The sequence below is a fragment of the Apteryx mantelli genome, unplaced genomic scaffold (assembly GCF_036417845.1).
Source record: "Apteryx mantelli isolate bAptMan1 unplaced genomic scaffold, bAptMan1.hap1 HAP1_SCAFFOLD_59, whole genome shotgun sequence".
Lineage (NCBI taxonomy): Eukaryota > Metazoa > Chordata > Aves > Apterygiformes > Apterygidae > Apteryx > Apteryx mantelli.
This window is the reverse complement of record NW_027118789.1, coordinates 135350-206939: the sequence shown is the minus strand read 5'-3', so window position 1 is coordinate 206939 and position 71590 is coordinate 135350. Positions and strand designations below refer to the sequence as shown.

Here is a 71590-nt window from a genome sequence, read left to right as displayed (position 1 = left end):
ATCCCTTTTAAAAGCACTGGCTTCCTGGGGTTTTTTGGATAGACAGAAGGGAATTGGTTTCATAATGAAAGCCCAAATAATGTCATTATAAAAGTGTCCCTTATAACAGAGGCACAGACTGAAGCCTGTGAATTGAAAGAACTACGTACGGTAGTTTTGTTGGATAGCAGTCTGTTGTGCTAAGCAGCTAACTCGGACTACTCACTAATGGTTTTTCTCTTCCAGGCTTGACAGGATGTCTCAGTCTTTTAAATTTTGCATTGTTGGTGTTTGGTGGGTTGGTTTTTTTTTTTTTTAATTTCACCTCTTTATGTTCAGATTTGGTGTACTAAAGAATACAATGAAACCTTCACTAAAGATCATCTTTAATAAATAATTCTGTCTCTAACCAGTCACTTAAAAGTTTAGATTGCCAAGGCTTTTTTTTTTTTTTTTTTTTTTTTTGGTAATTAAAGATCTGCCAGTTAGAGAAGTGTTTTTTCAAGACCCTTGATGATCACTTACAGGAGGTTTCATAAAATTCAGGAGTTTATTTAGGTAAAAATTTTTAAATATTCTTAATAGACCATACATAATGATCTGATTCTTCATGGCACCCAAAACTCTTCTGTTTTTTCCTTTTCTTTCTTTCTATTGCAATGATATGACTAATCTAAGCATAGTGTGCCTTTGGAAATAACATGTCTAACCGCTCCCTTGAAATATTAGGCTTTCTTAAATCAATACATAAGAATTTTGAATAGCAAAAAGACTTTGAGAGCAATAATGAACCTAAATTCTATCTGGATTTTTAATCTATAATTTTTATTAACCAGACACCCATAACATGATCTAGAAGTTCTGAAATGAGAAGTATCATTGCAAAGTTGACAGCAATATTTATGGCGGAGTCCAATCTCTAAGTCCTTTGCACATGTTTAGCTAATCTTTTAAATTGTATTTCAGATAGAAATTTAACTTTTCATACTGCTGTATCCATTTATAATGTATAATAAAGTGAGAGTGATACATGATCATAACTTAACATTTCAGAAGAGTGTAATTTTGTATGTAACCCCCAATCCAGGAAACCTGGGTTATAGCGGGTCCATTTTTAAAATATTTCAACTGCAAAAGAAAGGTGTGTGTTTGTACAGCAAACTTAATGTAGAAAGAAATCCTATGCATCATATTTCCTTCAACTGTCTTTTCTTAAATGGAGATGTTTTATAGTGAACTTCAACCAAGCACTTACATGCTGTACTGTATTTTTGCAGCATCTACTTTTATCACTATATTTTTCACTAACTTTTATTGCTATAAAATTCAACAGGATGGGACCACATTCAGACCATAGATTCCTTACTGAGAAAAGGAGGCTACAAAGCTCCAGTTACTAATGAATTCAGGAAAACCATAAAGCTAACCAGGTATGTATCACGGGGTACTACAGATAAATTGTTTTTGTAATACCGTGATATGTTCATTTGTGGTAGGTGGCTGTTTCGGACATTAACGGTAAGCATTCTTGTTTATATTAATTTCTTTCTTTCCGCAATAGCAGTGTGGATTTCTGAGAATATCTGTGTCTTGCATTAAGCCTAACAGGGGTTACTGGCGCTAAACAAGGAAGAGAACAGGCTGCCATTAAATATCAGGCTGCAGATGTGTCAGGCTGCCTGCATGTTTCGTTTCATACTATCGCTTTAACATCACAACTTTGAAAAATCTTAGCAGTGCCTTAGATCTTGGTTTTTCCAGTTTGTCTGTTGGCTGTGATGGATCTCCGGGGGCTGTGGTTAACAGAGATCCCTTGCTGTTGTCAGCCCGTATCTGAGCGTACGGTGCACTGTGGGCCCGCAGCTGTGAGGTCCCGGCGGCCCCTCGGTACCAGCAGTCTGGTCCCTGAGAAAGCATCGCCTCTTTTTAGCTCTTGTGGTGCAACGGCTTCCCCTGCTATCCCAGCTAGAACAGCTACACCTATAGGTATGCCTCTATAGAGCTATACCTGGCTGCTATACCAGCGCTAGGTGCGCCGGCGAGGTGCCCCATGTGACAGTCAGGGGGCCTGTTTGGCTGTGGCAGCGTATTCTCAGTAGCAAAGCCATGGATCCAGTACTTGCTTTCATACTCTCGCTCTCGCACACTAGCGTGCTTTGATTTGCAGTGCTGGTTGTAGTGTTGGTTTAATCAAATATGTTCTTGAAGGCTTCTTGGTGGGTGAGGGCTAAAATATTTTAGAATTACTGGCAGATACCCTGCCCATAAAGTTGTGGTGAAGGATGGAGGAGTAGGTGCCTATAAGAAAGCCTCTAAAAATACGTATTTTTATGAGAAAACTAGAGCTCAGACATTTTATACTGTAATCTATTCCATTCTTGGAGAACTAAGAATTTTATAAATCTTATGTCATAAGGAAGTATTAACTCTTCACCCACCGTGTTCCTTTTATCTCTTCAGGGAGGCCGCACTTGACGTACTATTAATACAGATAACAAACTTAGTAGTTAGAATGCTTTGTCCTATGTTTCATCAGTTTTTAGGGGCTCATAGGATCACAAGATTATTTTTAATTTTTTTTATATATATTGTCTTTTCTTCTGTGTCCTGATTTCCTTGGGAATTCTTTCCTTCTCAGTGCAGCTAGGTGTAAGTCAGACTTGACTTCCTGGTCCATAATTAAAACCCAATCCAATTCACTTTAGAGATTTAAAAATATTTGCATTCTCCTGATTGTTTGCTCACTGTTATAGGGCAAAGATCTGAGATTTTTGGTTCTTTCTAGCTCCTTCACTTGTCAAGAACTGTCCTGTGTATGAATAAAGCTTTCAGTTGATGAAAACTACTCTATTGCTAATTTTCCTCACTTCAAGTTGATGGCCAGTAATTCTGGCCATGTTTTGAAGAATAGAGCTAAAATAAATGCAAATAACAGAGCTGAAAGAAATGTGCAGAATATCTAAGGTCTAGGATAACTGCATTTTCTTTCCCATCTCCTTAAGTGAGCAGCTGTGATTCTGGTCAGGCTGCCCTTGGCCTGCTTTGACCCATTTACACCCAGCTTCATTAACTGCCAAGCTTACGGTTTAGTTTGATAGTGGCAGGGGATTTCATGCACAGACCAGCTTACGCGTCGAGTGCAGCGAGTGCCCCGCTCCATTCATATCAGCTCAAGAGGAGCTGAAGCTAAACTCTCAGCCAGAGCCACTGGCCATTTGTTAAATTAGTACATTATGAACAAACATTGTTGTATCAAGTAAGCGTAGGCTCCCTGGTGCTCGGGAACGCATGCACCAAAGCAAAAGGCTGCATCTGCCTAAGGTGCTTTGCTCTGTTCTGCTGACAAAGATGGTTTCCCCTAGCAGAGGCAGCGGAAGCAAATGTGTTTGCCACCTCAGCTGCTGCAACTGGTAACCCAACAGTAGTTTAAACTTTTGTGTTGGGTTGCGAGTGCAAGTGGCGGAGGCATCTGTTGTATTTTTTCAGCCCTGAAAGGGGAGGAGACGATGGGAACGACTCCAGAAAAGACATACAATAAACGGGAGGTGGCAACATTTTGAACCGCTGTAGCTGGATTCACCACATCTGTCAAATCTCTTATGCAAGGTCTTTCTAGGTGATATTTGTGGAAATACAGAATAGCATTGTTTTGTGTAGATACATGATTTACAGTTTTACAGATGAGTGTAGATGTGGCAATATGTTCCACGCTGTTGAAAGTACTGATGCTAAGTTTAACCAAAATATTTGTTGTTGGGACCAGGTTTCTGATTTAATCGCATATAGTCTAAAGAGGATGCAAGTCCACTTGATGTAGCTGTGATTATTTTAAAAGCAGAATTTGGTAGACAATTGATATTTATTATATATTAGAAGAAGGAAGTCTACAGAAAGTGGAAAGGGGGACAGGCCACTTGGGATGAATATAGGAATGTTGTCAGAGTATGCAGGGATGCGACGAGGAAGGCTAAGGCCCGTTTGGAATTAAATCTGGCTAGAGATGTCAAGGACAACAAGAAGGGCTTCTTCAAATACATCAGCAGCAAGAGGAAGACTAGGGAAAATGTGGGCCCTTTGCTGAATGGGGTGGGTGTCCTGGTGACGAAGGATGCAGAGAAGGCAGAGTTACTGAATGCCTTCTTTGCTTCAGTCTTTACTGGTCAGGCCAGCCCTCAGGAACCCCAGACCCTGGTGGCAAGAGAGAAAGTCTGGAGAGAGGAAGACTTTCCCTTGGTGGAGGAGGAGTGGGTTAGAGATCATTTAAGCAAACTTGACACCCACAAATCCATGGGCCCTGATGGGATGCACCCACGAGTGCTGAGGGAGCTGGCGGACATTATTGCTAAGCCACTCTCCATCATCTTTGAAAGGTCATGGAGAACAGGAGAGGTGCCCGAGGACTGGAAGAAAGCCAATGTCACCCCAGTCTTTAAAAAGGGCAAGAAGGAGGACCCAGGGAACTACAGGCCAGTCAGCCTCACCTCCATCCCTGGAAAGGTGATGGAGCAGCTCATCCTGAAAGCCATCTCCACACATGTGGAGAACAAGAAGGTGATCAGGAGTAGTCAGCATGGCTTCACCAAGGGGAAATCATGCCTAACCAATCTGATAGCCTTCTATGATGGAATGACTGGCTGGGTAGATGAGGGGAGAGCAGTGGATGTTGTCTACCTAGACTTCAGCAAGGCTTTTGACACTGTCTCCCATAGCATCCTCATAGACAAGCTCAGGAAGTGTGGGTTAGATGAGTGGACAGTGAGGTGGATTGAGAACTGGCTGAATGGCAGAGCTCAGAGAGTTGTGCTCAGTGGCACAGAGTCTAGTTGGAGGCCTGTAGCTAGCGGTGTCCCCCAGGGGTCAGTCCTGGGTCCAGTCTTGTTCAACTTCTTCATCAATGACCTGGATGAAGGCACAGAGTGCACCCTCAGCAAGTTTGCTGACGATACAAAACTGGGAGGAGTGGCCGATACGCCAGAGGGCTGTGCTGCCATTCAAAGAGACTTGGACAGGCTGGAGAGGTGGGCAGAGAGGAACCTCATGAAATTCAACAAAGGGAAGTGCAGGGTCCTGCACCTGGGGAGGAATAACCCCCTGCAGCAGTACAGGTTGGGGGTTGACCTGCTGGAAAGCAGCTCTGCGGAGAAGGACCTGGGAGTGCTGGTGGACACCAAGTTAAGTATGAGGCAGCAATGTGCCCTTGTGGCCAAGAAGGCCAATGGTATCCTGGGGTGCATCAGAAAGAGTGTTGCCAGCAGGTCGAGGGAGGTGATTCTCCCCCTCTACTCAGCCCTGGTGAGGCCACATCTAGAGTACTGCGTCCAGTTCTGGGCTCCCCAGTACAAGAGGGATGTGGCACTACTGGAGCAAGTCCAGCGAAGGGCCACAAAGATGATTAGGGGACTGGAGCATCTCTCTTATGAGGAAAGGCTGAGAGAGCTGGGCCTGTTTAGCCTGGAGAAGAGAAGGCTGAGAGGAGATCTTATCAATGTGTACAAGTATCTGAAGGGAGGGTGTCGAGAGGATGGGGCCAGACTCTTTTCAGTGGTGACGAGCGACAGGACGCGAGGCAATGGGCACAAACTGAAACACAGACACTTCCATCTGAACATGAGGAAATACTTTTTCACTGTGAGGGTGACAGAGCACTGGAACAGGTTGCCCCGAGAGGTGGTGGAGTCTCCTTCTCTGGAGATATTCAAAATGCGCCTGGATGCAATCCTGTGCAATGTGCTCTAGGTGACCCTGCTTGAGCAGGGGTGTTGGACTAGATGATCTCCAGAGGTCCCTTCCAACCTCAGTGATTCTGTGATTCTGTGATTTTAAGAATCCAGAGATTTGTGGTGTTTTTTTCCAGGGTTTTTTCTCCTAGGCTTTGTGTAGAGAGTTGGCTGAGGTTATGGGACATTCTCAATAAGTCACCATCAGTTTCTATTCCTTCTACCTCAAGTAATGTTGTAGGTAACCATTTATAAGAGTTCTGTATTTTTAAATATCTTTATATGAGCACTTAGGTTATGATTTGTCTAAGTATGATTCAAGAATAACTACCCTGAAAACCAGTGGTAATCTCCCCACCCTTGTGCAACTGAGGTTAGTCTTATCCCTAACATGAGAAGTACAAAGTTGTTATCATTGTTAAACATACAACTAGTGCTATACTTCTACTGCTACTCGTAGCTTCCTGGTAAAACTTGTTGAATTCGCTTCTTTGCTCCTTTCTAGGTACCGTAGTGAGAAGATGACCATGAGCTACACAGAGTACCTTGCCCATCGTCAGCATCATCACTTCCAAAATGGCATTGGGCACCCCCTTCCACCGTGCAACCATTATTCCTGACACTGAGCCGCATGATCAGTCACTGGACCTCTCTGCAGACCTCTTCCCAGGAGACCCTGCCCCTTCTTGGTCTAGCTATCTCTATTACTGTCCCATTTGATGATGATAGTTTCCATTGCCATGTTGAGGCTTCTCCTTAGTCGGCTAAGCTCATCGTGGCAACGGGTGGGAAAACTGCATTGTTACAAAGATCCCATACCTTTTTTTTATTGAGTCACTGCAGATTTTTTTGCAGCATATATAGCCCTTGGGTTTTTTATGAAATTTTAAATTTCTACTTCATTAACATTGAATTATATCAGTCAAGACTTTCTGTGACTGGATGGAAGGAAAGAGTTTAAGGGTTACAGTTAGGCATTCTTTGTTCAGAAAAAAAGGCATTTATGGCTTTTACATTAATAGCTGTAGCAGGGAATGAAACATATCAGATTCAGGTATTAAACTAGACAATGAATTGCATCTTCATTACCTTCTTAATAGTGTCATGCGTATGCTATCTCACCCCTGCGGTAAAGATTTCATGTAGCTATATACATGATCTTCAGACCCAGCACATACAGCCAAAATTTGAAGGATGACATATAAAAAGCTTTATTTTGGATGAAGAGAAGCTGTTGTATCTACAGCGAGAGGTAATGTTAATATGGAAGCATTTTCAGAATCAAGTGGTCTAACTGCTAAGGCATGACAAAATCCATCAGGCTGCTAGACGCCTTTGTCTCCCGTTCCACTCTGGGAGCCGAGGGCGCTTTAGCCCTGTCAGGACTAGTCATAGTAATGCATTTATAATGGGACGATGCCTTTCTCATGATCTCAAATTAGGAGTCACTTTGGTTTGTAAAAACAGGTTGGTGAGTAGCAGATGTCATATTAGGAAGAAAATGGATTTAGATTTTGGTGCCTTTGACTATGACATAACTATATACTTATATATAAAATTCATAGAAAAAATATAGCAAATGTGCCAGATGTTCTAGCAAAATATATTGAGTTCTCTGCTGATCTGGCATCAGGTTTCTTTTTTTTTTCTTTTTCTTTTTTTTTTTTTTTAAGTGGTGGGGGATATTTAGTTTGTTTGTTTTGAGCAAGCCTGTTTTGGAAAAGACACCTCCCCTCTCCTTCCCCCCCCCCCCCCCCATTTTGTTCATTTTTCTTTTGGACTTACTGAGTTATATCAAGTCATAGTTAGATAAAAGTTAACTACTGTCTTTTAAAAAATATATAATTGTGTTATGAAAGAGCACAGGACAAGTATGCCATAATTTTACATGTCTTCATGTATTGCAGGAATAGTACTTGAGAGCTCTAAGTACTGTGTGGTAATTCTGATAACTCTCCACAAGTTAGAAGAAAGAAAACCAATTGGAACTTTTTACAGCTGTAAAAATAGGATTTAGTAAGAGGTATGTGTGGTATAGCCGCAAGCCCAGGACATGCTGGGAGCTAGCTCCTTGCTCGTGTGCCTGCAGAACTACCACTAATACCTGATATAGTTCAGTGCGTATTCTAAGGGACAACACATCCCATCTATTATAGAAAAGACCTTTCTAATATGGATGAGTAAACTACAGTAAGCAGAAATGACAGATATTTCAAATAACAAACGTTTGTTAAAAAAAATATAAATATATATATATAATTCAAATAGATAAATTGAGTTAAGATGTAACAAATGTCAGACTAATTGTAAAATGTTTCAATGTTTCAAAAAGATTTGGATAAATTATGCTCATCCCTTATGTGAGATTAGCTTTGCTACTTAATTTTTATAGAGGTTCTTATAGAAGGTCTTCGGTATTCCTTCATCCACAGCATTTGATGTCCAAATATTAACATTTTCAGTTGTGATGCCTTAATTTATAAGTAAACAGAGGGCCTGAAAATTCAGGAGCCAAGAGGTGCCAGGCAGACGCTGCAAAAATTAATAGATGTTTATATAGAGGCTATTTTGGATGATACTGTTGTGTTTCTACTTGGGGAACATTTTTAAATGGATTAGTCTTCAAGTGGAAATTGTGAACAAGTGGCTACCTGACAGAGGTTTGTTTGTTTTTTGTTGTTTTTTTTTCCTTGCCCTTCTAGGGAAACAGAGCACAAACTGAATCATATTGTCTGCTGCAAAAAAAGTCATCCAACCCCATCTTTATCTGTCATCTCGTTACAGCAAGCTCATGCTTCTGTATGAGCTCATTGTTAGAAGTTTTTTAAAAAGATCTATTATATATAAAAATATATATGTATTGAAAGGTGCTAATCAACCTCAAGCAGGTCACGTGACTGGTCATGCGGATCTAAAATCATATCAGATTTTTTTAAAAAATCTTCAATATATGCAGATGTTATACAGAATTTCTTACCAGTGTAATAATGATATACTGATGAATAAACAATTCTGCAGGTTTTTAAGGACAAGGTCAGCCATACTTCCCACCATGGCTTGGGGGGAAAAAAGGATAGTTTTGTCTCCTTTTTGTATACAGCATCATGCACAACGCATTTTTGTCTATCTCTCAGTAGCTGCTGCTTAAAAATATAGTTCAAAGGGTGTTATACAAACTGTAAAGGTGTGCTTTTAAAATGAGTTAATGCCAGACCCTTCTGGACCAGAGTTTTGTATCACTAATTAAAAAACTGTTACAAAGTCTATGGTCAATCAGATTTGTATGATATTTTATAAAAATGCTTAGAATAATCAGTCTATCTACAGTGTTTCTAGGGCACCTACCTCCTCAGCATGCAAGTGCTGAGAATGCTACAGATTGTTTCTGTGTAATTGTGGGTTTATTTGTACAAAATGCGCAGTTCACTGTGACATGCACTGGGACAGAATAGGTCTGTTTGCTTAAAGCTGATCAAGAAACACTTTCATAAATGTCATTCCCTCGTAATTATGTTTATTGCCCTTTCAGATATATTGCTGGTTTTAGATGCAGACTTTTTTTTATTATTTGGGGTACTTTATGAGTAGTTAAGGTACAACCAAGTAGCCTGTTTCACTGTTTTCACGCTGGAACGCTAACTTCCACTGAGAACTAATCAGTTTGCCTTATTCTATTAAAAGGGTTTTCTTTCAATTCTTTTGCTTAACGTTCCTAAAACCCACGTTCTATAAACCGAGTTAGACGGCAGACCCCTAGAGCTGACGTGCAGCTCTTGCTCGGTCGTGCTTCGAGCAGCCTTTCTGCCGCCCAGGCTGCTGCAGCACGGCCGCTTCACCACCTCACCCCAGCGCTGCTCGTGGCGATGCTACTATTTAACCAAGAGCCAAATCCACTGGCACACCCTGGCGTTTGTATATGGACCTCCTTACTTGTCTTCAAATGTGCGGGTTTTTTAAATTGTTGTCTGGAGTAGGTTACATCTCTTGCGTGTGTTAGATCGAACCAAAGAAGCCTCCAGCCGTGCCCAAATGCTGCTCCTAAAGCCTGCCTTCCAGTCCTTGCAAAATCCCTGCAGGATTAAATGTATTAACTTTTTTATTTTTGTGCAGTTTCTAACTGATTTTTGCTAGTGATGTTAATTGAATTAAGTTTATTTGGGGAGGTCTGAGTATCTACTCCATTTAAATAAACTGGTGACTTTCCTTTTATGTTGGGGGGGAAAAAAAAAAAAAAGAAAAGGAAACCCAAAGTGTGCCTCTCAGATTTAAGGGTTTCTGGTTACATTTATTCTTAAGACCAGCAATGATTCTTTATATACAAAGATATGTTTTCCTCTTTTTTTATTACTGTTAAAGAAAAAAATAAAGGATAAAAACCTCTTTCTTTGCTCTGGACCCAGTAATTGCGCTGGTACATAAACGCACTGAGAAAACAAACTTTTGTTTGAAACTTTTGTAACAACTTATGACTGTTTTTGTATATCAAAGTTGATTCTTTCAAAATATTTGGATCTAGTTTCTAAGTTATTTGAGTGTTTTATATGTTTCAGAAAATTACTTTGAATTGTTCACCAGCATCTTGAGTTATCTGTAATGCAATGGTGACACAGTAGGCTCAAAGCTACCTGGAGTAGCTTGTAAGGCCTCTCTCTTTTCCTTCCTTCCTTAGTAACTTGATTGATTACAGTAATATCACAGATTACCCGAAACCCCTTCCTTTATAACTAGATCCTCCTTCCTTCCACATTTAATTGCTATTAGTGTGAAGAAACTGTTGAAATGGGCATTTTAATATAAGTATGGCTTAAAAAGATAAAAATGAGGAAAAGCAAAAAAAATTATATAGAAGGTTATCTGTGGGTCTGCGAGATATGGCTGTGGAAAGATATTGTAGTAGTTTTAACACTATTGTTATTACCTTTTAAATCATTTATCCAATAAAATATGGAAGAAGAATCACCATTTCTTTTTATGTTTCTCTCCTTAATTGTGTGGCTTGGTCAGGGTTTTTTTTTTTTTTTTTTTTATTGGAACATTTAAAATTAATGCTAATTCTAGATGCTAATGATGTTAGGAAATATTTCCCTGTGATTAACTCAGTCTTCATTTTGCCTACTGTAGGAACAAATTGGACAGGTGCAGCTTGCAGTCTAATTCAGAAGTGAGTCACTGAACACTCCAACTTATATCAGCATTTCAGGTCCAGTTCTGTACTTTTTATGTCTAACTTTAAGCACTGAATTGTGTCCAGCATTGGGCCTTTTACTCTCTCGGAACTTTTTTAAAACACGGCTTGGCTGCAGAACCAGTTATACTGGTGTGACCAACACGCTTCCCTGCAGTACAACAGGAACATTATTCAACAGGATAAATAGTGTTAAGTTGAAAAATGAATTCATGCAGCAAAACTTATATCAAATAATATCTTCAAGTAAATAATTTCAGTATACTTTCTTTATATTACTCTCACAGTAGAAGGTGTAATTTTAAAGAATATCAAGGTTTGCATTGCCATGAGTGGTTTATTTCACCCCAAAACTCTTAGTCTAAAGCAGTATGGCCCTTTTTAAGTTTTAACCTGGGAAGGAGAGCCAGTGAGAACAGCGTTACCAGAACCACTAGAGTTCAACAGCTGTAACTCTCAGCAGGGGCTCTCGGTGTCCCCGCAGCAGCAAGGGGCTTGGGGGCAGAGCTTGCTGGGGCGCCCGGCAGGAGGGGAGGAAGGCTGGGCGCACCTTCCCCCGGGCGGGCGGGCAGCGGCTGGGCTCCTGCCGAAGGGAAGGGAAGGGAAGGGAAGGGAAGGGAAGGGAAGGGAAGGGAAGGGAAGGGAAGGGAAGGGAAGGGAAGGGAAGGGAAGGGAAGGGAAGGGAAGGGAAGGGAAGGGAAGGGAAGGGAAGGGAAGGGAAGGGAAGGGAAGGGATGTTCGTTTGAGGAGCGAGGAAGGCGTGTGTCCCTGCGAGGCAACAAAGCCCCCATCCCGCTGTGCTGATGACAAAACACAGTCCCAGACAGAGGTAAAACTGACTTTTAAAGCCGTGTTTCCTGAATTAAATGCCTATTGTGCTGAGAGGCATTTTCTATTGCATAGGAGTGAAAGGGAACATACTCCCTCTGTAGGATAATTATTGAGACAAAGCAAGAAATTTTTAACATGCCTCTGCAAGTGTTTTTGTCTTTGACTAATCTAAGACTTGTGTCTCCTGTCCATAGATGCAAATTCCTAAAAAATAAATAACTAAAAAATCCACGTAACCTTTAGATGTCGAGGACTGATACAGACATTACTCCGCTTGCTTGAAGCCTCGATGTGGAAAATAAAAATTAACTCTGCAGGGAAAAGCTCCTCAAGTAAATAGCTTACCTTGTCATTTTAGCATTTTACAGATTTGGTAGCGGTACCAAATCCAAATCCATCTTTTGGATTGATGATTAGCTGTCAAATATTCAAGGCCCTCTAGGAATCTGTTAGTATTACAACTTGAAGTGGAAAGCCAAGTTCAGTTTTCCTACCTAGTTTTAAAAAGTCATAAGCAAGACACAGTGTCTGGTATGTCTAGAATGAAACAAACTGTACAGTATCCCTTAAAATGCATTTATTTGTTTTAATATAAAGATTTAACAATTATTTGCCCAGTGAGCTGGACTTAGGGCGCAACAAAAAACAATTGGACCAAATAATTACAAAAACAAATACACAGATTACCCCTTCTTTGCAAATGTTACCTCATAACCAAGTTTTAGCACATTACAAAGTTTACTAAATGTAGAACACTCTTACGGATTATTCAGAACTAACAGCACATGCGGCAGTTCAGCCTGCCCACACCAACCCTTGTCCCTGCCATTCCATCCTGTGCCTGCATAACGTGATGCTTGAACGAGAGAGCTGGGCAAGCGGAACTGCGAGTTTCCGAAGACAGCGTTGTGCCTCAGCCCAGTGCACGAGCAGCGCCAGCTCCCTGGCACAGGCCGGTTGGCGAGAGCGGTGGGGGCACGCTCACTGTTCTACCTGCTACGTCCTCTGCAGCACTGAGATAATGACATGGTAAATGCAGAAATGATCTTTAAAAAAAGTACGAAATTGACCCTGAAGAAAAATAAAATCAATTTTAAAACCACCTTGGCTTTAACTTGGAAGTTGAAAACTACCCTTCCAAAGGGGGGGGGGGGAGATACTGCAGCTCCCGCAGAGGGAGGCAGGGCGGGCCAGGAGGCCGGAGGAAGGCAACGGGGGCAGAGAGACAGCGGCTGTTGTTGAGAGGTTTGCAGTGCCTGGAAGCACTAGTGCAGAGGGGGAAATGGGGTAGTGGAAGGGAGAGAGAGAAAAAGGAGGAAGGAAGGAAGGAAGGAAGGAAGGAAGGAAGGAAATGAGAGAGGGTAGGGGAGAGAGGGTAGGGGAGAGGGGGAGGGGAGAGGGGGGAGGGCAGAGGGGAGAGGGGAGGGGGAAGGGGGGAGGGGGAAGGGGGGAGGGGGGAGGGGGAAGGGAGAGGGGGGAGGGCAGAGGGGGAAGGGAGAGGGGGGAGGGGAGGGGGAAGGGGGGAGGGGGAAGGGGGGAGCGGGAAGGGGGAGGGGGAGGGGGAGGGGAAAGGGGGAGAAGGGGGAGAAGGGGGAGAAGGGGGAGAAGGGGGAGAAGGGGGAGAAGGGGGAGAAGGGGGAGGGAAGAAAGGGGAGGGAGGGGGGAGAGGGAGAAAAGGGGAGGGAGAGGGGGGAGAGGGAGAAAGGGGGAGGGAGAGGGGGGAGAGGGAGAGAGAGTGAGTGCACGAGAGAGAACGCATGCGAGAAAGTGAGCGCACGAGAGAGGGCGCATGCGAGAGGGTGAGGGGGCAAGAGAGGGCAGGTGTGGGAGAGAGAGAGGGGGGCAAGAGCCCGCGCGCGAGAAAGAGAGAGAGAGAGAAGGAAGGCGCGCGTGCGAGAAAGGAGGGGGCAAGAGCCGGCGCGTGCAAGAAAGAGAGAGGGGGCAAGAGCCGGGGCGCACGTGTGAGAGAGAGAGAGGGGGCAAGAGCCGGCGCGCGAGAGAGAGAGGGGACAAGAGCCAGCGTGCGCACGCGAGAGAGAGAGAGGGGGTAAGAGCCGGCACGCGCGCGAGAGAGAGAGAGAGAGGGGGTAAGAGCTGGGGCGCGTGAGAGAGAGACAGGGGACAAAAGCTGGCGAGCGCATGAGAGAGAGAGAGAGAGAGGGGGCAAGAGCTGGCGCACGCGTGCGAGAGAGAAAGCAAGGGCCCGTGCGCGAGAAAGAGGGTGTGCGTGCGTGCGTGTGTGCGAAAGAAAGAAAAGAAAGAAAGGAAGAAGGGAAGAGGGGAGGGGGGAGGGGGGAGGGGGGAGGGGGGAGGGGAAAGGGGGAGGGGAAAGGGGGAGGGGAAAGGGGGAGGGGAAAGGGGGAGGGGAAAGGGGGAGGGGAAAGGGGGAGGGGAAAGGGGGAGGGGAAAGGGGGAGGGGAAAGGGGGAGGGGAAAGGGGGAGAAGGGGGAGAAGGGGGAGAAGGGGGAGAAGGGGGAGAAGGGGGAGAAGGGGGAGAAGGGGGAGAAGGGGGAGAAGGGGGAGGGAAAAAAGGGGAGGGAGGGGGGAGAGGGAGAAAAGGGGAGGGAGAGGGGGGAGAGGGAGAAAGGAGGAGGGAGAGAGAGAGAGAGAGAGGGAGAGAGAGTGAGTGCACGAGAGAGAACGCATGCGAGAAAGTGAGCGCACGAGAGAGGGCGCATGCGAGAGGGTGAGGGGGCAAGAGAGGGCATGTGTGGGAGAAAGAGAGGGGGCAAGAGCCGGCACGCGCGCGAGAAAGAGGGGGCAAGAGCCGGCGCGCGAGAGAGAGAGAGGGGGGGGGCAAGAGCTGGCACGCGTTAGAGAGAGAGGGGGCAAGAGCCGGCGCGCGTTAGAGAGAGAGAGGGGGGGCAAGAGCCGGCACGCGCGCGAGAGAGAGAGGGGGGGCAAGAGCCGGTGCGCGTGAGAGAGAGAGGGGGGGCAAGAGCTGGCGCGCGTTAGAGAGAGAGGGGGCAAGAGCCGGCGCGAGAGAGAGAGAGGGGGGGCAAGAGCCGGCGCGCGTGAGAGAGAGAGGGGGGGCAAGAGCCGGCGCGCGTGAGAGAGAGAGGGGGCAAGACCCGGCGCGCGTTAGAGAGAGAGAGGGGGGGGCAAGAGCCGGCACGCGCGCGAGAGAGAGAGGGGGCAAGAGCTGGCGCGCGCAAGAGAGAGAGAGGGGGCAAGAGCCGGTGCGCGCAAGAGAGAGAGAGGGGGCAAGAGCCGGGGCGCGTTAGAGAGAGAGAGGGGGGGCAAGAGCCGGGGCGCGAGAGAGAGAGAGGGGGGGGGGCAAGAGCCGGCGCGCACGAGAGAGAGAGAGGGGGCAAGAGCCGGCGCGCACGAGAGAGAGAGAGGGGGCAAGAGCCGGCGTGCGCGCGAGAGAGAGAGAGGGGGCAAGAGCCGGCGCGCGCGAGAGAGAGAGAGGGGGGGCAAGAGCCGGCGCGCGCGAGGGGGGGGGGCAAGAGCCAGTGCGCGTGAGAGAGAGAGAGGGGGGGCAAGAGCTGGCACGCGCGAGAGAGGGGGGGGGGGGCAAGAGCCGGCATGCGTGCGAGAGAGAGAGGGGGCAAAAGCTGGCGCGCGCGAGAGAGAGGGGGCAAGAGCCAGCGCGCGCGAGAGAGAGAGAGGGGGCAAGAGCCAGCGCGCGCGAGAGAGCAATGGCCCGCGCGCGAGAAAGAGGGTGTGCATGTGTGCGTGCGTGTGTGCGAAAGAAAGAAAGAAAGAAGGGAAGGGGGAAGAAGGGAAGGGGGAAGAAGGGAAGGGGGAAGAAGGGAAGGGGGAAGAGGGAAGGGGGAAGGGGGAAGGGGGAAGGGGGAAGGGGGAAGGGGGGAAGGGGGGAAGGGGGGAAGGGGGGAAGGGGGGAAGGGGGGAAGGGGGGAAGGGGGGAAGGGGGGAAGGGGGGAAGGGGGGAAGGGGGGAAGGGGGGAAGGGAAGAAAGGAGGGAAGGAGTAGAGGGGGGGAGAGGCGAAGGGGGGAGGCCGCTTCTCTTTTTGTTGCTCAAATTTTTCCAGTAGCTACAGTATTTTTTAGAACAGATGAGGAAACAGAAATGGTTCTTCAAATAATAGTAACTAAAATTTAAAAAAAAAAAAATCAATAAATGCCAATGCTGCAAAATTTAATGCAACGCCAAACATTCTTCCTAAACCGGATTTAATCCAATTCAAGGCATTTTGCAAATTTCTTAAGTAAATAAATAAAACAAGACAAACTTAACAGTAGCTGGGGGGAGGGCAGAGTGTGTGTGTGTGTGCCTGTATTTTACAGCCAGGCACGGAAGCAAGCCAGAAAGCAGTTTGTAAATTAGAACATGGGGCAAAGCACTCCCAATTCAAGTTTGGGGTTTTTTTGGTTTTTTTTTAAATCAAGCGGAGTTAAAATATTTGGAGAAGCCATTTGCTCTCTCTCCAATGAAAATTTTGCTCTTTTAAAACAGGAAAGAAAAAAAAACCCACCACGCTTATCATTCTTACTTTTCTTCTTGAGGTATGCGTGACTGTACCTTAACTCCAGAATATATCTTCAGGTGACTGAGCTGAAGGAGGAGGTATGGTGGTTTTGTTTTATCTTACAAGTCACAGCCATGACAATGCAATGAAAAGAATCTATAAATTGCAACAAACGTCTGTACAACAAAATTCCTGCAGCCCTGAAATACAACAGTCTGCACAAACAATGGCCTTAAAACTAACTATCGGAATAGCTACAGGTCACGAGTTCCCATCTTGCCGCGCAGCCCTTTCCCCCTCCGGACGTGGCAGAGCTGAAGAGGTTCACCAGCTGACTGTTTATAATGCTCTCTACTTGCATCCCATTCTACTCCAAAACGTGTCAACAAGAAATTTAGTGCTATCTCTTCATATAAATGCAATCATACTAGTAAACTGGAACACTGCCTCTCCAGTAGAGGGTGGACTGATTTAACTCTGCTTTTTATACCTATACTTCTAAATCTGTATACAGAGCATATCAGAGCTGTAGAGAGAAAATAATTTAATTTTGTTCCCTCACTAACCACTCTACTGAGGTCAGTGCAGAGCACAGAGCAGGAATGTTTCAAAAGCTAGTAAGTTTAAAAAAAAAAATTGGATGTTCACATTGCACTTTGTATCTCTACTCCCGCTCCAATCTAAGCTAAATGTCAATAACCATCTTGTTCAAAGGCAGGTCGGAACAGTGGATGAAATACCTATTTCAGCCTAGATGTTACACGGCTTTTTGAAATAGTTTCAACCTGGTGTTTTTCCAGTCACTCAAAAACATCTCCAAAGCTTTAAGACAAATGGGACCTAGTTGGATATTAATCTACAGCAGCTCATAAATAAAGTAGCCGATTAAAACATAGTTTTTGTTTGCAACAATTTTTGTTGTTACAAAAATTGTTGCAACAAGTTATTGTTGTTATTCTCCCATATTTTCAACCAGCTTAATGAAAATACAGTAGAACCTCATTGTTTCACACTTGTCACTGGGAGATTCAGTGTACATTTCTTCACTGTGACCATTTGACAACATTCAAGCACTAAGAGTTAAGCTAGGATGATGTACTTCAAGATATGCTCTGTTCTTATCAGTGATGAGTTATAATTCAGCTTTATCTCCTATTCCGGGATGTAAGTGTACTGATATTTAGTAGAAAAAAAGTCATAAAACGAGGCAGCACTGACACTCTCTTTGCTGGAATGTGGACAGATCCTGGGCCTAATTTTAAAGGGTGGCTTCGCAAGATTCTACTGTAATCTACACAAAATGTATAAAACACGGACCATTTCCAGAATAAGGCCACTAATTTTGCCATTGGCAATTAACAGTGAGAAACAGCAGTTAAAACACTCACTTGATTACAGAGGTGTTTTTGAGGCAATAAACTGTGGGAAGAAGTATAAACACACAGTCCTCTCATCCCTCCTCTTTCTTTTCCAGTCTGAGTATAGGTGTCTCTGCTTCCTGTATGTACCTATTCCCTGAGGAGAAATTTCAGTCTGTTTTCTTAGTGGGGAATCTAAACAAGTCCACGCTACATTTAAAGATGGGGACGGCGCTGTAAAACAGTAGCATTACAAGTTTCCCATGAGTCATAGTCATGACAGTCTGATGTCCAGATGCCCAGATTCGATACCAGCGCCCATAAAAAGGGTCCGAGATGGCTGGGCATAACATGTCGTTCAAATTCACTTCTGTGACCTAGGAAATGGACAACAGATTTATAAATTAGTAACATTTTGTGTTGCACTGATTCAGACACCTAAAATGGTAATTTTCAAATTACCAGAGTAATCAAAAGTGTTTAGCTGGCAATCCTTTGTTCACCATCAGTAGGCCAGCTTTCAGAAGGAAAGCGGATCTGAAGGCAGTTGTGCATTTAAGAGATGGATTTATACACGTGCATAGCTGATTTATACAAGGTTTTGCCACTACTTGTGAAACATGAGATACAAATGGCCATTAGGATGTGCAATTAAAAGTTTGTATTCAAGTAATTTTATCCATGGGAATCTGAACACTTTGAAAAACTAGTGAGTGTTTTTACTTTGAATGTACCTGCAAACTATCCATGTACTAATGCACATTTACTTACCAATCCCAGAATCTGCAAGATGCTAAAATGATATACGAACATAAGCCCAGTAGACAGAAGAGCCCACCAGAAATTGGAGAGTGGTTCTGGAGTGTCGATGCCTTGAAAAGAAAGGAATACATTAGTATTCAGCTGAATTACTGTGTCCAAACACTCATGGAAAATCCTCTTTTCTCCTCTAGATGTTGGGGTATCTGGTTTTAGCTGATAACCTAGTGACTACTGTTATAGTAATTAATATTTGAGAACCTTACTTCTTACCTGGAGCATCTGGATCAGTTTCTTCCCTCCTTCTGCTCCAACATTAAAACGTACAGTATATTAGCTCATTAAGCTTGCCTATTTTCCACCAACACCAGTGATTTTCACCTCATTTACCTAATTTTTCCTTCTAACACAGAAGTACTAAATGTATCTAAAAGCAGGTTGTTAATCGTACTCAGACACCTGCTCGTTATGGGAGCTATGACTTTAGCATGCACAGAACTAACCCAGGTAGTGGCAATTACTGCGCAGTCCTGTACTGGAGCGTGGCTTGATAGCCATTTCCTATTTTATTGTTGGTTGACATCTATTCAAGTAATTTGCACCAATAATGCATAGGAACAGAAAACCTTTATAAAGTAGTCAATCCATTAGTGACAGACCATGCTCTTAAGTGAAAATTGCTGTGGAGATACTCTCAAATATACCCTATAAACAATTTTATGTTCAGTAGATATCACAGATGCTGTAAAGTATTTGTCCCCCTCAAATGAAGCAGCAGGTACCACAGTATTTTGGGCCTCTCCTCCTGAAAATGAGTTTTGGCAATTTAGTGAAAAAAACACAATGTCACATGATCTAGAGTTTACCAAAGAAGTAAGAATACTCTAATAAAAGTACCTTCAGATGCAAGACTATTTTTAGAATTAAATAGTCACACATATAGCGAGAACAGAAACAGCTTACAGAGTTGTCAGTCTTACTAACAGACACGTTAGTAAGATGTGGGGAAAATATTACTTTCCTTATGACTTTAATAACCTAGGGACACACACACAAAAAAGATGCACACTGTCATGCTGTTCAGACTCTGTAAAAAGCTGTAGACTTTCAGACAACTATAAAAATACACTGTCATTTTTATCTGCCTTTGCCTGCTCTCTGCCCTGTTAGATATTATCAAATGTTGATACGTATATTCATTACTCGATGCCTTGTAGCAGAGACGGGCATATTCATATTACCCTTCACTAGCTAGCACATTCCGCAATAACCATAAAGATTCAATAGACTTCAGCATAGGCTGTACAAGCCTACTGGGGACTGAGAATAACTATGCACATGTGTAGGTAGCTATGACTACTCACTACACTAAAGCTGGTATGAGTATGCCTATGTACGGTATCTTATGAAGGAAAAGGCAAATAACTCCTTTTCCCTGCTTCACCGCACCACCATTCAGTCATGCATGCTCTCTGTTTTAAAACCACCAGAGGACTGCTTTCTCCATCCTTATTGCCCTTTTACAATCCTTTCCTGCATTTATTTTTCTGTAATTTTGGCTGTCATGCCAGGTAGCTACAGCAAAATCAATGTAATTTAAAGAGAAATTTCTGAAAGTTACAATATTCTTCCCAAAATTACCTGCACTTTACATTCTAAAGCAGTAGAGCTATCCATTGTCCACTGAAAATAACACAGCGGCTCCGTTCCTAGTCAGGAAAGAGCAAGAAGTTGGTTGTATACTTGAATGACAGCACACGTATGCACCCCATATATCAATCGCTCTCACTGTGACTTTAATAAACAACAACATTATTGTAATTTTACCCAAAATACAATTGCATACCATTGCTGTGATTTGATGCAGCCATGACAAAGAGGAGCAGGGAAGCTACTTTGAAAGCATAAGGCAGCTTATAAGAGTTCTTTTCCAGTGGGCGGATGAAGGTCAGAGGAAGTGTCTGAACTACAAGCAAAATCCAAAGTTAAAAGTGAACTTGATATGAATAACGGAGTCCTCTGTAGTTAAAGGGAGAAAATTCAGACTCGTCTAATACTTCTAACATACTTAGCAAGTATGATCTAAGAGCTGGGGGGTATCCTGTTTACAAACTAGTACAGAAAGCTTTACTTAAATAGCAATGATATTAATTAAACTCTGCTACCTGAAAACGTCGGTAAGATGGCAGATACATGATACCACCTGACGTATGGTTTTTCATTACAGATAGTGAGGGAGGAAGCAAGTAGCTTTGGTGTCAGAGCTTAAGCGATCACAGCTCTATTACCAAAGTACCAACTTTAAGTGACCTGGTCAAGCTATACATAAACTTTTGTGCTGCCTCCCCAGCTGTAAAGAAAATGTCATTTGACTTGCAAAGTTTTTAGTGTTGTCTTTGCAGTTTTAGGTGCATTTTTAACCTAGATGCAATATACAAAATAATACTTAAATAAGTTAAGCTATCTAAAACAGCTCCCAGGAACTGGCAGAGTAGTGCTATACCATATTTGTTTTCACATGAACTCACCTGGTTGACATTTACTTATGTTATTTCAGAAGTATTCTATAAAGCCTGAGAACAGATGGTACTAGACTAAAGAGGTAAACATTCAGAAAAGCTAGGATTCAGAGACCTTGATATTTGGGGGACAACTTAGGGGACTACATTGTTTCACTAGGCAACGTGTAAAACTCTAAAATAGACAAGCGGTCCTAGCTATGAAACAGGCTTGGAGGAAGAAGGCAGTCTTTAAGAGATTAAGTAAATTGCCCAAGATTACAAAGCAGAGCAATGGCATAGTTTGGCTTTGAACCCATGTTTCTCGTATCCAGCTCGAACAATCTAGTCAGAGAATCATGTTTCAGCAGACGCTTAGGAGAGCTGTTCAGGTTCTTCCAGCTAAGAATTTTGCACTACTACATCCTCTTTTTTTTCTTGCAAAATTAAAAAAAAAAAAGTTACTCTCACACTCCACAGACTTCTGATCTCACCAAATAATAGAAAATCCCCCTCGCTTGCTAGACTTCACAATCCTGAAAACAATAGTATGATATTCAGCAGTGTCATTATCCAGACATCGAGGGACAAAAAGGAAACAACGACCTCCACACAGAAACATTTCAGAGCGATCTGGATTCCCACATGTGTTTTGGGATACTAATTTTAAATTCATATCTGGGATATTCTGTGAACATTTCTCATTAGATAAATAATCGCTACAGATTCTACCTCTCTGCAACAGTGCTATTCAACAGATGACTGTTTAACAGGCCAGGGTGATCTACTTTCCTTAGCACACAGTCTGTTAACAATGGCATACAAAAAGGAAAACTGAGATCCAACTGAGAAGTTGTTTGAACGGCCTGCGGTGGGTTTGTCACAAGCTATTTGCTGCTCACATGGGAAATCAATTTCGATATGTAGCGGTGAGCTTCGCCATCTCTCTATTCACTACGAATCACAGGCAGTTCTTATACGGTATGTTAAGCACATTCAAAAAAGTTTAATCCGACTGCCAGTCTGGCACTAATCTCATTCTCAGAAACGCTCATGCCCCAGACAGTTGAGACCATTCCAGATCAGGGGCATCCAAGTAGGCTGTATATTTGCTCTTGTGTTGAAATAGCATGGTAATGGATATTTCAGTTTAAACTTTATTATTTCAGTAGCGCTGTTGGGAAGGACTTAATATGGATTCAGGAGATTTGGGTTCATCATCTGCTTCTGCAATAAGAACTCACGTGACCTTGGACAAGTCAAATAGTTAATTTTGTCATCTAGGCAATGGAAGTGTGGCTTTAAAATCTAAAGATCAACAAGGAACAGAGACTACATTTCTTTTATACTTTTTCCCCCATGAAGTCTTGTGCTAGTTCTAGTGTCCTTACTAATTATTTATTTTTATTCAAACTTCTCAAAAAATAGGCTTGTGAAAATCTTTACAGAATTTAACAGAAACTAATACTCTTTTGTATTTCCATCTAAGCATAAGGTAGTAGAAAATTACTCTTCTTTTGATTGCAAGCGGAGATTTATTTTTTTCCCCTGCCCAAAATACAACCAAATCAGTTTACTCTCTCCACAGTGTGGACAACCTGGGTTTGAATTGTGAATTTTGCACACCCATTTTAACAAAGAGGATGCTGGAGACTTAGCTCCCCCTGCAGTCTAATATGTCTGAACCATACAACGACGCTGTTTGACACTGAAGTGACACTGATACAGAGGCCTCTGACTAAGCATAAAGGATATTCCTGGAACTTCAGGTACATCTGTTCACACATCAGATTGCTCCATATGCTGGAGATCTCAAACTGTAAGAAGGATTATCACCTGAACTCTACTGCTAAGGAGTAGCCACATATTAACTCTTATTCCATACCATTGTGGAATGATACCATTTGCTCACAGCACAAATATGTGGCTGGCATATTTCACTAACAAGAGACAAACAGAATGATCTCTGAATTACCGTACTTCACTTTTTCTTTGGATCATTTTTTACTTCACTTCACTCAATAGTCAAGAACAAAAAGAAGGTTACAAACTTATAGTATAGTAAGCGCAAAGGATTATAAGTGGCGGCTGCTGCTGTAAAACACAAGAGATTCACCAGAATGAAACAGGCTGAATTTGTTCTGAGCATGTGCTAAATTGTATCCCACTGCTTGGCATCACATCCCTAGGTTGTCAATTGAAGCTACTGAACATCCAGACCATGCATTATGAGCTTCTATTTCCTAAATGAAACAATGCAGCTCTGCTGGACAATGCGGCTGAGGGCACATCAACACTAGAGGGGGACAAAGCATCGCGCTTGAGGAATACGTTCTACATTACCTTCTCGGGGTGATGATTAGAAAACCCCCTGTCGGCGCAATGGTTTAGGATTCCCACACTTACTGCAACAGTACAGTAAAGTGAATGCAAGATAGTAATCCTGTTTGAGCAGACAACAAGCAAGCTAGCCTATTTCACTAATGTGTGCCACTACAATTCATTAGAGCTTCAAAATTCCAAGAAATTATCTAACTAGCTGATTAATATTTACCTGGGATCTAATGATAAAAAGAGATCTTTTCAGCTCAGTTTAAGGTGCAGTACTTCCCAAGAAACATCCAAGAAGGCAAAAGTCTTGAAAACAACATAAGCCTTTGGGCAAAAGACCATCTTTTTATTCCCCTAATTCAGGGCCTGACGCTGTTATCCAGGATGGAACTCCAACATATCACCAGAAGCTATTAAGTAACAACATACAAAAGAGTAATATATACTTCAAGAAAAAGAGCAAAATTTGTGGTAGCCATTAGGCACATCTTGTTCCATTGGGTGGGACGAATTCAACATACAAAGGGCAAAGTGCCAACCTACCTCCTTTCCGCAGCAGATAGATGGGCACAACATAGAGCATCACATGCTGGATGTAGTAAATTTCCATTTCAAATGGGAGCTGAGGAATAAGGAAAACATTTGTAAATATTTTTCATTATTAACACCTGAGTCACAAGGAACCATTTTTAAGAAGGAAAACTGCTCCTCATGCCCCACAAGAATCCCTTCATTTAAGTTCTTCTGTCACCTGTGTATATTAACAAAGTGATGACAGACATTAATGGTCAGTGCTTTGAAAACGCAGCTATCTGTACCCATCCCATCCTCCTTGCCGCTAACACAATACAGTGCTTCTAGCAGAGAATTCGCAAAATTAGCCAGCAGCACAATAAAGGAGGAATAACATAAGATAACATAAGCTTGCTCTCTTCCTTTTCCTAGTTAGCATAAATTACCAACAACAATGCAAAAAAGCAAAGTAATCAAACACCCCCCCACATGGCAGCAGCCTATTTACAAAAAAAGTTAACTGCTAGCTTGCAAGTGATAGAAGGCTATAAAGCAGATATTTTAAAATCATTGTAATGAAAAATAAGTTATTGCTGGGAGAGCCTGTGCAAAAATTTTCAAAAGACCTGATTTAGCAAACTGCACACATGTGCAAAACTACTGCGCTTCTCTTAAAACCAACAAAATTCAAAATAGACGAATACCAGTCAATCTTCAAGCTGCAGAAGAATGCATATAAACAAGTTACCTGTTAGCAGATGAGCAATACCTGATTTACCACTAACAACTTTTGAGAAATTACTGTTAGACATTTGTCTGTTTAGTTGAATTCATGTTACCTCTCACAGGAGAGGTCAGACAGACTGTGCTAAAATAATACTGTTCTAAAATTAACCTGAACCAGAGCCCAACTAATTCTAATTCTAGCTCTGTACGAGTTAGAAAAAGTAATACACTATATCTGAAAGTTATTCCCATCTCCTGTAAGTGTTTTTGTCTATATCCATTTGTTACAAAAAAAAAAAAAAAAAGGTTCAAACTAGACCATAACACATTTAAAATTGAACAATGGCAGGAAAAATTCAAATTCAAACTTCAGAATCCAAGTTGTTGTTGCAGTTCACTTAAAAGGCTGAAAAGACATACTTTTCTAATATATTTCAGATGTGAAAATTGGACAATACCCTTACTTGAGTCTGAAATCTCACAGGAATAATGCAAAGCCAAATCATTAGCTTTGGTTTAAACGCAGGCTCATTTTAAATGCTAAAATGCTAAAGTGACTCCGGATGCAAGTATTACTATCATGGCTTGTCTGTTCAAAAAAAAAAAAAAAAAAAAAAAAAAAAAACCCAAAACCCCCACAAAAAAAAAATCTGCATCAGCAGAAGTCAGAGATGGAAACAGTTCAATTTTCTTCCTAAATAAGTCAATAAAGAGCAGGTAAATACTACAGTGATGTTTTAAAGTCTACAATTTTTTTAAATCCAATTTTGAATGTAAAAGCTGTTAAACCCAACAGCTGGATTCCATTAGTCCTGGCATCCCCCAGCTGAATACTTTAAACACTATCAGTGTCCTGATTGCAAACTCCAACATGTTCAGCCAACTCTTGGGAGAGTAAGCTAAAGGATCTTCCATACAAGCTGTTGGGTTAACTTGCTCCAAGTATTCTGTATCAAAACATAAAACCAACCAAGATAATAGTATGCAAAAGCAAGAACTTCACAGAAATCCTGAAGTTTCTTCAATATTAATCTTTCTTTTGTCTCCTGTATTACCTGTTGAAAGACACCTAGGGCAAAATAAGGAAATCAAACAAGAAGATTTGAAAAGAGGCTAACGCAGCTTTAGTAATGGAAAAAAATCCCTGTACCTCTCCCAGCTGGAATACGCACACTTCAGAAACAATAGCTCCTAATAGAAACAATACAACACGAGGCACTCGGTCCCTGCCAAGGAGCCTTCTCTAGGATCCTGTGGTTTCATAAGGGCTTCTGCACTCGCCGAGTTGTGAGGGTCAGTTACACAAACATCACACTCAGGACACTTCTGAGAACAGAGTAACAGTTATTTTGCCGCAGTAGTGTGGACAGTAACTTTTTGTGTAAAACAAAACTACATTTTTTTGCTGTGAAAGATTGATTGTTCTGAAGCCTGGCTAATTATGCAAGTGCATTTCCTGGTATGGAACTGACAACGCAGACTTCTCCGTACAGCCAGGCACTCAAGCTGTACAGCCAGGCTACAATAAAGAGAAAAGAACAAACACAAAAGATTAACTGTAAAGTGGTACAGAACAACTGACTCATCCGGCTCTAAAGGTCTGGTGTGTAAATTGTTTTATCAATAAACACTCATTCACAGATAGCAGATAGGTATCTTGAATGTGCAACAAGAATCTGCAAGTGGAGACAACACAGAAAGGATCACCCATCAATCCAGGATTTTGAAAACCTCTTCATGAAAACAAATCAGCAGTTTAGAATGTGATCAAGTTTGAGATATCCAAAAATCAAAGCAACACTTATTCACAGAACACAAAGGAGCTCAGAATACTGCCTCCTGAGTTAATTCATCATCAATTCATTTGATGGTATGCAGCTGCAAAGGCCATGAGGATCTAAATCCAGACTCCAACAAACTAAAGTAGACCCTTGCCACAGGCCCCAACAGACGTGTCTTCTCCCATCAGATGCCTTTGGTGGAACACAGCAGCCACTCTCAAGAGCAACAAGGAATTCCCTAGTAACAGACCAATGTCTTGATGGTATATTTCTTTATCCACACCCGTCCCCACATTCAGAAACACTGAATGTTCACTACCAAGATGGACCACTCTGAAATCTGTATATTAATTTTCAATCTGTTTGCTGACTGTTTGCCCTAAACTCCTCTCTCCCTTGCAGGCTGCTAGCATCACTCTTCCTGCATTTCACCTTGTTTCCCTTCTCAGGGCATTAAAACTAATAAAGGTACAAGACAAAATGACAAATTATCCATTTCTTCTACTAACTCATATTCTAGGCTCTTAACAGTCTAAATGAACACAGAGTACAGGCTGCCCTGTTACTCAAGATAATAGGTTCTTTTCCTTTAAAGGTTCCTACTCGAAGAAAAATCTGTTCATTGTCCAGTCACTGGTTTTAACATTGGTATAAAATCGTGCTATGTTCAAAACACAACCTAATACTGACATACACAATTCTTCAAACAGGCATACCATATCCAGAGTACTATGTTAGCATATTTTGAAATAAACATTCAGACTATTCAGTTTTTACGTTTTCTGATGAAATTTTTGTTAGAAGATATATATGGTGTTTTGTTTTTCCAGGAAGAGTTCGGCTCAAAGTAGCCACATCTGCTGCTTGCCCCCACATCAGCCCAGTATGGTGCAGATTCAAAAGTGCCACATTCCCAGGAGACTTGCTAAGGGCTCACTGGAGACGTACCAAGAATAAATAGTGAGCAGGCAGTAAGTTTTCATCCCAGGAACAGGTAAGTTACGTTCAGTGGTCTAGCTAAACTCTTAGCAGCCACTTCTACTGCTTGTGAGACTGCAGAAAAGAGAAACTATGTGATGAAGGATTAGAACTCGTCTCTGTCTTTTATCTGAGCAAGAAAAGTCACAGCCATCAACAGCAGTCCTCTGAGCACGTAAGGGATGCCCTAACTTAAACCAGCTATTGCCCTAAGGAAACAATTAGGTCTTTCCATTGACTGCACTAAGATTTAGAAAAAGCTCTTCAAAACTATAGGCTTCTGGGCTGAACTCTATTCGAAGTGCTGATATTTAGATGCGAGTTCCTCCCTGCCCTGCAAAGTGTGGCAACTGGTGTAAACCCACTTCAACTCAGCAGTTGGTTTTCAGTGGAATAGGAGGTTGCTACTTTGCTCTATTTTCTGAAAGCAGTACTCCTCCCTCTGTTAATTATTTATTCCTTGGTTTTATATTTGCAACAACAGCTCAAGCACCGTGTTGTGCAAGAACTCTCCCTCCACCATCCCCTACAAAGACTGCAGGGTATGACAGAAAAAGGGACAAAAGTCATTCAACTCTGCCCTTTTCTATAGCACACCCAGCAGGAAGGCTAGGTGTCTGCAGGAAACATCAACTGGCATTCTGTACCAGTAGCTTTCCTAGACACAGTCAGTAACCCAGATTCATAACTTATAATTAAGGACTAGTTTCCTAGACAGGGTCAGTAATCCACAAATAAACCACAAGCAGATTTTTAAATTTAACCTGAAAAGCAAACCACAGTATATGGGAAATGGGAGATAGGGGCTGTGTGTGTGCGTGTGTGTGTGTGTGTGTGTGTGTGTGTATATATAGCTGTACAATGCAGAAATCATGGGGCAAACAGCTACTAGGCCCATGTAACAGATGTTGGTTACTTCTCAACATACTCAGGATAGCAAATAACTTACTTGGCAGAGGAGAGACAGCTGCCAGAGAAGTTTAGGAGAATGGTCTAAGGACAGACGTGGAAGTCTTTAAAAAGAAAAAAAAAATCCAAAACAAAAACACAAGTGGCCTTCAGAAAACAGATTATTTCCAGTCCTGCTAGGACTCATTTCTCAAGCAGACATCCAAACTGGCAAGTAGCCAAGAAGTTGACCAGGGCTCAAGTTACTGTTACACTATTCAGCCAATTTACAGCTCAGGCACCAGTTTGTCCACCTGGCATAGATCAGATAAGGGATTCCCACATACCTGAGTGAGGCAAAAATAAAGATATGCTAATGTTGGCATTAATGTCAACAGCAAAGCCACTTAAAATAAGTGAGTAACAGGGCTGTAGCTAAGTATCAGGCACCCATCCGTGTGACATCTGTGCTAAGGTCTAAACCAGTTTCCCCAGATTTTATTTGCAACAATTCCTTTTCTTATATTTTAGGGGCAGCTTGTTGCATTCAGATTTCCTGCCATACACCTGCTTGTCTGTAACTGATACAAATACATATTGACGAGTGTCATCCCCCCCACCCAAAAAACCCTAATCTCAATTTCAAGTAGGCATCTGCCATCGTCTACACAATCCAGTCAGTAGAGAGAATTATAATATAATCCCTTAAGGTAGCATTAATTGATCAGTTCTATCCAGTTTTATCTAGTTCTCATTTTCAATTAATCCTATGAGGGTGGGCATATATACACAGAGGGAGAGAATCAGAATCTGCATCTGCTACCAAAGGGAAGTGTTAGCATGCACAAGCACAGTCATGAGATTTATAAAGAGAATCTGTTTGTGCTGAAGATTAGTAGAGTTAAGACATGGTGGAACACAGGACTAGGAAAAACACCTTGCTACAGGGATGGAGGGGATCAGAAACATAACAAAACAAGAACAACAACTATATTTTTACTAGTATACAAATGCCAGAAAATCCAGCTAGGGCAAACCCCCAGGATTCCAACTCATGACATACCCAAACGCTGCTAACTTGAGAGGGAATTTTTTTCTTGGCCTGTCACTACAGAGGATGAAGCTGACCAAGAAAGTTAGGAAAATGCAGTTGTTCAATGCACTGCTGAGCTCAACGGTATGCGTTTATTTTAACTTTTATTAGTGTTTTCCTTATTTGACCAGTGCTAGATTTGATGTTTATTGTATCTCATAAAAAGGCATCCCAGTCTCCTGGTCACTCAATCTGATCGTACAAACCAGCTTACATGTAATGACTCTAGGGACACAATCAGGCATCTGTAGAACTGAGTCCAAGATAGAAGATGTCAGTTTGGTACAATCTCTCAAGGTGATGGGAAGCAACAGTCTCCTGTTTCCTTGATCTCACTGATCTCAGAACTCTCTCCCACCTACCTGCCCAGAAGCATGATCTCCCTCCCCCACTTTTAAATGAGTAGTTGGGTCAGGTGTCCAGCTTCTCATGCTCTTACTTTCTGCCAGACACTATCTATTACAACTCTTTACAGATGTAACTAGCTATACAAATTTTTTATATCAACCATGTATACAGTAAAATATATGTCTTAAAATATCACAAAACTGAAATAAAAAGTTGAGGCATAAAATGATGACCATTCCTGACTGAGTCAAAAGCTTTTCAGGAAGGCATTACAAATCAGAGCAGAGGAGCAGAGAGCATGGACAAATTTATTGCGCTTTTTTTCGAACTTCCGACTAAGTGTTAAGAGTTATTCAGTGCTTTCAGGAAAATGTCATTGCAGACAATTGCAATGACAGTTATAGAGCAGAATGCGTGTCTACCAAGAGATAATTTGGGCCAAAGCTGCAGTGCTATAAAACATCACCCATATTATCTTGTGCCAGAAGACACACAGAAAAGAGACCGGCCTAGCAAGCAGCTGTTAAGCCAAAAATATCTTAGAGCTGTATTTATTCCAAAAATATTTTCTCTTGGACATAGTCCTTTGGCTCCTCTACCTCTAGTTAAGGGCAGAATTTTATATAAGTAGTCTGTATTTTTCCTGTTCAATCACTACTGCCCAAATATAAATGAGATCTACTATAATATCAGAGAAAATACAAGCTAATGATTTATTAAAACATTTCAACATTAGTATTTTAACCTTAAAAGGTTACTCCTAAAAATCCGATAGAAATCAGAAAGCTACCTAATTTGAAATATGAAATGAGAAGTATTCGATTATCAAGAAATCATATTTGAATTTTTCATTTAATGCCCTTTCTATTCAGCAGTAACTAGTTTTAGGAAAAACAATTGCAAACTGAAAATAAGCATTTCTAGTATGAAAAAGAATATGTGTAGTTACCAGATTAGGAAGGACAACCTAAATCTTGAAGAAACTCTAGGCTTACGCTACTGAATACACTGAAATCTGAGAACGATGATCAAGCCTTCTGTGCATGTGTGTCTTATGCTGTATGGAAGATTATTTCTAACGTGCAAAAGCCTACAGATGAATGCCATTAATATCCTTTCTCTGGTAACTAAACCATGTCTCAGTGCAAAGTTTCATAGTCTTGGGAAGGAAGAGACCATGTACAAATCCATAATAAAATCTTCAGTTTTCAGGTCTCCTAGCTACCAGTGTGGCCAATCAACATATCATCCATAAAATTCAATATGGAAGCAGATTTTTATACTTAATCCTACTAAGACTGTCAAGATTTGCAAATGGACAACCACTTGTAAGATCTGCAATGGCAACTTCAGACTCCAGTAATACAGATAAGTAATAATCTTGCTAATAATATAATTAATTCATATGCTATACAGATACAGATATGAACATTTTATCCAGACACCATATATATGTAAGCAGGTAAAGTTAAGAGTGAACACTATCTTAGAAGAAACATTTAAATAACTGCAACAAAAAAAATTCTTGCAAAGAAGTCAAAGGTATCTTTACTTGAAAAAAAATGAGCAAGCATGTGTACATACATACATACGTACCCATATGTGCATGCATAACAGCTCTTAAAAATAATCCTTAGAAATATTTTATCCGGCTCAGATTCAGGACAACTTTTCTTAGCATTAATTCTTGATAGGTTTGAGTATTACTAAGGACACCAACAGGCTAATTTTTCTTCCAGAAGACAGGAATTTTGTGGCAGTTTTGAAAACTTGGAGGAAGAAACCCTGCTGTGCCTAATTTGGGGGGAGAGCAGGTGACAGACACCAACAACACTGGGCATTTTCCAGGCCTGAGGAATCTCCCATACTCACGTGTACCCATTTCTAGTTGTTTTAGTCTCCCACTACAGCATTTTAACCATGGGCCACATGCTTTCCTTGAAGCTGCTTTCAAAGCCATCATGTTCACTGTCAGTTTAAAGATCAAGGTGGAACCGACAAAGAACTTTGTTCCACACTTCCACTCTCCACGTTATTAACTCTCCACATTGATTTATAAGCACAATCACAAAAAATTCCAAGACTAGTATTTTGGATCCATTCTAGTGACCTGTACCAGGAATTTACAGGCTGGTAAAGTGGACTGTGAATTTTCCTAAAACCAAATATATTTACTTAGCATTCACTTTGATCGTAGGAGGGCTGTTATGTGACTTCACTCAGGAAAAAAGCTTATTGATTGAGGTAAATAACTTGAAGCAAAAAATCTAATTCAAACTATAATCTGTAGGACTAATAGCTCCCACCAGGCTGAAATAAAAGACCATATCTATAGCATATTCAAAGGCTTAAATGATGCTGACAGGCATACATCTACTAACAATCTAGCCTGCTTCAGTACCAATAATATCAAAACTTTGGCAGCAGAGATTTCAGCACCAACTATACAACTCGAACCCTGAATATGCCCTTGTATTAGCAGCCTACACAAACTGCATTGCCACATCTTCACTGGTCTTGCTTGCCAAAGTTTCCTAGATTAAACCTACCCTGGTTACGATACGATGCCACGGCTACATTCCTGAATGCACTGCTGCCACCCTACAAAAGAGCTTAGACTTTTGAATTAACCTAATCATGTGAAAGATATAAACTACTTTTTTTCATTAACTTTTTTTCCCCCATAATCAATTTACCCTGTAAAACACAAGGACAAAAGGTAGGGCAGTGTAGCAACCGACCTCCAAAAGAAGTCACGCTTGACAGCTCCATCTCACAACTTAGCCATTCTACAGTCTAACCTTCTTTTTACACTTAAGTTTTATTTATAGTTTTACATGCACCTGCTTGAAAAGAAACTAGTTCTTCAGTTTCAGGCATTCAATACCGTTGTCTCAAACACCGTCAAAATACTTACAAAGAAAAAATTGCATTTCAGAAAGCAGTTTGTTTGCTCCAGCAATGTAGAAGAAACACCTTTTAGATAGCTTTACAAAAAGGACTGGGATGAAGAAAGGCAGCTACTTGCAAGTGTTAGTAATCTGACTACCATATTCAAAGTGGCGAGTTCTTCATAGTAAAAGAAGCAACTCAGTGATAATCTAGTACTTCAGAAAGATCTTAGCAAAAGAGCTAACTTACCTGCTTTGAGTGAAACACTCTCATCCCATCGTTTTCTCAGTGTCTTAGATATCTCTTCAATACACAAATCCAGCAGGTATTTATAGATCACTCAGATTCATTATGCAAACAGTATGTATCCTGCTGAATTTAATTAAGAGGGAGGAAATATTTGCAGAAACAAAGATATGGGAATAAAGAAGTTTTCCATGGCCAGTGAATTTACATGCAGCAAGAAATTTTAACTGTCAGAACTTGCTTAGTATTTTAGAAGTATACCTCCTAAACCAAATCTGTGTCATTTAGCCACCTCTAAAGACAGCTCAAGCAAGGGTCAAGCACGTTTCTAGAGAAAGCATTGTAGAAACACACACAAGAGAAGGAAAGGTATAGTACACTCACCAGACGCGTGTTAACAACAGGAAACAGCAATGCCAAGAGGGCCCCATTTAACATATGCATCTGTAACCTTAGAAGAGAGATGAGACATTATTTTCACAGATTGGAAATGAAATGCAAACTTTTTTATGTAGTATGTCATATGTATATGTTACGTATAGTTATGTAGTATTTTATGTAGTATGTCTTTCATAAACGGTAGCAAGAGATCTGAGAAAATTCTGCTGGCTTGAATTTGAATAAAGCCACTGTTAACTGCAATAACCAGGATAAAAACTCTCTTTAAATAAACATTTAAATAATTTCCTGAAGTAGGACTGCTTTCTAGAATGAACTTTGGATTCCTAGAAGGTTTGGACTGCCTGTTCATATTAATCCTGTTCATGGTCCAGGCTGCTAAATGGTTGAAATTGTGCTGTTCATTTTGCTTTCAGAGCTTAAAATAGATATTTGACGAAGTTTTTACTTCCATCCAACTCCATAAACGTACGTGACATCAAACTAAAGCTTCAGGAATTTGGAAGAAGTCTGATTTTTGAGTCACTTAAATAAAAGAAGAATTATATTTGTCAAGATGCAACAGTGAATCCCAAGAGAAGAACAGGGAAAGAAAGTAGTATTTAACTTACAGTGCTGTATTTCGTACAGCTTTCAGTCCTCTCTCCCTGAACCACTGTTGCATCAGGTGCACACAGAAGTAAGGTCAGAACTGTTTAAGTTTACTTTATATAAGAGATAAAGTAAGGCATAAAATTCATTATACAACCACTGCCTGTCATAAACTCTATTAAAAATTACAAAGTTTGTAAGTAACTTGGGGGGGGGGGGAAGAAAAAAGGTATTACAATTTCAAAACAGTTCTTCAAATGTCATTTACACATCAGGACCTCAGAAAACAGAAAGGCTCATTCTGAAGAAGAACAAATACTGCAGCCTCTGCCCTGCAACCAGGCCTTTGCAAATGCATAGTAACTCCAGGATTTCCTAGACACCAGACTTACTTTGCACGCTCTCTGAGATGAAGAGGCACTAGTACTGTATCTCTGTATTCAGCCTACTCCCTGCCCAAATAAGGAGCAGCAGGGAAACGTTGCAGCCAGACAGTAGCACCTCCAAAACAATTCATGAGGCATGCCCCCAGCATCATATTTTCCAGGCACTGCCTAGACCAAGACAAGAAAGAGACGAGTGAACTGTCATGGTGGCAACTACAGCCATTCCTGATTATCATTCTGTCTGGGAAGTCCCATGACCCTCCCCACAACATGACTAGTGGTACCCCTATCATGCAATGCACGTGAGAGAGGGCCTTTGAGAACAAGAACTCTAAGACCCTATAGGCACAAACCTGTTAAAAGTATGGGCTGTTTACTGGACTCTACTGCACTAGTCCATTAGACCACTTCCTAAAATTAGTAACGATAAGCAATATTATAGAAAAGATTGCACACATTTGAGAAATAGCCAAATCAGTAAGAATTTGCTTTAACTATTTAACTTATCTCCACATTTTAAAAAATAGACCCATACTGTACATATGGCCTTCCATGAAGATCAGCTACTAGTTTTCAGTGAAGATAATCAGAAAGTACAAGGCACATGACATAAATTACATAGGTTAATCTGCAGAAGGACACCTGTGCTCTCATCAACTAATGGATGTTGTTAGTGAGACCAAAGCCACCACCAGTACAAAAGAAACAAGAGTAAGTGGACTCAGCACCCACAATTGAAGCCATGATCCTTTTCAAGGTCTCATCTTTCAGTCCAACCAGTATGTCTTTCTAACTAAGGGATGGATGCATATCTTAATATTTTATGACTTAAGCCATGATCAACTTCTAAAGCACATCATGCAAGTAGACAGAAATGTAGCAAGGACAAGGCATTACCTGAGAAGAATCATTGCAACCCGGCACGGAGGACAGGCAAGAAAAAAAATCTGAAACATTAGGAAAAAAAAAAAAAAAGAAAGAAATTAATGATACAATCTTATTTAAACTCTATTTTGTACATCTTTCTTCCCCAGTTTTGTATGTCACAGATCATTTCTAACTAGAAGGACTGTTTTACAGCAGAGCTGCAAAAGACTAAAAATCATGAACAAATTAAAAGGTCTAACATTACCTACATATACAAGGATTTAAGCAGTATGAGCAGCATCTAGGATTCAGCTTCTGCCAGTTCCTAAGAAGCAAGTCAAACTCTAGTCCATTTGAAATTCTGTCATTATTAAATATATATATATATATATTTAGATATAGATATATCTAACTCTCTCTCAGGGCTTTTTGTAAAGCAGATTACTGTATTACCAATCACTTAGATCTTCAAGAGCTGGGTCCTGCACTGCTGAAGCAAAGGAGAGCTTTGTCATCATAAATGCTTGGTATTCAGCACAGCAGGGACCTTATCATGACCGGAGGATATCTCAGTATCCGTTCTATGGATAACCTTAGTAGTCATCTTTAAATACGCCTGTTGCCTTATTTCCATAGAGTATTTTTGAAGTACTGTTTAAATTTCACCAGTAATTAACTAGCTATTTCCTAAGATGAAAAGTAACATAATGCAGTGTGAGCAGCATATATCTGTTTCTTTTTATAGGCCAGACTCCTGTCATAAATACAACCTGGTTTAAATCTTTATGTAATAAAATATTGTTGATTAGCAACAGTCTCCCATCCAACTTTCAAGGATAACCGTCATCCTTTGATACTGTTGTCCAAACCTCTCACAGCAACTTAAAACACTTCATATCAGCAAGTTTTACTCAGAATACAAAGAAAAAAAATGTGCAAGTGTTCAGTGCTAAATCCTCCCCCCCTCCCCCCACCATTTTTCTTTAATATTGCCCACTACTGGGAGGAAAGGGTGGGGGGGAAAATCCTACCTAGTTTAGTCTGCTCTGTGAGAGAAAGTATTTCAGTGAAAAATGGATCATGCTTTTTTCTTTGTTTCTAAAAGAAGTGCACAATAGATTATTTCATTGTCAGGCTACTAGTCAAATCATTAAATCCCTTCAAGTGAGAATATCTGAAGAACATATCTGCTTTGGGGACAAGTTGGATAAATTCAACAAACATATTTCTTTGAAGTGCTACAGGGCCTACCTGGCCAGGTAACTGATAGATGTTCAAATTAATTACTATCAGGTCATGTACTTGCTACAGCAACAATAGAAAGGTTGAAGCCTGGATCATTCTATTCAGCCCTTGTGTCTAAAAGGGCCTGTTATTACCATATGAATAAATGTGCACATTTCAAATATTTTATTTCCAGTGCAGGTTCCTAATATACAGCCATTTATTTCTCTAATCAACTTGTATGTTTTAATTCAAGTCCATCAGTCTCAATAACAGTTTAGAATGTACACACACTCACAGGAAAAAAAAAATCTTTTTCCTTAGTCGTACAGAACTCTACAGTCTTCTATTCAAAAAGCAAGGCATTTCAACTCATCAAGGAAGGTTAAAGAGTAAGCGAACACAATGGATGCATGATGACAATCTGCTAGTTGAGGCTTTCTTTGCAAAGGCAAAAAAAAAAAAGTATATACCACAAAATCTTATGTGAGGTCTATATATCACCTTACACATTAAGGCCCATATGGCTTCTGGGAAAAGTGTCCAGCACTTACTAATTACATTTCATTATTCCATCGTTTGATATTTTTGCAACAGACTGTCTACTAACTAGACTAAAGTTCCTTCAGCTGTGGAGTATATCCCTTCTGTGGTGGACCATAAAATTTTCCCTTCTGTGGGGACCATAAAAGTTTTCTACAGGTCTTTTATAATACCTAGTTTTTCCCATGCTCTTTGTATATATTAGTCAAACTTTTTAAACATTCCATGAGATAAGGCACTTAGAGTCCTACTAGTTTATTTGAAGCTTTAAATTCAGGTATCTTATGATTTCCTTACATTCATAAGTATGACAGAAGAGAGGTGTTACATTAGAAGCATTGTTCATACTTAAATGAAGAAAATTCTACTCCTCCAGTACATATTTTATTTTTTCTTTTTATCTCCTACATCTTAAAAAATATATATATTTTTTTCTCTGTGTACACAAAATAATCAAAACAGAAATGTGTCTTAATCACACCAGTCATTTATTTTTCTGACTGCAGAGCACTCCAATTACTGAACAGCAGAGGAAAAACTAGAGTACAACTCTATGTACCAGCTGAATCTTAGTGTACCAGCTGAATCTCACCATTGTGGTGAAACAATAGCAAGTATTTAAAAAGTATGGTCGTAATAGTTACAAAGATTGAGACGAACACATCAGCCTAATCAAAAATACTTTACTGCCTCAGAGACAGGCAAAAAAGAGAAAAGGATTCACAGCTGCTCATTTTCAGGTCAGCTCTACAGCAACACACACAGTTTCAGGATTTGTGATGGCAAAAGAAATATTTACTATTTTGAGCATGCAAGTCCCTCTGTTATGAGGGATCTTTCAGAAAAATGTGCTTGACTTCCATTTTTGGAAAGGATAGCAGGGAATTTAACTAGAATGTTTATGTTAAAACTTAAAGACAGTGGAATAGATCTTCAAATGTTTCAGCTTTAGCAATTTAATATCAAGCACTCTCTCTCTAAATACCTACTTTCCATGATAAATAAACCTCACCACCTCTTAAAAGGAACGCTTTACAGACCCCTTGTATCAGATTTACAAAAGATTATTTCACAGAGTACATTTAAACATTAGAGAGCATTATCATTCAGCTCACATAGTAATTAGCAGCCTGAAAATATCTCGTTCACAGCAGACACTCATAAGCTCTAACATATTGAGTGTTCACATACTCATCCCGTAATAATATTACGTTTCACTTTCATACTGGAAACACCATCCTTAGCCTTTAGGTAGAAAACAGCCAAGTCTTATAAACTGAACAATATCATATTAAGTTAGTGACATGGCTGTGAAGAGTACCCAGCTTCTGTTTTCCTGGTGAAACTCTGAAGGTTTTACTTGCTCAGACTAGCAGAGACAATAGCCCCCATCCTAGCTGATACGTTGCAGACACAAGACAACATCTATTTTAAAGTACACTGAAGGAGGCTCTTCCACACACGTTTTTATCTGATCATCATTGCATACATTCAAGGCAGAATAGCTAAACTTTCAATTTAGAAAAAAGCTAAAGAAACAACCTCAATATCCCTCCTCATTTGGCCAGATGTGTTACCCATTACATTTTCGCATGTTACAAAGGAAAAGAAGGACAAAAGAATTAACTGGAAGCCCAAAATGTACAAAGTAACATTTTAGAGAGGAAAAATAAGCTATAAAACATCCATTGTTTGACATGCTGAATTCTGGGCACAGTTCTAGTCATTCCCTTCCCTCTCACTTCTATACACACGCCACTGAAAACACAGCAGATTTGGGAAAGGGTTACAGAAGTCAACAAGAACGATCAAAATATATTGAATAGCTTCTATACATGGATCAACTTAACACATCAAGAATCTTCAACCTGAAAAAGATTTTGGGTGATGGGAGTGAGAGAAAGAGAAGATACAAAATCGTGTGTGGTCTTAGGACTTGTTATCCGCGCGTTTCCTTAATGCGGGCACAGCACTGCGAGTCAGGATGCTTGAGAGACAGAAAGCAGCGTTTCAATCTTTCACCAGCACAGGATCAGGAGATTCTGAGATTCTTTTCAAGTAATAAACTACAAAGAAATTCAAAACACTGGTAAATCTGCAAACTGAAGTTCACTTCAAGCCTGAGGACCCAGAATAAAACAGAAGTCAGAAAGCCAGTCAAATTCCTAGTTGCTCTGCAAGGCCATAAATATCGTCCATCCCCATGGGAAATATTTCTGGCATGAAGAACTGCACGACCAGCACTCCCTCTGCACAAGCCCAAATACAAAGGTCACACCAGAACACATGATGGGTCAGCAGGGCTGTTATAAGTTGTAGACTGTAAGGAAGAGGCAGATTGCACTGCCTAACTATTCGTCTACTGAGAGGAGACCTGAAAGAGACTAAACTCATGGTTGCATTGAACCAACCCAAGAATCAGCCTATTCCACATTCCATTTCTTGAGCCATGCACCAAGAAAGAGGAGAAAGCTCCAAGTGATAGCTGTAGGTCTGGGACACACTGCAAAGAAGGAAAAGGATATTTTCCCCCCTGCACTAATATGCTTAAAAATTTTCTAGAGTGAACATGTACGTGATCCAGTCGCTCAGTATTTGATGGAGTTTCCAAGAAATACCATGTCTGAGTTCCTTAAACATCAGAGATCATTATTTTCTTAAATCTAATTTATTAGTCATCTGCATTACTGTGGTAGGTAGTAGAGCCTGTACGTAAAAGGACTATTCTGAAGACCATATCAAGATAATATTGCATGAGTTCATTCAGGAAAACTCCTGTAATCACAAACAGGATCACGTGAGAGACTACAGAGCTGCACAGGGATCAAAAGACAGAAACATCATGACCTAGAGCAAAACGTTTCTTCCTTTGGACTTAGATGCACTGTTCTCTCTACGAAGTAAACAGAACAAAGTCTATAAGGATTCACACCACTGTTAAGTGAGGTCAATGGAACATTTCTTTCCCTTGTGTATCAATCCTCTCCTCCCATGCAAAAAGCACAGAGAGATGAAAGGCAGTCTTCACTATTCCTATGGTAATGTATGAGAGGAGGCATTCTGTAGGACTTCAAAATTACTTTCAACTCTTCATTTGTCAACTAATCCAAAAGGAATATTTTGCAAAGTATGCCTTCCCTACCTTTAATTTCCTGGCAGCATTGACAAGATAGCGATATGTAGCTATCACAAAGTATTACATTTGCCCTCCACAAATTCCTGTTAAGTTCCTTCCCTTTTAATCACTGGAAGCAAGCATAACCACTCAAAGGAAATAAGGAACTGGGAAAAACAGGTATTTTCTTTTATAAATTCATTTTTAGAAGTCAGAATTTACAAAAAAATTACTCCTTGACATTGCAATAATATCTCTAGGTAGAAGTCAAAAATAACATTCATGGAAAAAAGGCTAGATATCCACTGAAATAAAGTGGTATCTTGCAGCAGGTTTAGGGGCTTTGATTGATTCTATCAGTTTTCCTAGGGGCAAAAATATTAAAATGCATCCACATCTCAGAAGTGTGAAAAAAAATCTAATATTGGAACAAACACCTAAAATTCACAGAAGACTGCAACTTTATGAAACCACAATGAACTATGTTAACATTAACCTGACAGCTCACTTAATACGAACTAATTTTCTAATCTACATGCACTATGGTAACCCCTAATAGTATTTTCACTTCTTGCACTTTAAAGCATTACTTATGCTGCAATTATCAGATCAATTTTGAGATATCAGAGGTTTCCATTATTTGATTTTTCCAGTTCATACAGAAATAATTTTATTCAAACAATCTTTCACAGTTTGCAAATCTAGACTTCAGCAATGCGCAAGCGCGCCAGTATGAGTTGGAAAGAGGTGAAGAACACAGTCAGACACACCTAGTTTTCTATTTTCCATTTAACTGTATTGCCAGATTGGACATGGTAAGAAAGGAAAGGAATTGGGGGGCGGGGGGGGGAGGTTATTTGTTTGTTTGTTTGTTTTTTAATCCAGCGGTGCCTCTTTAGTACATTTGCTATGAATCACTTTTGGTGGAGGGGGAAAAAAAAGGCCATGATGCAAGCAGATTTTCCTAAATCAGCATTATTACAACCCCAGCATACTCAGATGTTGAGAGAAACTCAAACTTCAAGATGTAAATGTCCCAATATGTTGCTGGGCTACTACCTAGAGTAGCTAAAATTTACTACTTTATTTCTGCAGCTCTTGCATAACTTATGTTTTCCATGTTATGGAAACTATTAGGCTCGCTGGCCTCCATAACAGGGTCCGACCCTAGGTTCCTGCTGAGGCAGAAGTTCGAAGTCAGACTGGAGAGAAATAAAATTTAGTGATACACGTGCGGTAATTACAGCTCGAGCTGGGGGCCTCTGAAGAGGGACCCCGAACAAAGAAATCTCTGGGCAATTATACCCTTACAATCTAAATTCCCCACCCCTTAAGAGATAGTTTGGACCAATAGTAATAGTTAGGTCTCGGTTCTTCCCCTTCTTCCTTGGGCCCCTTCATTGTCTCTAGGCAGGCTGTTTCTTTTCTTATCTTCAAGGTTGGCTACTCCTGCTGTCCATGTAACTTCTTTATCCCTCCAGCTTGAACCGGCTCTGGGGCCCCCTTTTACTTATCTAGGTAAAAATTCACAGCCCGAGGCCTAAGGCTTCAGCAAATTTAGCTACTAATGCTAAGCAAGTTATGCTAAGCAATTAATTCTAGACAGCTTCAGTCCAATATTCTCTAACATCCACTTCATTACCAATACTGACTAATTGATTGCACAGCTCTTGTTACCACTTTATGGGCAGCAAGCGTCCTATAGTCCTATGAGCTAACGTTGCATCACTGCTAAGGAATTTACATACCCTACTAATTAAGTTCTGGAACAGCAAGTTAATCGCTGTAAATGTCTTGAATATTTCTGTAAGGAGCTTGGTTTTCCCCTCTTAAAAGGATACCCGTCTTCCTTAGACCTCTGGTACAACAAGAAAAAATGTTACCGTTCCTTTTTCAGGAAATACTCTCCAGGAGTGAAAGTAAGAACTGGCTTGATCTGATATAGCCTAGATCAGTTGCCTCAGATCCTTTGCCTTCTGCAAAGGGAGACTGAGAGTAAGAACTACATTGGTTTGATTTTTATTTGTTATTGCTATTAGACAGATGTTTTTATTATGGCAGCTTTTATGAAAGTCTTTTTGACATTCTTTTATTAATTTTTGAGCTTAAATTTTGTAAATTGTCCAGTGTTGAGGCTAGAGCAGTAGAGAAATTAAATAGAATAATAAAGGAGTTTGGGAGATGTCAAAAATAATTAGTCTCAGTGAAGGTGACTTCTAGATACATGTACAGGACTATTGGAAAATATAGCTCGTATCACAGATATCACAGTTCAATAATTGTTTATGAGTATTTCCATTATTCCAACAGCTACACAAACTGTATATTAAAGTGCATCTGCAAGCTAGACACAAGTCATTAAGTTACACAGTGTATCCACAGGTACTCAGCCAGCCCGGTTATTTCATCCCACAGACAAATGTGACACAGGTAACACTGATTTCCTTACCATTTGGCTTTTAAAATTAGAAAGTCAAAATCAAAATTCTGCACAAGCAGTAATTCATTTCTTCAACAACTTCACAAAACACATTTGCATCCCTGAAAAAAGCTTACCTGAAAAACTTACCTGTGAACTACATAGGTCCTTTAGCAATAGCCTGCTTTCATTAAGTTTGGTGAATTGGTAAATTGGTAAATTTTACCACTACTGTCACTGGAAACAGCATTTTCTATTTTTGAAGCAATAATCAGGTAAAGGTAACTAATGAGAGTTTTTATCTTTTGCCTTTCCAAGCAGGAAGTCTGACATTAGTATTTTCATTTGACTTTTGTTTCTTCAGAGATTTCAGTTCAGCCAGTTAAAAACTAAATCAGTATTAAAATGTTTATATCAATTCTTGACATTTGTACCCTTGCTATGCACTTTTGGTCCACAACTGACTATATAAAAATACTGCTTTGCAAGTATAAAGCTAAAGCAAACTTCCTGGTAATCACACATGGGCCTTACCTGCATCATAGTGACCACGTGACATGGATTCAGCAGGTAAATGACAGTCTTGGTAGCAAACTTGAACCCCACCTCCAGCCCAAAGACAAGACAGAGAGCCACCAGTAGCAGACTTTTGCCCAAGCTCTCCTGCTTAGCCTGGGGCTGCTGTAGCAGATGACCCTCCAGCTCCCTGAAATGCAGCTGCCTCAGCTTCCACAAGGACAGAAGGATCTCCACAAAACCCACACTGAGGAAGACCAAGCTCTCCAGCAGACGCTGCTGCCCGGAGAGAAAGGCAGCACACTCTGGCCCTCCATTGCCAGCAAAGTTGGCGTCCACCCCCCCGTACAGCCAGCCCAGGAGGTTACGGAGGCTGTAACGGGACATGGTGGGATAGCGCCTCTTCTCCTCCCCGTCACTATCTGGCAACAGGTAGGAGCAAGATGGAATCAAAGCCAAAATGCTGTCGGGCTGACGAAACATGAAAGGTAAGGACGTCCCCTCTGTAAACTCCTTCCCTCCCGAGCTTCAGAAGCCAGCAGCCCAGCTCAGAGCAGGGCTAAATTTGGGGGTTTCCTCTTGACGCCAGGACGGTAACTGCAAGCAACAGCCTGCAAGGGGAGAGGAGTTACAGGTGAAGGGGGTCACTGAACGGCGCCGCCAGCCCCTCGCCCCCAGACCCACTACCCTCCCACCCCCGCTAACGCCCCTCGCTCTCCCCCGCCTGAACGTTACAGGACTGCCCTTCTCCCCGGCCGGCACCACCACGCGCCCCGCCCCGCGGCCGCCTCTCTCCCCTTACCCGGCCCCAACGCCGTCCTGCTCGGCTCGCTCCCCTCGGCCTCGGCCTCCCCCACCTGCGCCCCCCGCCCCTCGGCAGCCCTGCGCGGCCAGCGGCGGCCGCTGACTGGACGCCGAACGCCCGCGATTGTCCGCCGAGCGCCCGCTGATTGGACGCCGAGCGGCCCCTCGCCCGCGCGCCCAACGGCCGCTGCCCGCGCGCCCAACGGCCCCTCGCCCGCGCGCCGCGGTCGGCGCCCTCAGGGCAGCGGCAGCGGGGGCGGATAGCGGCTCCGTTAGCGAGCGCGGCTCAGAGGCGGGCCCGGCGCCCCCCGCCACGGGGCTGGCCCTGGCGGGCGGGGAAGGAGGAAGCAGTGTTCCCCTCAGCGGCGGCGCCTACAAGCCCGAGCGGCCGGGCTGTGCCCACCGCTACCGCGTCCCGCGGCTCTCCCAGCCCCTTCCCAGTGCCGTAGCATCACCCCGCTGACGTGCCTGACTCGCACCGAAAAATGGACGAGCCCCCTGGATTGGCTGCGCTCGCCCGCCCGCTCCTCCCTCCGCCGCGGCTGCTCCCGCCTCTCGCGGCTGCCTCCCCCGCCGCTCTCCTTCGCTGCTGCTTCTTCCTCTTCGTCCTCTGCTAGGTGCCTCTCGCTCGCCTTTCTCTCTTCTTTTCTCCTTCCTCTGCTCTCCCTTAGCTGCCTCCCTTTCCTCCTCCTCCCTCTCGAAACCAGCCTCCATGAGACACCCGAGGGTTGTTCCGGGTCCTCCCTCGACCCGGCTCCCCTCTACACTCGGCAGAGAGGAAGTGAAAGAGTCAAAAATAGTTCTTTCTGTGCTCCTCGGGCTCTGGCTGCTGCACTGCTGCCTTTTGTGGAGCTGGGTGCTCATCATCACAGTGCTGTTTGCTGAACTGATTCAACAAGCAGCATTAACTTGATAAACAAGTTTTGCAAGTGCCATTGCAGCATTAGTCAGCCAAGAAATTGCAGTGGTCTGCTTCCTTCCGGCACACCATGGAAGGGCAAACTTCAGAGGGGCCTCAGCTTAGTCCCTGCCTGCACGCATGGTAAGTATATGCAGTCAGTTATATGTGGAAATTGTGGTCATGCAATATGTACAGTAGAGACACCGCTTATATGCATGCATAAGTGATTTACACACATACCTGCAAAACTGAGTCTTTGCAAACAGAGGCCAGGTTTGGTTCTTAGAGTCGACTGGTTTATGGTTTTGTGAAGTAATTATACTGCAAATATGCAGTTCTGTTTCTATCTGAAGGACAAAGGCAGATGGAGATGTAGGTAGAATAGTGGATAAAAGAGATATTGTCAAGGTAGTTAGAACTGTAAGTGAATACACCCTGACAGCTGTCTCACTTTATAGATTTTGCTTCAGAGAGTCTGCCCATTGCCTGGGTGCAACTAGTCATTTCATGTTCGGTAGGGTACTGTATAATGCGTGTTGTACTGGGAACAGTTTGTATTACTGTTTCATTACAGCCTGTGCGTGACAATTATTATAGTGCAACAGTGAATCTAGAGTGCTCAGTTTATCAGAAGCGCATGCATTTTATTTTGGGAGCTTGCATTATTACAAGTGGGGAAATCAGACAGACTTCTTTACATAGATTTAATGAAAAAATAGACCATGTTTCAAAGACTATAGCTATTGTATGTTTCCGGTTATTGTTATACTATCAGTTGTCAAGGATATTCTGAGGACTGTCTACACTAACTACACTGATACTACACTGATATATCTTCTGGAACAGTTTCTATTCCAGAGACATTTATATTATACGGACTCTTGAATTTCAGCACTGACTATGATTTTTATTGCGTGTAGGCAAGTAATCCAATTTCTTGCCAAAATGTCACAATTGTCAAATGGTGATAATAATGCCTATGTTGCAAGGATGATATGAAAAGTGAAATTCGTGTCTGAAGGAAAAGAACGTTTATGAGCAGCAAAACTCATTTTTTCCTACAGATATATATTCTACGTTCTCCTACCTCAATATTCGCAGTTCCCTGATTCTCCCCACACAGCCCCAACTCCCACCTTATCCACACTTCTCCCCACACAACCCCAACTCCTGCCTGATTCCTTTTTGTACCTCTAAGCGTTATCAGCATCGGAGGCCTCAAAGCCTAAGGAATGTCCCAACAATCCCCTGCCTCCAAGCTTCCTTCCTGTCTGCAGGGGCTTTCTAAATTTTAAGTTTTCTTACCAGACCCCTCTCAAAAGTGAAGAGGTCTAGTAGCTCAGCAGTGTAGGGGATAACAACACCTCATACTTCTGTGTGTTTTGAGAAACTACTGGCTACTCCAAACCAGCATTCCAGCTCAGGCTAGTTCAAAAATACAAATGCACCCATGGGCTTGTCACTAGCCCATCAAAACAGATCATTGTTGTGCTCATGTTCTGGCCTTTTCCTCACTTGCTCACACATTTAGATCTCTTGCATATACCCAGTTATGAGGAACAGGGTTGGTAGAGCCTGAGTGCATAGGACTCATTTCCTTGTGAAAGCAATCTAAGGGAATTGCTGCATCTGAGGTAAGACTGCCTGACAATGTATTGCTCTTCTGGTTACAGGTCACTTTCACCTCACAGAAGAGGAGTTCAGGAGATGAGAATTCCCAGAAGCAGACCACAGAGGCTGCAAAAGGTGAGAGACAAGATGACACACAGACACAAGATACAAGTCTGTCTGCCATGGCTTTTAGCAGCAGTAGCTGTTCTACTGTATGGGGTTAAGGAAGTGGAAAGAGATGGATCTGTTCCAGGTTGTCCAGAGCAGCAGATGATCCAGTTGGTAGACCCCACGAGGGAAAATAATCTGTGCTTGTCTTTATGAGCAGTATTGTTATGTTTTAGAAATAGGGAAAGAAAAGAACTGCCGAACTATTGGTGTTAGTGCTATTTCTTGCGGGGGGGGGATCTTGTTACTATTGTTAAATATAGAAACCTTGCAATAAAGGTTGCAATAAATCTTTGGAGAAAGAATATATATTTAATATATAAAAGTAAAAATGTTATTTATATAATATTCAAAATCATAAAGTAAAGAAAGGAAACAAATTACAATCACAGCACATAAGAAGCAGCTGAAACACATTCAAATGTTCAAGACCGATCCACTTAATTATTGATCACTCAATTTGTTATTGTCATTTAGATGAGAATAGCTTAGATCTTAATCTTACCAGTGGATTAATGAGGAATCCATTAGAACAGGAAAGTGAAACTACAAGAGACTGCTATAGCCTCTTTCAAAATTTAATAAGTGAAAATTTAACAGCAGTGGCAAAATAGCCTATGTTTCTTAACAGGTATAAAGAGGATTTTATAATAATAATGAATTTAGTTCTATCAGCCAAACTTTGAGTTTACTAAGGGCTTGTCTTACACTGTATCCATATGGATACATAAGAGGCTTCCTAAAACCAAGAGTCTTTTCTAGACATAGATGATTTCAGCAAGTGTGTTGCCAGAAGGATTTATCACTGTATGGATTATTTCTACCTGAATACACAGAAACACCAGTTGGGTTTCAGTTAAAGTGTGTAGTCAGCAAGTTGATGGTCTCCCAAAATAAATATTAACATTTAAAAATATAATGTAGTAAGTTCACTAGTTAACTGAACATGGCCTCCTTTGAAAGCACACAAACATTGTCAAGTTTCAGAATCTTAGAGTATGATAGCTCTATTCTGCTTCCTCAGCTTCAAAAGAGCTTTGAATCTCTCTACCACTGATATGCATGATGCTTTGTTAACAAATCAGAGGATTTTGTTCTGTGGATGAATGCACATTCTTATGTAACAAGGCATAAAAACTAAAAAAATAGTTATTAATAATAGAATAATAGGCAAGACAAGGAACTAATTCTTTTAGATATTGGTGTACTAATTCAGGGAGAATAAGAGACATTGGAAGTCTTAAAATAAGATCAAAATGATGACTTCATTAGCATGAATAGTTCCATATAATTAATGTATAATTTAACAGAAAACTAGAATATTAATATGAAGATATTAATATATCCTTATTCAAATAAGGATAGGAAAAGGGAGGATGTTTTGTTTTGCTTTGTATAGCAAGAAAACATACATTGTTTTGGGGTGCAGAATATGTCGTAAATTAGACTTGCGACAATATACATGATAATAATGAAAGGAGAGAAGCACATCACAGCAAGGTGAGCTTACAGTCAGACCATGAAACCCAAGATAACAAGGTGGATGGTTATTGTAAGATCAACTAGCTGAAATGAAAAACTTAGTAGTAATAAGGCATTTTAACTACTTGGACATCTATTGGGAAAAGAGCATGGACTAGCCACAAGAATACGGCGAATTGGTCAATTTGTTTGGTTTTGTTACAGAGAATGCAGAAAACAACTAGAAATAAGGCTCTTAGTTCAGTTCTAACCAGTGAGGAAGAACCGGCTGAGAATGTGAAAGTGGGCAGTGTTTTGTGTGAGAGCATTTGCAAATGAGAGAGTTTGTTGTCCATAGAAAAGGAAGGAAAGATGACAGCTAAAAAAAACCAGTTAGACTTCAGGAAAGCTTCAAAAAACTTAGGGAATTAATGGCTAAGATCTCATAGGAAGGAAGTCTTAGGAAATAAGGAGCTAAGAAGAGGGACAGTTCCTCAGAAAAATAATTCTAAGGGCACATTTATCCCAATTTTGAGTAGAATAGGGATAATAGTAAGGTTAGCTTGACCATGACATGAGCTCACTATTGACATTAAGCATGAGAAGAAAATATAAATCCAGATGGGTCAGACTACTAAGTATAAAGACTAAAAGACTAAAAAGATGTCATGAGAGGATTAAACTGTCAGGAGACATCAAATATAACAAGAATTATTCTGTATTAGTAGTAAGAGAAAGACAGAGGAGAGGATTAATACCCTACTCAATAGAGAAGAAAATCTGTCAACAAATGATAAAGAAAGCTAAGTAATTGTTGCCTTTGTTTTATCAGACTTCATAAAAAGATCACCTGCAAGCAGATAGTTAGGACAGGTGATGCCAAAATCTTAGCCCAGAATGGGGAAAGAACAGATTAGGAGCACTCAGACCATTTGAAAACATCTGATTTATCTGAGTCTGATCAATATGATCCAAGGATAATTAAAGAATTGACTGAATTAATATCAGAACCATAAACAATTATATCTAATAGCTCTAGTAGGATGAATGAGATGCTGAAAAACAGAAGAAGCAGCTGTAAATTGCTCTTATTAAAGAGGGAGGCAGGAGCTGAGAAATACAGATTGGTCAATTTAATTAACTTCAATCCCCAGAAAAATTCTGGAACAATTAATCATAGAAACTATTATTAGCACCTAGGTGATAACCAGGGAACGAGAGCAATCAGCGTGGACATGTCATAAATCGTGCCAGATAACTTGATTTTTTTCCTCCAATAAAGAAGAGAATTTAGGGAAAGGACAGAAGCAGATGACCTGTTGTCATGCGAGTGTCAAAAAACTAATTAAACTGACATTTTCATTAAAACATTAAAGAAATATGGTCTAGATAAATCTATTATAAGGGCTATACAGAACTGGCTGGATAGCCAGCAGTAGTTCACCCTCAGAAAGGAAGACTATATTGCTGGATTCCTAGAGTTTGTGTTTAGTCTGGTTCTGGTTGGTATTTTTTATTAACAATTAGATGATGGAATCGAGAATATGGTTATTAATCTTGTAGGTGACACAAAGCTGAGGGTAACAGAATTAAATTTTAAAATAGTCTTTACAATTTTGAAAAATGCTGTTTAAGAAAATAACAAGGAACATATTCAATAAGAACAAGTTGCATCCTAGTTCAGCACTTCATACTCGTATAAGTCAGCTGGTATAAACCATCACTGCCTTTCCTCTTCCCCTTGCTACTCATTTTCTCTCACACCACCTTATGCTAGCATAAGCTTTTCTGGGGCTATGTGGTTGTCTGTATGAGAAAACTGATTCACACTACAATTATCATCTCGGAGTTAACTGTAATCTGGAGCACTTACCTGATCTATTTGATCCTACTTTGGGTTACGGCGATGGATGAGGTGACCTTGCTAGATGTCTTAACAGCCCTGTTTTTCTGTGATTATCCCCTCATTAAAAAGAAGGGGTATATTTGATATAAAATTGACATACCAGTATGATTTTTTTTTTTTTTGGCAACAGCACAATATTGTTGATTCTTGTTCAGATTGTGATCCACTGTAAATTCAAGAGATCTGTGTTCTCTGATCTTGATCTACTGGGTGGCTTAGTCACAGTTCCTTGATTTGCTCTGTTTCAGTTTCTTCAGCTTCTTTGAGAAGCACTTTGAAATCTGTGAAAAAGAATTGTTGACAGAACACTAAGCCATTGCTCTTTCCTGTTTGTTAACCATTTCTTCTCTTCCTTTCACTAAGTAATTTACGTTCTTTCTAAGATCCTTTGTAAACATATATATCGCATATGTCAATAGAAATGGTTGTCTAAAAGCAATAAATTCCTGTGACTAGGATGTTTGCACAAGAGCCTGAGGCTTGTTCTTGTATCTAACATGAGATTTATTTTTCTTTCTGTGAATTCTTAAAATATCAAAGTAGTGAAATCTAATGTTAATCCATCAAGAAATGCCAGGGCCCTGTGTGCACCAGTAGGCCTTAACTACCCTGAGCAGCTTTGTCTGGGACCTCTACCAGGGAGCTCTATTTAAGCTCTGGCCTGTGCCCCCAGTCCTCACCTACGTTGTGGGCAGCCCTGAACCCGTGCTCAGCCCTGTCCCCCAGTTGTTGACTGGACTTCCCTGACTGACCATGGACCTGACTTGTCACCTCTCATTTCTCTGATGATCACTGGACTGTCAACAGAACCTGTCACTGTCGCCAGCCCTGTTCTGCTTGCCTGCCTCGGTGCTGTGGGACTGCACCCCTGTTGGCAAGGTCACTGCCCCTCTCTGTGCGTGGTCACCCTTGGCTCCTGGATTGCTTCCCGTCGTAGAGCAGCCCCACTCTTGCTGACAATAAAAAGATTAAAAGTCAATTTATGTGAAATTGCTTCCACTCCAAAATAAAGCTGTATGTTCTTTTCTATTCCTAATACATCACTTGCAAATTCCCACTAACTTTCCTAAGTACAGCGGTAAAGGCAAAGCCTGAAGTCTTGCACATGGTAGATAACAGTCAATAACCATCAGAAGTTGAACTTCAAAGCAGAAGAACTGAAAGGCTAAAGGATATTTTCCTTAATTCTTATTCAGTAGAGCATTTAAGCACAGACTTATTTTCAGTCTGTCCTTAAATTCTCTGAATTTAAGTACATAAGTTAAGAGCTTTCCTCTGTCAACATCTAGCTACGTTTCTATACTTTAGAAATTTGATTCTATACATCAGTATGTAGTTACACCTATAGGTTTACTAGAAACTGTGCATCCTTCTTGTCATGTAAAAAAAAAAATTTTTTTTAAACCCAACAAAATAAAATAATATTTTAAGCCTTGAAATGGTGAGGAGTAATGTTCCTCAGGAATAATTATACTTACAGTTATAGGTGAATACATCAGCAAAGTTACATTAACAGTGAATCTATAATTTACCATGAAAGTTTTTTGCACAATGTAATAAAATTCTGATGTTTAGTTGTTTATTAGATTCTTTGAGCCGATGGGAAACTAGATTATTTGAAGTGTCAGGATGAATGTTTCATGCTTTATATATAATCCATGATGTCTCATACAAAATGGAAAAACAGATGACCACAGCTTTAGGAAAAAATCCATTAAATTGTGTGTACTAATGTTAAGACTTTTAAAAACAATAATCTGAGAGGGACTGCCATTTTCGTAATGGTTGGAGCTGGCCCCAACTGACAGGGCTCTGAGCACATTCCTCCCTTCCAGTTTTGTTGGCCGAGTTGAGGAGTTTAGCTAGCTGCTCCTTCACTGCTAAGAGCTGTTGTGAAGAAAGCTAGATGCAGGGGCCTGCACCGTCTTTCTTTTGTGAGCTGCCGTTTAAGCTGAAGCTTTATCACTGGCCCTCGGCTGTGCTACATCCTAGCTGTGCAGCAGCTATGTCTGTGCCCAGTCTCTTACCTCCTTGGTTCTGGCCCTGATCCGAACTCACTGGCTTGGCTTCCTGGCTTGACCTCAGACCCGTCTCGTCTGTGACTTGCTGGGTGATCGCTGGGCTACGACTGACCCTGGTCACTGTCTCCAGAGCTGATCCTGACCTGAACTTGCTGGCTCAGCACCGAACTCCTTAGAGATGAGGTCACTGCTGCCTACCTTGTTAGCACGCTCAGGTCCTGGCTCTCCATCCCTTGCAGAGCAGCCAGGCCTTGCTGTCCACTGATACCAATCCATTATATTGGAGCTGATGCATCTCTTCAAAGCCTCGTAAAAAAGGTGGTATTTATTCCTATTTGACGAAAGAGACATGAAGTGCAATGCGATTGTGTCTTATAGTTCTAAGTTCATATAAGAAGCCTGTGGCAATCAGGAGTTCTAACTGAACCAAAAAACCTTCCCACTTCATTATATCAGTAACTCTGTTTCATTTTCTCCAGTCTTCCTTTGCCTGTTCTTCTCCCACCTTTAATAAGCATTTCTTGGTCAGCCGTGAGTGTTACAGTCTTGCAACATTGACCATGCACTGGAGACAAAGGTTTGTTTTGTTCCCTCAGCTTGGAACTTAGCATTTTTGTAGTTTCATGTGCTTGATCTGAATAGTGAGGAGTTTTGAATTCCTACTGGTACAAACATAGATACTCAGAAAGAAAGGGGAATTGCTTAACTGAGATAGGAAGGAAAGAGTGCAGCTGGATTGAAAGAAAAAGCAGTAATGGGGACAAGTTTTGCAAAAAGTTGTGATCAGATGCCTATTAAAGTACTGCTGTTTATTTACAGGGATTTTTATTAAAAGAACATAAACATTATGTGCAGGATCTTTGATGGTCTGATGATCTTTGGAGGTGCATATGGAGTCAGAGTTAGACTCGGCAGCAAATTTATCATTCATATATGCTTAAAATGGAAGCTGGGTTGAGACTCCCCTTTAGCTTGTCATTTCTTGTCTGAAGGATGGTATTTGGCACAGTATTGCCGTCTGGAGTATGCTTTGAGCAGTCAGAATGAGACTTGGAATAGCCACAGTGCCAGTAGTTAACAGACTTGGGGCATGAATGTATTCAAGTCATGCCCGCAGAAAGCAACAACTTTTCTACTGCTTAGGCCTGTAAGCCAGAAGGCTTGTTTCTGTAAAAAATAGAAGCTGGAGTGTCTTTGGCTTTCTAGTGACATCCTAATTCTTTCCACTTTGCACCTGGCCTTCCTGCTGTGCTCCTTGGAACCCGGGAATTAAATCAAATGTACTTTCCTTTCAAAAATTAGGAAAATTGATTCTATAACCTAGATAATTCTGCAGAAATGTACCTACATTTCTCTCTCTCTCTCTCTCTCTCTCTCTCATTTTCCATGTTTTTTTCTGTTGTTAGGATGGCTTTGGTACCCCAAGCTGAGTTCTACTAAGTCCTGAAATTTTCATCTAGTCTTAAGAAAATTCTTCCCTTATTTTCCATCTCTTAAAAAGTAACCAAAACCTTGATCACTGGCAAAAGCAGTGGGCCTACAAACAGTGCTGTGCTGACCATGGTAAATGCTGTTTGTTTACTCGTTTTCTTTTATTCAGTATGAACAAGGGAAATAGATTGATCAGTTTTGATTTCCATTTTTAAACACTTCTGTTGTACTTCAGTGTAAGGGACATGGGCAAGGGACTATTGAATCTAGTCTTCAAAACTGTTTAATTTGGGAAAAAACATCTAACCAAGATTATTTCCTTCAGTGCTACTTTTGATAAATGTATTTCTCTTCACAAAACAGTTTGAGCATAAGATGCTAATTCAGAAATGGTTTTTTTTTCTCTTCCAGTTCTTTCGTATATAACTGTTATAAATGGTCGCATACAGAATAACTGTTGATGGTTCTCTCTCACGTTTTGGCAAAAAAAAAAAAAAAAAAAAAAAAGCATTTACCCTCCAGGGGCACCAGAACAAGATGCCTCCCAACAAATTAGTAAACAAGTCTTTCCTCTTGCATGCTGATATCAACAAGTGAAATAATTAAGAGCCAGTAGTTATATTGTCATTAGTCCCCTGGGTTAATATTTAACCCCCTCAAAAATGGACATGCTTATAGATATTACAATTTTTCGTGTTGAATTATCTACAGTATCTGATATGACTGCATCGCCTCACCTGTTTCTTCTTCCTGAAGAGATTGTCTACAGCAGACACCCATTACATGGTCACCCATGCTGGTCTGCCCCCCAGTCCTGACCCATGAGCTCTCAGCTGGTCCCTCACCTGTCCCACGGAAAGCTCCATGCATTCCAGCTGCTCATTCAAGTATTTCTCTTCACACTTGAAACAGATTGCATTTTAAGCAAGAGCCTAAATTTTGTCAAATTTAACTTGATGGCTTCAAGGAAGTGCTTCAGCTGCTGCCTTGTACATCATACCCATTCAACTTCATCTGCAACATCTAAGTTGATTGTAGAGAGGGGCACACTATTCCTGTGCTCATCCTGCACCACAGGTGTCTGCCTCCTGACAATATAGAGAAAGAAGACTGAAATCAATATTCAGAGATATTACATCCCCGCTGTTGAAGGGACCATGTCTGTACTTACCAACAGTTTGTGCCATTAGGGACAAATTCAAAAGACTATTTTGCTCTTCCCACGAGTCTGAACAATAGTGTACTAAGCTGTCACAGCAGAAAAGTCTGGCAGGTGACCGTTCCACAAGTCAGCTGGTGACCACTGTTCAAACAGCCTACATAAGACTTTCTCCAGGAAAGCAATGGTTCTTCCATATCAAAACCATGATGCTACAGAGCCTCCCACAGAGTTCAGTGTCCTGACCGATAGTAAGGGTGGGACTCAGTTCTAAGAGACACTCACAGACACCAAGCAGCAGTGGGGTGAAGGGGGTGGTCATGGCCACGTATTTTTCATTCCATCGACGCACCCTCCAGTAGCCCATCTCCTGCTTGGGGTCCTCTGCATGGCAGCTGGCAGACACATAACAGACACCCAGGGCCCAGTGGGTTTTGTCTCCTACTTCAGCCTCCCAGCAGTGGCAGCCTGATGAATAGGCAGATGATCCCAGCACACAGGGGTAAGCGGTGAAACGCTGAGAGCTGTGTGGCAGCTCCTGGGGGATGTCAGTGAAATAAACACTCTTGAGATTCTCCAAGAGCACCACACTGGCATGAGCTGTCTGAGGGTCCAGAGACACATCTCCTTTGGCAGAGCAGAGACTATGAGAAAGCAGGGAAAACCAAGGGGGAGGGAGCAGTGGATTCACACACCTCACCCCAGAAGAATCAGCTAGAGAAGAGCAATTACACAGCCATTTGCCCATTGACCACAAGGCAGCTGGGCATCTGTCAACCCTCCACGCCCCATCTCCTCACCATACCGCACGCTTGAATTGCCTTCTCTGAGTCCCTACCCCAAACTGTCTTAGCTCTATGCTATGCCACCTTTCTCCTGAAGTTGCTTACCTTCCTCTGATAGTCTGCACTATCATCTGTTTCATCTCTCAAGCGCCCCACTCTAGACCCCTTATTCAGGCAGGCACCAACAATACTGGGACCAGGGGTCACTTCTGCACTTTGGCAGAGTGACAGGGGTGCTGTTGAGCACATGCACTGATATAATGGGCTTTCTCCACAAAGGGGCCCACAAATGAGCCCTCAAGCCCGTTCATTGGGTTCACCGACAAGATAACCATTTAAATGAGAAGAGTCAAGTCTAGTCACTTCAGCATTTTAAACCAGGCCTAGACATACAGGTGAATTCAGAATGCCAAACAGAAGACACTTTTCAGAGCCAAGGACTGGACTCAAGTCCCAGACCTAGGTCTCTATATAGCTTGACTGCCAGTGTACTTCTTCAGCATCTTCTTAAGCTGAAATAACGGCCTAGGGAAACAGGCCATTGCCTTCTTCAGCTCAAGAGGGACAGAAGGTAGCTCCAGGTTCTTAAGTGTTTCATGCCTAAGGAAAGAAGTGACCTCATCTAGCAATCAAATCAATCACAGTGTCTAGAAGATGCCATTCCCTAGTACAAAACACAGCAGCTGTTTCTAGGAATTATTGCTATGCTAAGGTTGAAATGCTGGAAGCTTACCAAAAGTCTATATTCCCACTTAGAAACCATGACAGGAAAAAATTAAGGGGAAGAAGCTGACAGTTCATATATGTTGGGATTTGGCCCAGAGTCAGTATAACTATCCTGGTCTGAGAAAAGGCAAAGGATGGAACTGACCACCAATATATCAGGTTTTATCTTCCAGGGGGATCATTCTATTACAGTGCAATGCAGCCAGTCTCCTAGCACTGCACTGAAACACTGGCATGGCATTAATCCCAGAGGAAAGGAGCACTCCTACCAAGCAATTGCATCTTCAACTACTAACGGCTCCTTCCCTATCCCCTCCCTCCCCTCCCCCCAAATAGGAAGAGGAATAGGGTACATCACCTCTGCAGGACACTCTGCATGTCCTAGAAAAGAAGAGGGAAGACAGTAAGTCAGATCCCACCAAAACCCCCCCCATCAGCATAAATATTGTAGGGTGTGTCTGCATGCCCAGCAATCCTTTTGCCTGTTAGTGCTGGGCTTTATCTAACCCAGGTGTTATTAATTCTGCTAATTATTTGGGGGAAATGGAAAGAAAGGCAGCACTTGTAAGGTCTGGCTCATGACATCTGGATGAGTCACACCCCATTTTTATCCTTTGAGTATAAAGTCTTGCTTTCCAAAGGTGGAGACCTACCATGACTAAGTTTAAAGCTCAGCCTTTTCCTCACCTCACCAAGAAAGATCAAAGTCATGTTGCTATCAGCTAGACCACATGGAAGAGATTAAACAGGGAGATCCAGGGCTCCTGGTTGCAGAGGGCCATACAGATTAATAGTGACCTCTAAAAATGCAAGGCAGAGCTTCACCCCTGCCCCAGAGAAAGGGACTGCCACAAGAGCTTCTTTGAAAGGCTGTGATCCACACATTGGTGGCAGGAAAAGCCCCAGCATACAAACCTTGAGCACCCCTGCTCTGGACTCCAGGCATCTTTCCATGTCCACCATGAGGGTGTTGAGAGAGCAGCACTGCTCCGAGAGGTGTGCTGTGGTGGTCTTCAGCCCCCCCAGCATCTCAATCTCTTCTGCTCTCAGGCAATGCAACTGCTGGTCCTCCTCTTGCTCTGGGAAGGAGTGCAGCTCCTCAGAGTCACAGGTAATGCGCTTATGACAGTTCCACACTAACTCCTGTGGGACAGAGAAGTCACCAGGAGATTAGAGAGCATCTCCCAGCTGGGGACTGACCTGAGGCAACACCCCCAGGGAAGGGAAGAGCCCCTCTTGTCAACTCTTCTGAGCTCACCACACCACTCCAGTTCACTCCAGCTGGGTGGGCCTAAAGAGAAGGCCCCTACCCCACTCCTCCCAGCTCTGCCCCTTCTTCCACTTACTCTCAGCTCCTTGGGCTTTTTCTCCTCCATGGATAAATGTTCCTTCAAATCCTCTGCTTTTCTGCCCAGATGCTCCATGCAAGCTTGTAGCTTATCCTGGAGAGGGAAGGGCAAGAGATTCTACTCAGGCAAAATGGTCCAAGGCATCAGATGCTGAACCAGCACTGAGAAGGCTTGGATCATACCACTTGAGAATCATATACCAATTGATCTGACATGTCACTTCACGCACTTTGCTTTCATGGGGTGTCAATTATAAATTCCAGCAATCCTCTGGCTATTCACACTGAACATCTGCATCAGGTACTACACAGAGTGTTTCTGGGTTAAAGTTCTGAACACCTGTGTGTACAGCAGCAATACAGGTTACAATAGTCCTCTGCCTTCAAAATTTAGCTTCTGAACAGCAGCTAGAAGTGCAGACAAGGAGTCAAAGCAAGATAGTTCTACACTGTATAGATTAATTTTTTCTAGGGAGTCAATCACCAGAGCAACTTTCCAGGAAACCTACTGTATCTCTGAATCAAAATGGAACTTCTGACTCCACCCTCAGATATGGGACAGCAGGAATTACTCAGTTCAACATCACAAATTTTGCTCTAACACTCCCTCCTGCCTCTGAAAATGACTAATCGAATCCTAAGTTGTGATTCCGAGAAAAAAAAAAAAAGAAGAATGGGGGAGGGCCCTGAAAAATGCCTCCAACATTTTGGATGCAACTTGTGCAGACACCTTTGCTGGGATTCTGTCCAAGATTAAGACATCTAAATTTAGATGAATTAGATGCCTAAATTCCACTAGATGTCAGTATAGTCACAGGAGTATTCTAGAAAGCTAATTAGCTGACCATGCATCTACTGTCGGGTGAAGTGAATAAGTACACTTGTCAGACTGTTGGTTCTAGCCACCAACACAGCCACCTCAATTGGTTGAGGTTGCCTCAGAGGGTGAACCACACATCCCACTCAGCTGCTGGAATGTTTCTTCAGCTTCAAGATGGAGAGCCCGTGAGCAGTAACATCAGTTTCTGATGTCGGAATCATTACTGCAGTTTTGGGTGGTCTCACCTCAAGCTGGCCATGAGGTATAGGTACATTTCTACATACAGCTGCCTTAGTTCCTGTTCCTCCTTGCTCTATCCATTAGACTCCAGTTTCTTTACTGGATCATAGAAACGAAACCCCGAGCCCCCAGCACGTACCCTCCTCCTTCTGTAGCAGGGACTGTCTTTCTCCTCCCTGTTTGCAGAGAAGAGCGGAATCTACTAATCAGTTCTGCTTCGCTGCTTAGAGCGGGTAGGAGCCAGTAGTCATTGGGCCTACACTCAGCTCTTATGCCTAGATTAAACTCCTTCGCATAACTGGGGAGGTCCTACATCCTCTTTCATAATCTACTCATGTTCTGATCCCTAGACTCCACTTTCAAACTGTGGTGCTTGAATACAAATTTCTCTAGAGCTTCTCTGGTCACCAGCACCCTTTTGAAATATTTAGCGTCAAAGTCAAACTAGAGATGCAACACTTGTTCCCAGACTGTTCTGCTGCATTCCTGTGACTTAACAAGTATTGGTGGGTCTGAACTGCCCTACTTCCTTACTTACGATGAGATGGTTAGAAGTTTAAAGACTGGAGTGGAATGCCAGGTATCTCAAACCTTGTGAAGGAAATGCTTTCTAGCAGTACCTCCGGGAGATACCATTTGCTTACCTTGTGGTTTTTGAGGGCTTCATCCAGGGGCCCTCCTGTACGAGCGAGATGGCCGTGGGAGACTGCACACACCACACACATGGCTTCCTGGTCCTCCTTGCGGAAGAGACTGATGACCTCATGGTGCCGGCAGCAGAGCTTCTTGTTCTGCATCTTTTCCTTGACAAAAGGCAACTGCCGGGCTGTCTCCACTATGCTGGCCAGCTGCCGGTTGGGGTACATGACTTGCTGAGCACAAACATGCTGACACATTGGGCAGCTGAAGTCCTTGACCACTGGCTCCCAGTAGTGGGTGATGCAGGCTCTACACAAGCTGTGGCCACCAGGAATCATGACAGGGTCCTGCAGGTAGTCAAGACAGATGGAGCAAGTGGTGTCTATGTTAAGGACCTCCAAATGACTGAGGCAAGCCATTGGTGGTAGTGCTATGAGATGGGCACAGACTTCGGGAGACAGTTCCTATATCCTGATATAGGAATAGTCACCTGGAGAAAAAAAAAAGAAAAAGAAAAAAAAGAAAACCACACCACAGAGCAAATAGATCACATACATGCATTATTCACCATGTGGACTCAAGGAAGCCTAAGAATCAGGCCTCATAGATATTCTCTCCTAGCTTGAGTGAGGAGAGAAGACTAGAGAAAAGACATATGGGTTATGTAACCCAGACACCTGGTTCAGCTTCACTGTCCTGTTCCTCACTGACCAAGGCAAGCAGTAATTTAAGTAACAAGCATTTATTGAATTCTCCAGTACCTTGCAGGAGAAGGAGTTCTTTCCCCATATCAGACATGGGGGGGGGTTGAAGGCAGGCTGGAAATAGCATGCATGTTAGCAAGCACAGTAGTACTGAATATTTCTGCTCTGTCACCTACGTACAGACTTTTTCCCTTGAACTCAGTACATGGTAACTAGACACACAGAGAAACAGAAATGAGAGGTCCCACTTTCATACATAGCCCATTGAAGCCAGTCTGGAAGAGGACTTATTAAAAGATAGCCCAGGCCTCATGGCATAGACTAAATAGACTAGCTTCCCCCTCTCACTGTTTACACATGGTGCTTACAAGATGAAAAATTCCAATGCAAACAAGTTTTTTAACAAAGAAAACATTTTTCATCCAGAGGGTGACAAAACGCTGGGACAGAAGCCTAGAGAGACTGTGAAACCTTCACACTTGGAGACAGGGAAAAACCAGCTGGATAAGACCCTTAATGTCAGAGGTACCCGAACTTGCTCAAGGGTGAGAGTGCTGGGCTGAGTGCAGCCAAGCTGCAGGACGAGGTCTGCAGTCACCTGGTGAGTGAGCTCTGCGCTGGGGCCCACGTCCCTGCGGCCGGATGTCCCATGGCTCCTGCGCCGCAGGGCCGCCCGGCCGTGGGTGGGCGGAGGGGCGTTTGCAGCCGGAGACGAGCTCCCACGTCCCTGCTTTGCCCTAGGCCCGAGACTGCCCTGTGCTGCTGGAGAGGCTCTTCAGCACGACCCAGAGCTGCTGCACGGGGAGCTACCAGGCATCGCAGGCAGCAGCCGTCATTGTCCTGGGTGAGAGGCAACACCGAGCTCTCGCGCTCCTTCCGGCTGCGTCCCCCGGGTCGGGGTTGGGGTCCAGGGCCGGGGTTGGGGTTTAGAGCTAGGGCCATGTCCTAATGGCTGTGTTTTCCTGTGTGCCAGGCATCCTCCTGGATACCACGCCAGCCAAGTGGCTCCAGCAGCGGGACCTGGCATTCCTGTTGGGAGGTAGGTGATGGCGGCCGGGCTCCCGCCTCGAGGGACAGGGAGGCATCCGGAGGCCCCGTGGGTGCCGGGCCAGGGACGCTGGTGCTGAAAGCCAGTGGGGCGTGGGGAGAGGGGACTCGCACGGCCCCCAGGCTCCTGGCCAGGGAAGCCACCCCCAGCTGGGCGCCGCGGGGCACCCAGGGCCGTGGGGGAAACGGCTGCCAAGCACCCATGGTGCCTCCCTGCGTTGTCTTTGCAGCTCAGCAGAGGCGGCAGCGTGCCGAGGCTTCCTGTGCATGGCGGGCGGCAGCCCCAGTGCCCTGCGCTGGGGGACCCCAGCACCCCGGGGCAGGAGGGCAATAAAGCTCCGTCCACACAGGGAAGGTGCCGGCTGTGTCTGGGCTCTCTGGAGGTCTTGCGCTGACCCCGGCCCTGCCGCGCCCAGAACATGGCCCTGGTGCCCCCCCCGCCATGCCCTGCCCAGGGACACGGCCTGGGGGTAGTAGGGACACAGGGGAGCAGAGAGACCAGGGGTGAGTGGGGGGCACTGGGGATGATGGGGGCACCGGGAGGTGCCTGAGGACGCTGGGGGGCACTAGGGTGGGACAGGGGATGAGAGGGGCCCTGGGGATTCCATGGGGAGTGGAGGGACCGGGGGGTAAGGGGGGGCTAGGGGGGGCCAAGGGGCCCCAGGAGTCCCTGGGAGGCACCTGGGGGTGAGTGCAGACCCGGGGGTGGAGCTGCTCTCCAGGGGCGGTGACAGGAGCATGGGGTGGAGCTGGGAATGGGGCCAGGGCAGGGCGAGCCCCAGGGGTGAGTGTGGGCTGCCGCGGGTGGGGAGCTCAATTTGGCCCCTCATGGCAGCTGTCCGCCCCTCCCTCCATCCCTCCATAGGGACCTGGGCACTGGGGGCTGGGAGGGCAGCGGCGGTGGCCTCGGGTGAAGAGCGGCAGGGCTCGGCTGTGGGGCCACGCCAGGCTGGGGGCACCGGGGCTGGGGCTATGAGCACGGCCAGGGCGCAGGGCTGCCTGGCTGCAGCGGGCCAGGCCAGGCTCAGCCAGGGAATAAAGCCCGAAGGGCTGCAGCCCAGCACCCCCTGCTTCCCCAGCGCCACCCAGGCTGCCTCGCACCCAGGGCCGGGCCCTCCCCACAGGGCCACCCCAGCCGAGTTCACAAGCACGGCCCAGAGCCGCCCAGGGCCAGCCCGGGATGGGGCTGCTCCTGTGAGCCCCGCACACAGGCCAGTGGCAGGGGCAAGCAGGAGGCTGCGTCCCAGAAACAGGGATTTGGGGGGCCACGTGCCAGGGCAGGCAGGAAGGGAAGTTGTGAGGTTTGGGGGCCCAAAACGGAGACTTGGGGATGCATTTTTGAGCTCAGAAACAGGGGCCTAGCCATCTGTTTCTCTGGTTGAGAACAGAGACTAAGTTCCCCGTTTTTGAGTCAAAGATGGGGACTAAAATCCTGCGTTTCTGGGGCCACAAACACAGGCTAGTTCGAGCACTTCGAGGACCAGAAATGGAGCCTTAGTTGGCTGCCTTTGTGTCTGAAAACAGGCCAAGAAGTCCTGCATTTTGGGGGCCAGAAAGAGGGCCTTTATTTGGCTGCCTTTGTGGTTGCAAACAGCAACCGAGGCCTGTGTTTTTGGGGCCTGAAGTGGAGGCTTAGCTGGCTGTTTTTACTACTCAAAATGGAGACTAAGTCCTCTGTTTTCGGGTCCAGAAACAGAGACTGAGACATGTTTTGGGGACTTGAAAACGGTGGCGAGGTTGACTGTTTTGGGGACAAAAAACAGAGGCTACATCCTGCATTTTGGGGGCTGTTTCTGTGGCTGAAAATGGAGGTTAAGTCCTGCGGTTTGGGGTGGCTTATTGCGCGGTTGGATAGCGCGGGGATGGGGGGGGGTCCTGGGTCAGATCGGGACCGTGTCAGGCGGGGGGATCCCAGAGGCAGCACTGCGGGGGGTCGCGGGGGGGGCAGGGGCAGTGTCGGAGCTGCCCCGGGGCTGGTCGCGGCGGTGTCGGGGAAGCCCCGGGCCGGTGTCGGGGATCGCGGGGCCCCGCTCCAGGCTCTGCGGCCGCTTCCGGGGCCCCGGCGGGGGGGGGGGGAAGGGGCGGGGCGGAGCGGAACGGAATCGCCACAGGGTCAAACCTCACTGAGCGCTGCGGCACGCAGGGAATTCTGGTCTTCCGGCACCGGGCTTCCGGGCGGCCATTTTGGCCTGCAGAGCATCCCGGGAGGCGCAGTGTTCCGGCACCTAGCCTCCGGGCGGCCATTTTAATACGCAGGGCGTTCTGGGAGATGTAGTCTTCCCGTTATGGGCTTCTAGAGGACCGTGTCGCGCCTCTCGAGGTGGCGGCAGGTTACTTCTCTGCAGGCGGTTCTCACTAGCTGGCTGCCTTGTTCTCCGTGGCAGGCCAGGAGCTGTAGTTCCTGTGCCTTCTCAGCCCTGCAGCAGTGGCCCGGTGTGTCTGTCCTTTACTGGACATGTGCCGTTCACACCAGAGTCCCTGTAGGTCACTGGAGACAGTGGAATTTCCCTGTTTTTCCCTGGTACAGGGTTAGGGTTAGGGTTTAGGGTTGCGGCCATTTAGGGTTAGGGTTAGGTTAGAGGGTTAGGGTTCGGGTTTGGGTTAGGCCCATTTGTTGGCCCTCTAGACCCCTTAGCACCCTCCTAGTGCACTCTGGACTACTCTTTCAGTCTTCCTTCTGCCCCAGAGCTGCATCTCAGCCCTCTAGACTCCTTAGGACCCCTCTTGTTCCCCCAGAACCCCTCTGGAGACCTTGGTTGTGCCCTAGAGCTGTCTTTTGGCCCTCCACACCCTGCAGAATCTCTCTTGTCCCCGCAGACCACCTCTGCAGGTCTTCCTTGCTCCCCAGTTTTTACTTTTTTGGCCCCCTAGTTCCCTTAGGACCTCCCTAGCGTGTTCTGGGCTACTTTTGGGGCCTTCCTTGTTTCCCAGAGCTGTACCTTGGCCCTCTAGACCCCTTTAGGAGCCTGGTAGTCCCCTCAGAATCCCTCCGGAGGCCGCCTTCATGCCCTGGAGCCCTCTGTTAGCCGTTTAGCACCTTTAGCAGCCCTCTCTTCTGCTTTGGCCCCTCCTTTAGCATGTTAATTTCCCCCTGCAGGCCTCTGTTGGCCCTCTACACCCCTTAGCATCCCTCTAGTGCACTCTGGACTATTCTTTCAGCCTTTCTTTGTGCCCCACAGCCGTCCTTTGGCCCTCCAGCCCCTTTAGCTGGGGCAGCCCTGACAGTGGGACGTGAAAAAGACACCTTTGACTACATCCAGCTGAAGAAATGTAAGCCGAAGGATCAGAGGAAATAACTGCTTCCCAAGGTTTGTTACCTAGCAACACATTGTCAAAGTTTTTTATGAACAATCATACTTGATCAGGTGCCTATTCATTCCATGAATATTAGCGCAAAAATGCGTACGTTACCGATCCTCTAAAGCAAGTCCATGGCACTGGGGTGGCATGTGTAGTGAAGACTAAATCCCATAATAACACATTTTGATGTTGTTCTCTTACATGAAAGCACTTAGAGCAGATTAAAACATTTATCGTACTCTTTTGTTTGTTGAATGGGCCACGATACTAAGAGAGACCTGCAGTGAAGGAGACATAGCAGCCAGTTTCCTTAGAGAAGGTGTCTTGTCCTGTACTTTAGGGCTTGCTGTACATCTTGAGAGATAGTAGTGAATGACAGGTCTCCTTTTAACCCCTGGGGAGCAGAAAGTCGTGACTTGAGGGCAAATTGTTTCTTGCAGCTGGGTTAGAAGGAGCTGGCTACCAATCAAAAGTAATGACAATTCTGTGGAGTCCCTGGAAGTTTTGAAAAGACCGTATTTACCTTTTAGAGAAGGCTATGCACTTTCATTACTAATACCTGTGGTAATCAAGCCAGGTAAGTGGTACACAGGTGATCAAGCCATTAGTCTTTTGCAGAACGGCACCGGGGGGGGGGTGCGCATGCGCACTGCGCCCCGCCGTGCTTACTGCTGCCCTCGCGTGTCGAAAAAGTAGTACTGCACCCGCAACACGCGCACTGCTTCCTGCCGTGCTCACAGCTGCTGTCACGTTCCGAAAATATCAGTCTCTCCGTGGACAGTGTCGGGGGAGTCCCGGGCCAGTGCTGGGGATCGCGAGGCGGCGCTCCGGGCTCTGCGGCGGCATCCGGGTCCCGAAGGCGGGCGTGCGGCGGGAAGAGGGGCGAGACGGAACGCAGTCGCCACAGGCTCAAACACTGCAGCATCCCGCCCCCCCGGGCATGCTGGGAGCAGTAGTCTTCCGGCACTGGGCTTCCGGGCGGCCATGTTAGTCTGCACAGCATGCGGGGTGGGGGTATAGTTTTCCAGCAGTGGTTTTCCCAGTGGCCATTTTAGTCTGCAGGGCATGCCGGGAGATGTAGTCTTCCCATAGGGGGCTTCTGGGAGACCATGTTGTGCCTTTCGAGGTGGCGGGAGGTTCAGTTCTCTGTCAGCGAGGTTCCCACCAGCCGGCCGCGTTGTGCTCTGTGGCAGGCCTGGAGTTGTACTTCCAGGTGCCTGTGCCTTCTCCGCCCTGCAGCAGTGGCCCGCTGTGTCTGTTCCTTACCACACATGTGTTGCTCGGGTGTCGAAAAAGCACTACTGCACCGTAGCGCATGCGCCCTGCCTCCCGTCGTTCTCACTGCTGCCCCCGGGTGTCAAAAGCTCCGTACTGCACACGCAAGGCGAGCGCACGCGCACTGGCTTCCCGTGCTCACTGCTGCCCTCGGGTGTCGACGCACCCGTGCTGCAGCCACCACTGCCCTCCCCCCGCGTACAAAGAACACTGCAGCCAGCCGGCGCGCAGACGCAGTGCCCGTTGCTGTGTTCGCCACTACTCTCCAGTGCTTCAGTAACAGGTAAGTGAATGGGCCGTGCTCGTCACCCCTTCCCGGTGCTCACAGGCTGGTGGCGCAGAACACTGTTCCTTATCAGTGCTTCCTGGTGTCGCGGGGATGGGCGGTGCCATCTCGGAGCTGCTCCATGGTGCCCTTTCACCGGGGCAGCACCAGAGCCTGCTTGCTGATGCCCACCACAGGCACGGGCACAGGCACGGGCAGCCTCGAGGCGCTTGTTGCTTGCTGGGAGCCCCACGGGGCCGCAGCGGGCTGCGGTTCACACGCCCGAGCTGGCCAGCTGCGGCACCATGCGGCAAGCACGCGAGGGCGCCATTGCAGGTCTCACCTCCCTCCCGCTCCTCCTGCTCCCCCCTGCCCCTCCCGCTCGGTCCGTAGCCAGCGCACGCATGGTGCTCAAGCACCGGGCCCTCGCTGCAGCCACGCTGCATTGGCGGCCTGCGCATGCGCAGCAGCGGGGAGCAGCACGGCGGCAAGCGGGGCTGGCATTTTCGCTCGGTGGCGGTGGTGGGTGAGGGCCAAGGCCACTCAGAGTCGAGGATCTGGGGGTGCCAGTGAGGCGAGCGCAGGCCTTTGGGCGGCTGCGGGCGTCAGGTTGCATCCTGGCTGCTGGTGCCATTGGTGCGTGGAGGCGGCAGTGCAGGGCAAGGGGTGGCGGGGACTGGGCCTGGCGCCGCACCGCGCTGCGCCGCGCAAGGAGCGCAGGGCAGGGTCTGCGTGGGGCAGGGTCTGCTGGAGCGCGGTCGGACTTTTCCTGCCTCGTGTGTCGCCTTTAGGGCCCCAGTTCCTCCCCAGCGCGGGCCGGGGCGTGCGCTCGCCCCTGCGGATGCGGCCCAGAGGAGCGGGGAGGCAGGCGGGCCCCAGAGCAGGGTTGTGGCGCGGTGTCCGCAGGAGGACGGCTCCTGTTATGGCAGGCACGCCCGAGAGTGCTGGTAAGTCCCGAGGAGGTTTAAAACTTCTGGACCCAGCAGGTTGAAGGTCAGGTGAGGTACGATTAGTGCAGCCCCAGGTTATTTCCTTGAGAGTTGTGGCTAGGCAAGCAAGAAGATGGATAGAAGAACGACACTCCCAGGCACCTGGAGGCCTCCCCCACCCCCAGGCACAGACTGTGGTCACCAGCCAACATGCGCACCAACTGACTGAAAGCCCTGCTGAGCCTCGCTGAGCCCTGCTCCCTCCTGTACGGCTGCCCCAAAGCCATGGGCTTCCCCAGTGCGGTATGTGGTGACAGGTCCTCCGTTGCCTCTGACGGCTCCCCGGGCACTCATGTGCTGCACAGGGGTCTGGATGTCTCCAGCAGTGGCCCAGCAGCCTGATGCCTCCTCTTGTCTGGCACATAGGGTCCTTCACAGCTCTTCTGGGATATGGGGCCCTTGGGGAGTTCCCTGCTGCCTCTTCTGGCATTCTCTGCAAGCTCGTAGATCCCTCCTCCTCCTCCCCTCTCATGGGGCAGGAGACCAGTGGCTCCTCCTGCAAAGCTGACAGCCACATGCGGCACCCCTACGCGCTCACTGCGCATCTGGGATGGCCCCCCTCCCACCCTGAGGGCCCTGCAGATTCCCACCCTTCCTGCAACCAGCCCCCCCAAAGCCATTAAACCACCCACAAGTCCTGCCCCAACAGCCCCACAGGCCTCTAAATGCCTCCAAACCCTGCCGCAACATGGTCACTGACTCCAGACTTTCCCCTAAACTCTGTCCCAAAGCCCCAAACAATCCTAAAACCACTCCCAGAGCCAGTCCCCGCAGCAGTGAGGTGTTCTAATAAATATGGGGGGTGATCTGTGTCTCCCCCTGGACTTGGTCCCACTTTAGAGAAAAGGGAATTTACAGCACTTCTTGGTGAAGAATCTTGATGGGTGGGTGCACAGCTGACAAACAGATTTTTCTCTCTTTTCTTCTGAGCCACCTCTTAGTAGCCTCTGTGCGTGCAAGAGGACTCTGTAAAGGTGGCTGACCTGGGATAATCATGCTGTGCACAATGCTTAAGGAGAACATTGACATAAAATTACAGGCTAAGGAATAACCTAAAAAAATAAAAGTCTCGGGAAAAGCCTAAGAGAGCACTGATGGGCTATGGGAAGCCCCAGTGATGCTACAGAAAACAGCATGGGTTTTAGGCACCTCCTCAGAGCAGGAGAAATGTCTTACTCCAGCCCATAGGACAATGGGTGCTCTTAATTACCACCTTTAATTACCGAAAGTGTTGTGAAAGCAGAAGGGACTAGAGATGATGCATAGCAGGTTATGGACTATATGTAAAGTTTCAACAAACAACAGTCCCCTCTTCAAACAGAAACAGTTTAGTCTTAGGTAACAGATGAATGTGGCTTTGAGTAATGTGAAGAGAAGCAATTATGTCAATCACCCAGAAAGCCTTGGAGAAGTGGTCCAAGGATCTGATACCCTCACAGCCTCATCAGTCTTCTCGGTTTGTCTGGCAGGGTAGCCCACCGAAGAGGGGCATCTTGAAGAGAAGCAGCTAGACCTAGTGATCCAGTTGTTCATTTTGGTCATCACCTGTGAGGTCAGCATCCGAGCGTAAGAGGAATCTAGGAGCTGTATCAAAAAAGTAATAGGTTTGAAGCAGAGAGAGGCAAATCAAGTGCTGTTGTTCTTCTGTGTAGCTAAAGACTGAGAGACTTGTCGGTTAAGCGTGTGTATACAAGGGTTTGAGAAAGGATACTGAACAGTAACAATAATAATGAAGCAGAATAAAAATCAGGTTTCATGGAAGATGGTGTAGGTAACTATTAGGTGATGTGCCTCCCTGTCTATTAACCTAGCCCTAATTGCTGTATGTCATGTTTCCAAACTGTTTACCCTGCAATGTATGATGCAAAGTGCTGTATTAAGACCTTTCCTTTAAGAAAAAGAAAAAAAAAAGAAAAGAACACGGTAAAGAGAAAAAGAACATGCATAAATCTAAGTAGTGTTTCACTGCAAGTAAAATGCAAGTTTATCTCTTTCTAACGGAGGTGGAACCAATGATAGGAAATGCTGACAAAGAGAAAAGCTGGACAAGCAGTTTTTTTGTGATTAATACTGAAGGGATGGGATGAAACAAGGAAGCCAAAATGCAGTTTAGCGGACCCTTGATATCACCAGAAACTGCTACAGAAGGAGGTGTTCTGGCATGGGTAACTAAGGTAACTCTTGATAATGGCTGTTAGTTATTTCGGCCTCCCAGAGGCAGCACTGAGGACCAAGTAACCCGTTCCGTTTTGTTATCATACGTGCATATATAGAAAGGGAAAGATATAATATTTAATTTTTAGATTAATTGCCATGGCTGAAGTTGAAGAGATCAGAAAAATGTAAGCAAGCTGAAGTAATGAAATCAAATGGAACCAACTGAGAGCTGGAACCAACTCCATCGCCCAAAAAGGGAAAGCCTGTTCCTCCTGGCGAGGAAGGATTGCCATTAATAGCGGTCGAAATAATAGATCACCAGCATACAATGGAAGGTCTGTACGCATTACAAAAAGTATGCTACGTACATATCTTTCTGCGCGTGTGACTTTATGCATCTATGATGCATCATACTTTAAGAGCTACAAGACAGTAAACTATTACCTTAGGGGAATGATGGTCAAGTGGCCAGAGTTACTGAAGAGACAGAGAGACAGAAGCGTCCAAATTGTAAAGTTAAGAGAGCGCTTTCAGGAAGGCTCAGTTAGCGCAGCCCCAGGTTAATTACCTGGCAATGGTACTTGGGGAAATGGGAAGACAGTAGATGGAAGAAAGGTTAAAGCCTTGTGGATTTAAGGCTCCTTCTCATCAGTTCCAACTTAGAGCAGTTTTAGGAGGATTTAATTTCCTCCTGTAGCGTTAACATAGCTTTGCTGGTATCAGCAGACTGTGGTGGAAATTACTGGAAAGGAGTCAGGAACAGAACAAGGAACGTGAGGCTGCTTTCACTGAACTGGAAGAAGTGGCTGTAAAATCTGCTGCCCTCAAATTCCCAGGACAAGGCAAGCCTTTTTCAGTAATGCTTTCCACATCTGCTGAGTCCATGGGAGCAGCACCGTTAGAAAACAGCGGTAAGGGAAAGTGGGTGCCAGTAGCATCATCCTTACATCCCCTTTGGGGTCAGAACAAAAATTCTCCGGCTGCGAGAAAGACTGTTTAGCAGCAGTCTGGGCTGTAACTGTCTTTGAGACTTTCACCTTTGAGAGGACAGAGGCAATCCAATCTGCTCAATTCCCTCTGAAGTAGCTAATGTCAGGGAAGCAAATAGACAGCAGAATATCATCTATCCAAGTGGCAACAGCGGGCACTAATCTTAATGAGCGGGGCGGGGTGGGGTGAGGGGGTTTACTGCGCAAGTGTTACAAAAAGTGGATCTTCTTGTGTGTGTCTGAATTGACAGAGCACGGTTGTGCCAAAAATGTGGACACAGGAGGCTTCTGAAAGATTACTCTCTAGCGGCTACTTAGTCTAACTTCCCTTTCACAGCAAGCCCGACTGTCGTCATAGCTCCCAAAAGAGGGGTTGGGGGAAGCGGTATTTGTGGCTTGCGTATTCTCATTTACCTTGCTTGTGTGTGTATTAGATCCGCTTTTGTGCTTATAAACAGCTTTGGATTCTTATGATTCTCTGCAGAGCTTTGAATGTGTTTTTTTTTGTTTTTTTGCTTTGCTTTATACTTTTGTAGGGCGATGGATTTTACTATGCCTCCATCAACAAGCACTGGCTGACAAAGTTGTTATGTCCCAGCAGAGACTCTTAGGCAAGACGGAGGAGTTCAGCTACGCAGCCTGCCAGAAGAATGTCGCCTGGGAGGGGTTGCTAGCTTTGAGCTATAGGCGCTGGTGCATATGGCTCATTCTGTCAGACTTGAAGAGGTTTTCTTTGGCTGCAGAAATTTTAACTTGGCTTTATACCCTATAGTGGTAATATTTTTGTATTTATAAATTGTGTTAATTCTAGGTGTTCAGAACATCGGGGAACGACTGTATGCCACCATGAAGAACTACAGGCTACCGCCCTCAGCCCTTTGTAAGTTATCACATGTCAAGAGCAGCCAGGAGACTCCAAATGCCGATGGAAAGGTTCTCTGCCTGGTCCTGACGAGGAGCCTTTGGCCATAGGAGGGTTGGCCGCGTCCTTACTGGACTTGTGAGTAATAAGCCACAATTCACGGACCAGCAAAGGAGGAGGGGAATAGCAACTGGTAGCCCTGTCGCGGTCCGCGGGAGTGACGGGAATGAATCATACGCATTCACAGAATGCAGGTTCAATTCCATCTTTATTCAGCAATTTGCCCATTTTATAAGTACAAGTATTCGGTGCTCTGGCCCTTGATTTGTGGTTCATACAGATTATGTCACAGGTAGCCAATCATTGCACCGATCACGCACGCAGCGGTCATGCCTTGTACCTTGCTGCTTGTTTAGCAAAGCTGTCTAGCCCTTAACCTTGGTTCCCACTGGCTTCTGCTAGCTTATCTGTACTTTCTCAGGATGTATCATTCCCAGCTGCACCAGTGTCCTTGGTAAAACTACTTCAAAGCACATAGCAGCGGCTACAGCCTGAGGCCTAAGGCTTCAGCAAATTTAGCTACTCATGCTAAGCAAGTTATGCTAAGCAACTAATCCTAAACAGTGTAGTTCCAACAATCTATATTTCATATAGATTGTTGTTCTGAAGTACCGCAAGGGCCCCAACATAGCCCAATCGCTACGGCATTGCTGTTGCTAGCAAGGCCACAAGGTGGCTGCTTAATGTCATAACAGCAACTTGGGACCCCAGAATAAAAACCGCTACAGTGCTTAGAGGAGGATCTGTGTTTGCCCAGGTTAGGGAACCATCATTAAAGCTTTGGGGGGGGGGGGAAGAGCTCCAAAACGAGACTCTTCCAGTGACCTTGGTGGTTTGATTCATTTGCAGGCTGACGATCTGAGGGCTCGCAACTTGAAGAGGAGCAGCTCAGCCCATTTTGTTGATTTTGGTGATACTGTTTTAAGGAAGCGTGTAAGTACAGAAGGGGTCTGGAAGGATTTTCAAACAAGACGGGAAAGAGCAAGGAAGATTGGAGAGTGGAAAAACTAGGTGCCATGGGTACTGAAGTTGTTAAGGGCTGATAGAATTTGGGGTTAAGCCTCTGAAAGGTGCTAAGGCACAAGGAGTAGTAAAATACCGTGACTGAACACAAAGTTCCTCCCCAGTCTGTGCCTGTGCGTGCACCCTCGCTCTTGCAGACGCAGACACCCTGGAGCTGTAGGGAAACAGGCCAGCAGACCCACAAGTGGGCTTTGGGCACAGTGGTGTGCAGAGAGCTCTGCGTGTTTGGCAGGTGAACGGGGATGGAGAGTGGCAAGGGCTGTTCCAGGCTGTCTGGATCCAT

At 44.1% G+C, this 71590-nt stretch overlaps 1 protein-coding gene and 2 long non-coding RNA genes across 3 annotated transcripts in view; 2 read left to right on the top strand and 1 right to left on the bottom strand.

Annotated features, from left to right (window-relative positions):
• Nucleotides 1–12280: 12280 nt before the first annotated feature.
• On the bottom strand, nucleotides 12281–43236 carry LOC136996611 (transmembrane protein 164-like). The gene is made up of 7 exons (XM_067317504.1): nucleotides 42635–43236; nucleotides 34830–34879; nucleotides 32941–33007; nucleotides 23635–23713; nucleotides 18275–18375; nucleotides 17534–17880; nucleotides 12281–12725 (listed from the first exon to the last, which is right to left on the bottom strand). Exons 1-6 carry the CDS (start codon nucleotides 43097–43099, stop codon nucleotides 17674–17676), a joined length of 969 nt encoding a protein of 322 aa, XP_067173605.1. The 5' UTR covers nucleotides 43100–43236; the 3' UTR covers nucleotides 12281–12725; nucleotides 17534–17673.
• Nucleotides 43237–43805: 569 nt separating this feature from the next.
• Nucleotides 43806–63682, top strand: LOC136996612 (uncharacterized). Its single transcript, XR_010887613.1, has 6 exons — nucleotides 43806–44462; nucleotides 45995–46067; nucleotides 59767–59941; nucleotides 60082–60184; nucleotides 60314–60379; nucleotides 63567–63682. It is a non-coding gene; the product is annotated as an uncharacterized lncRNA (long non-coding RNA).
• Nucleotides 63683–71078: 7396 nt separating this feature from the next.
• The window catches only part of LOC136996613 (uncharacterized), a 3660-nt gene continuing 3148 nt past the window's right edge, over nucleotides 71079–71590 (top strand). The window contains exon 1 of the long non-coding RNA XR_010887614.1: nucleotides 71079–71217. This is a non-coding gene — a long non-coding RNA (uncharacterized lncRNA). The remainder of the gene's footprint in view (nucleotides 71218–71590) is intronic.

Coding starts and splice junctions, on each gene's coding strand:
- LOC136996611 (XM_067317504.1), bottom strand. CDS start 43,099: ATGTTTCGTCAGCCCGACAGCATTTTGGCTTTGATTCCATCTTGCTCC. Junction 18,376..23,634: donor CTATCTGCTGCGGAAAGGAG/GTAGGTTGGCAC, acceptor TTTCTTTTCAAG/GCATCGACACTCCAGAACCA. Junction 17,881..18,274: donor TCTTGCAGATTCTGGGATTG/GTAAGTAAATGT, acceptor TCCATTTCCTAG/GTCACAGAAGTGAATTTGAA.